The 72,089-nt window shown below is 42.0% G+C and overlaps 1 long non-coding RNA gene across 1 annotated transcript; it reads left to right on the top strand.

Annotated features, from left to right (window-relative positions):
* The first annotated feature begins 55,641 nt into the window (after nt 1–55,641).
* LOC149458116 (uncharacterized) lies at nt 55,642–56,061 on the top strand. Its single transcript, XR_016313516.1, has 2 exons — nt 55,642–55,675; nt 55,781–56,061. It is a non-coding gene; the product is annotated as an uncharacterized LOC149458116 (long non-coding RNA).
* Nucleotides 56,062–72,089: the final 16,028 nt, after the last annotated feature.

Genomic DNA, 72,089 nt, shown 5'->3' with positions numbered 1-72,089 from the left:
ACACGCAATTTGCGCATTTCCATGTATTTCTATGGGAATTAAAATGCAAAATCGCATCAATCTGCCAGAATAAAGCTACAAAAGTAGGTCCAAAATTTTTTTGAGCTTCAGACGTTCTGCTTCAGGCCACGTGGAGTGGAGATGTGAACCATCTCCATAGAGTAATATTGATTTTTTTCTCCCTGGGTGTTTTAGAGCTTCAAGCTGCATGCTACAAAATGCTCAGGTGTGAATGGGGCCTAGGGTCTTTGCATAATATGAATGCTTTCAGGTGCATTTTTATTGCATTTGAGAGCAGTTTGAAATAATTTGCGCGCCTCCACAGGTGTATCTGGGCTGTAGTTGATCTCCTTCAGATCTGCAGTTTACCTCCTGCTGCTTTTTGCATTCCCATTGACTTGTAATGGGAGAAAAGCAGTTCAGATTTTTTTTTAAAAATCCTACATACACAGGCCTCTGTGGACAGGAATGGGACCCTGTTTCATTATTTCTTTCATTATTTGGTGAACTGCAAAATACAGTGATCTTATTAGAGATTACGTTTTATGGTGTTACAATTCTACATTTTGCAAGCAGTAAACCTTTTCTAAATATGAGGCTGTTGTTTCTGACTTCCTTCTGAAAATGCCTGACTTTTATGCTGTCCATCTGGCTCCAAAACATTTGGATTTCTTAAGTCTAAAACAGGTATCCATATCAAAAAGTTTAGAATAATGTCAGAAATCCATATGTGCATACTTGTTTGGTTTAGTGAAAAAACATATGGAAGCAAGAAGGCCGGCATAACAGTGAGGGATCTAGCATAAGCAGAATGAGAATACAGTAATAGCAGCATCCATGTTTCTTTAACCTCCTTGGTGGTCTGATTATTTCAGATTTTTTGTGCTGAAAGCGGTACCATTTTTTTGCATGGAAATATGTAGTTTTTTTATTGTAGGCTGTAATTTTTAGGAATAACTCACTGAAATCTGTCCGAACAAGAGTCTAGTAAACATCCCAGGTAGGATAAAATTTGAAACACGAAATCATAAATTATAATTTAATAAATAATCATAAAAAATAATAATATAATAATAATAAATTTAATTCAATAACATAATCAAACCAAAAACACTGAAATTTGAAATACAGAGGCAAATTCGCACATCGCTGAGCAAAGTCGCAAAATCGTTTTCAGTGTCTGATGATGAATTTCCCCACGAATCATTATCACTCAATTCTGCAAGTGGTTCTGATTTACTATCGCTGTTCTCTAGCTGGTCTAAAACCTGTTTTGACATAAAGGGACGCTTTTTGGACGCCATGGACATTTCTCAGTTTCCAGGCAGAAAGAACAGTCAAAATGCAGGCAGGGCACAGGACAAAGCAGTAGGGACAAAATGTATGTGAAATGCATTGAAACAGCAATGTTTTACTATGTAATAATCATTTTTCAAAAAATGACATTTTTTAAAATTTTCAAATTTGCCGCCGGTTCCTGCGCTCGTACGTCCCGACGTCACAGGGACCGGAACACGGAAGCCAGATGCCGGCATCGGCCGGAGGAGATGGCCGGGGACGCTGCAGGGAACACATCGTGGGAGCGAAGGACAAGGTAAGTGCTGCAGGGACTCCCTGAGCAACGCCGCATGGTAAGCCCGAGTGTAGTTCAGGGTTACCGCTCTTGGTACTCAAATTTTACCCCGAGCTACACTCGGGAATACCGCCAAGGCGGTTAAAGTGGTTGTAAACCCTTACATATACTCAGTGAAGTGACTGGCTTCAGATGATACAGAGATTAAACAAATCCTCCAACATAAATTGTACCTGTTTATCTGCTGTCGTCTCTTCTCTACATCTGCTCAACATCCAGAATTTATAAAGCTTGTCTGAGCTTTCAGAAAACAGGGGACGGACAGCTGAAGTTACACTCTGCAGAGCTCAGTATGGACAGCTCTGAGAGCTGATTGGAAGGAAGGGGCATACCGCCTTTCACACAGCACATAGGAACAGAGCTGAGGCTGTCAATCACAGGCTGTGTGCTGGTAGTCCCTCCTCTGTCACGTTTTTTCTCTTGGTGTCAGAAAAACCTGTCAAAAGAGATTCATGCTGACAGACAAAGAATGAAGCAGCAGGCAGAAATGATACTTAGTGTTCTCAATTGAGACAATTTCAAATTATAGAGGGATATTGCATGTCTGAGGTTTACAACCACTTTAAAAGGTGTTCTTTAAGTGCTTTAAAAAAACAATAATATTTTCAAATCCCCTTTAAAATTAATCTACCATTTTTTGTATTGTAGATATACCTTAGATGTTAGACATACAGTACATTTAAAAGTATATCAGCTTGGTATCAAAATGGAATCCTTTTCATATATTTAAAAGGGACTGCCATGTTTTCCTGTCTGCACTGATCTCAGTGCATATCTATAGATAGCTAAATAACCCATAGGGTGTCTAGTCATAAATGAAGGAAAAATGCCTTCAAAGTAGTCATTTTGGATTACCGCAGATCTCTCTCTTTATAGTTCTGTAGTATATCTAAATACAAGTAAGGGTTCAGTTCACATCTCCATCTGCACTGCAAGTGCAGAGAAAAGAATTGTCATGTAAGCAATTGAATTGCATAGTATAATTTAAATAGCACCAAAGAGTGCCATATGGAGTCTATCTTCATGGTCACGTGGATTGCTGGCCCCTTCATCAAAAGCCTCATCTGAGCCTGAAATGAGGCTCAAGCAGCAGATTTTAAAAGTAGGCTCAGTAGTTTTGTGAGTCTGCTTATAAACTTTGCTCATGGTAAGAAATACAGGATGGCTAGAATTTGGAGAAGCTTGTATTCATTTATTCTCTTATCTCCCATTAATCATATTCATGTATCCAACCTTTACATGCAACCTAAAAGACAATAATATGTAGCACTACCCCCTTAGGAGTCGCTGAAGTTTGTGTTCCCCTATAGTCCTGCACAGCCAGGCAACATGCATTTCCTTCACACAGACTTGCATCCAGGAGACAGTAACCAGTCCTTGAGCTTTGTTTTGAAGTTTTATTAGGGGAATTGAACTTGGATGGGGTAAGGGGTGTGGGGGATGCCCAATGGAACCATGAAACTGAGGACAAGTTCCTGGGACTATATACATGTTTTTTACAGTAAAACCCTCCTCTGGGAGAGCTAGCCAGCATCTCCTGTAGTACCATCCCAGACCCCATATTCTCCTAATCCAGCTGCCTGAAGGAATCCCTGAGCAGGGGATCCAGTATCTGCCACTTTATAGTAAGACTGTCCCGGGTAGTCACTAATCAGATTTCCCACCAGAGTGCTCCTTCCCCTATCTGGCCTAGGGGTTGCAGGTTTACTCACTTAGTCCTTCTCCTGTGTTGCTGGTGGGATGGTGGCTGCTACCAGGCCTTCTAGTGGGCCACTTCTTCCCTGCCACACAGGTGTTCCTCTCTCAGGGGGCCGAAGAAGTACAAAGCTCTCCTCCTTCCAAGATCCTCCTACCTAGAAGTGATCTCCTCTCCCACCTGGGCCCCCTCCCAGGCCCTGCTCTCCAGCCTCACTTCCTCTTCATCTTCTACCCAAACTCTCCTGCTGCTGAACAAGTTCAGTTACTCTTACAAGCTGTCCTGGCCCCTTTCCAAGCCTCCTGTTGGGGATTGGCCAGGATCATCAAAGAGTACAGACCAGTCACTTCTCACTTCCACCCACTGCATCTAGAGCTTTCTCCAAAGTTCTAGAGCAGGGGGAAATCCCAGAGAGCTGGTCTGCAAAGCCTGTCAGCTCTGACCTAAATTTGACCCTTCTAGCTTTCACATCCAGGCTGCTACTCAGCCCTCCTGACTAACAATTAGAGCTACAGCTCCCCCTAGCTATCCAGATGAACAGGCAGGTAAGTATAGTTTGCAATAAAAAGCCTGCCTCTTCACATTTTTTTCAGCTTTAGTTCCACTTTAAAGTGGTGGTAAGCCTCAGACATGAAATATGGACAAAGAATATCCCTCTATAGCATGCACTTGTCTCAATTAAGAGCACTTAATGTCTTTTCTGTCTGCTGCTCCGATCCTCTGCTATCAGCATGAATCACTTTTGACAAGTTTTCCTGACACCATGAGAAAAATGGTGACAGGGGAGGGACCTCCAGCTGATTGACAGCCTCAGCTCTGTTCCTGTGGGCTATGTGAAGGGGGTGTGTCCCTTCCCTCCAATCAACTCTCAGAGTTCTCCTCACTAAGCTCTGCAGTGTGTAATTTCAGCTCTCCGTCCCCTTTTTTCTGACATCTCAGACAAGCTTCTAAATTCTGGGCTTTGAATGGATGTAGAGAAGAGAAGACTGCAGAAAGATAGGTACAACTTATGTAGGAGGATTTGTAAGGATCATAAGCTGCTCGGCTATTTAAGCAGTCGTAGCCCACGAACCCAGTTGGAAGACTAGGTAAAGATGGAAGCCTCTGCAGCAGTGAGAGCACACCGCTGGAGGACTTTGTTCTAAGGTAAGTCTTTCATATTATGCTAGTATACAATGCATACTAGCACACTGTGATATTACCTTGCAACAGGAAATTTTTTTTCTTTAACCACTTCCCGACCGGCCGTTGCATATAAACGGCTGGACGGTGGCAGTGCAGGGTCGGGTGGCTGTTTATAAACGGCCTCCCTGCACCCTGCTTGTGCGCGCTCCCTGGGAGCACGCAGCACTGCGATCCGGTGCCCGCTGTGTCCTCCGGACACAGTGAAACACCGATCGTCGGACGGGACTTCTGTGCGAGGTCCCGATCATGTGATCACTGATTGACCAATCAGTGATCACATGCAAAGTAGTAAGCAAGATGTCACTTGTGACATCATTCCTTACTATGTGTGAAATCTGTGAATGATCACAGAGGTCACATGGTACAAGCCTATTCACAACAGCCTTGTACCATGTGACAAGCTGTGACCAATCGCAGCTCACTCAGTACTTCTCAATGAGTGCAAGAATGCAGCCAGAGAGAAAGAGAAATGATTGCTTTTACATCCTATGGGTGTAAAAGCAATCAGTGTAAAAAAAAAAAAAATCTTCATCACCTCCCACAAGTAGTACAGTGTCACCATGGTGACACTGTACTGCTAGGGTGACAGTATGTAAAAAAAAAAATTAAAAAAAAATATAAAAAAATAAAATAAAAATGTAAAAAAAAATGTTTAACAATTATAATTTTTGGTTATAAACTAATTTGGATTTTTTTTTTTACTAAAGAGATAATGGAATAAATTTTGGCCAAGATTTATGATGAAATATTATTTATTTGCAAAATGTTATAAAAAAACACTTTTTTTCAAAATTTTTGAACTTTTTCATTTACATAGCAAAAAAAATAAAAATCCCAGTGGTGAATAAATACAACCAAAATAAATCTTTATCTGTCTCAAAAAAATGGTAAAAAATTCATTTGGGTACAGTGTTGCATGACCGCGCAATTGTCCTTCAAAGAGTGATAGTGCTGAAAGCTGAAAATTGCCCTGGTCAGGAAGGGGGTAAAAGTGTCCGGTCTGGAAGTGGTTAAACATGTTTATTACCACTTTACAGATCTTCAGAGCAGACAGAAGACAAAACCTCAACAGTTTCCTATATAAAATTTAGAACAGTACAGAAAAGTCCAAAGATCAGACAAAATAGTAATTTTCTTAAGTTCCTACTTCCCTACTCCTACTCATGAGCTGCCCGGACATACCTGCAAAAAGGCATAGTACATGCAAATAAGTGTCTATCAGTGGCATTCTGCAGCAGCTGGTGTTTTATGAGAGTCCTTGCACTGAGCCTCAATGCACCTCAACACAACTGGTGTGAACAATCCAACAATCCCTAACGTGGTGAATAGCAGTGGCCTTGGGCAGCTTCTGGCCAGAATTAGTAGATTCTCTCTAGGGGTTGTAAATGCTGTCTTCACACACTGTGCAACCAACAGCAGCTGTCAGTAGCTCTGTACAAATCAATGGCCAGTGCCAAGCAGTTACATGCCAATATAGCCTATTATTGTCCATGGATGTAGACAGTGTAGATCCAGGGTCAGCATTTCTTCGGAGTTCAGACCACAGATAATTGGCCAGTTTGTATACAGCCATAGCACAGAGTGTTGCTGCTCCAAGAGGTGGCATTCAGCCACCTCTAAACTCAGAAAACTATCTGCAGATATGCTCCTGTGCGAATGTAGCCTAAAAGTTGCTCTATGTAATCTTTTAAAGTTCATAGAGAAGTACTGACAAAATAACCGCACTTCTAATCCAGTCATATTCTAGCAGAGTCTAGTTGGCATGGTAATACACAGAGTTATGTAAAAATTACAAAAATATGTGCATCCTTGGATACGCCTCACAATACACGCTTAAGTACCAACAGCCTGTGCATGATTGTATGGCATGCCTCTGTCTTAAGACAACTCAATTTGCATGCTCTTCTATGTCAATTATTTTCATTTTTATTGTAAACATATGCTGCATAGTACACACACGTGTATATTTTTTTTAAATAAATTTTTATTTTGCACTACTTTTGTTTAAATTCTTTATATACCATGGATATTATACTTGTCTTTCATATTTATGATTTCAGTATGGAGACGGTAACAACACTTTTATGGCTCTTTATGTGACACAGGACCAGTCAGTTCAAGCAGCCATACCTTTTTCATCAAAAACGTTGGTGCCATTGCAGTCTCAGTTTCCAAGAATGGAGCCTCTGATCCGTTGTGCTGATCAAAGGTTCCATAGCTAAGATAAAAGTTTTACTTGGCCCTCAATTTTAAAATATTTAAAGTCTTTAAAGTAAACCTACCATGAAATAACTATATAATGTATTATATCCTGCCTTGCCCCCCTCCAAGTTCTTCAAAGCTCAACTCCTGTCCAGGCAGGGTCTTAAGAAAAGCAGCTCTGGCTATAACGTTCATTTTTTTTTTTTTTAACTCAGAACACTGGCGACATACTTTGAGTACAGGACTTGAAGGACCTACCTCCTGAGGGGGTGTCTTCACGCAGCCTTGCACTAACAGTGAAATGATGCAGAAATAAAAGCTAAGGTTATCATGTGAGCACCGCTCTTCGCATAATTGAGGGCCACCCACCAGTAGACAAGATCCAAAGGGAAAGAGGACCCTGTGTGCTACATGATTGGCCTGAAGGCCTGTTTCGCAAAGGCTTCAGCTTGTATAAGGGCAGTGTAAATAGCAAGGTTTTACAAAGCATTTGCAGAGCTTTCATCAATCTTTGTTGAAGCTTTTAAAGTACTAATTGGCCCCAGTCTGTAAATGTTGAAAACAGATCCTAATGGGAGTGCTGATTGTCATTTCAAACAAGCTACTAGCAGGCTTCCAAACTACTTGTACTTGAAACTTTCCTTCTTTTGCTGTACACATTGCACTCACACCAGAGGAAGCCCATGTAAAACAGGTTGAAGACTTGTGAAAATGGTAAGCATAAACAAAAAGCTTAAAATACCTCCAGGGGGACCTTTGAAGTGGCGACTGGCGGAGACCAGAGTTTGGCTTTAAAGGGAACTTGTAAAAGACAGAATTATGGAAGCTGCGTGGTAGTGGTGGTGGTGGGGGGGGGGGGGGGTGACACTGTAGGGAAAAGCTCAAAGAAAGCCTTTAAATGGAACTTGTAAAGAGTTAAAGTAGTAAAAGTCAATTTTTTTTTTCAATTTGGATAGAGTAAGGGAAAATTATCACCCATGTTTTTTCACTTCCTGGCCCATAGCCAAAACAGGAAGTGATAGGAGTTCCCTGTAAATTAAGTCAATCTCTTGCCCCCCCCCCCCCCCCAGTCAGAACTAGTGTCCCCATTGGAATATTTACCTCTATTACTTTTCTGGGAGCAACCCTAAATTTGGGATGTTCTTTACCTTCACTTTCAAAGATAATGGTACAAATAGGATGAATTCATCTCATTCATTGTGTCCAAAACTAAAAAAAAAAAAATTGCTTTTAGTTACACTTTAAACCTGCCATTCATTGTACAAAAACTTGGTCAGTGGATGTCCCTAATGGTTGCCTCCCACCGAACATCCTTTGATTGGAAAACAGAGAGCTGAGCTGAAAGTTCTTGGCCAAAAAGTGGATGTCAGATAGGCGAGAGGGGGATATTTATCCATCAGTGCTGTATAGCATGGATGGAGGAATCTTTTTAATGCAAGCTTGAAGGCTGCTATTCTGATCCTTGCTTTACCATCTATCAAAGCAATGCAAAGCAAAGGAAAACCCTCTAGCATACTGCCCAGCTAGTGAGCACAAAAAATGTTTTATAATTTTTCAACATCATAGGTTATAACAGAGGTTTTTTTTGCATACACCTGCCATGTCTAAGCACCTCTGCAAAGTGTGGTGCCTAAGACCTGGTTCACATTAGTACAATTTCAGATATGATTTGAGATTTCAATCGCATGATGATGGAAATCACATTGTTTTCAATGGTTCCCATTCACAGCACAGCATTTTGGAAGAGTCCTGTACCACTTTAGTGCGATTCCAGTGCAATTTTGGCCACGTAGACTTCAATGGAAACACACAAAAAATATATCTACTATACATACAATTTGATGATTTTTTTGTGATTTTAGTGCTTTTTTTTCCCGTCACAGCAGATAGGCTTATCATTGGCCACAACAAAAAATGTAGAGACATGAAAATCCAATTAAAAAAAGCATCAAAATTGCATCAAAACACACTACATAATCACACTGAAAATAAAATCAAATTGCAGCCACAATCTAAACTATCTTAGCTTCCAACCATGGGACATATACAGTATATAGCAATTCCAAAATTGAAGGCAGGCTTACCAGGAGGCAGCCTACGTTTTCTCAAAGCGGCTGATAATCAAACCAGGAATGGCAGTCAGATCATTTAAAAACTAGCACAAAAGTAAAGGTTCATATGGGTAAGGCAATATACAAAGCAATACAAACATTCCTCAGCACACTCTAACCTACTGTAATTAAACTGTATTAACACCTCAAGCTTAAAACAGAGGTTTTTGCTGCATTTATTTGCAAATACATGTGGAGCAACACTGCCCTGTCAAGGCATGTGTAAAGTGTAGTCCCTAACTCAAAACTATCTGAATTTTCCACTATGGGGCATATATAGCAAGTTACGAACAAATATGGAAAGAGCAAGGTTCAGACCAAATATAAACAAAAAAGATAGCATTAATTGCCAGTGTACTAAAACTCTATATTTTTTTAAAGCAAAGGACCTATAGAATAAAAATATGGTAGTCTTCAGACCCCTGAAGATTATAGCTATGCAGATCATGGTCTTCAGTTGGGATTCAGAAGCTCTAGGTACTTCTGAGTTCCGCAGAAGGAGAGGAGATTGGTGAATAGAAGTTCACGGATCTCCCACCTCTCTCCATCGTGATCTGGCCAATAATATCCTTGGTTCACAGATGAATGCGAAGGTCAGTAGCCGAGCCTGCACAATCTCTATAACCACATAAATCATTTCTAGTATTTGTAGCAAACCAGACTGAAAATATTATCTATTATTACAACTGTGAGCTTGTTTTAAAAATTGAACTAGCAGGGATCTGGTCCATGAACACTTACTAGTCCACTTAGCTCATTCTGTGGATGTTTCTGGATGTTCCCGCCCTGGCCTGGATTGTGAAACAAGGATGGAAATGACAATCACAGAACATGCACCTTTGAAAACAAATCAGATGTGCTATTTTCATTCTCACAGGCTTACATTAAAAAAAATTAAAACACACAGAAATATCCTTTATATTATTTTCTGAAAACAGAACATGTCAAGAGCCTGGTGTCACAATCGCGGCGTAAGACCCCAGCCCTTCTCACCAAACTCGTGACTGAAGGACTAGCCGATCTAAAACCCCGATATCATGTGCGTAACAATGCTACACCCAGCTGCACCCTGCACAACGATTTTCCAGCTAATTGGACCACAATCGATGTACCGGCAGCCTGAGCGATTGTTACTGGGTCAGGTTAAATAGGAAACTCGGCAATATCAGCTAAAACACCATAATGGTTGAGATAATCGTCTGCATAATACGGTCACCGCAGGCCAATTATGCAGAGAGTTAAACAAACACAGTAGTGTTCTCTTTAGAGGCAGGAATTCGTAAATTGCAATAAAGCGCTATAAAAACAGTTCAACACTTTCAGAAGGAAAGATTTATTACTAAAAGGTCAAACGGGTGCAATAAAAATATTTACAGAAAAAGATGTAACTAAGATATATATATAAACATACAGAGACTAAAAGTACAGCAAAGAGATATCAGAGAGAGGTGAAAGGGTTTAGGTACTTGCCAAAGTCCTGGGTTAGCAGATCCAAGTTTCAGAGCAAAAGGGCACGGGTCTCACCAGGTGGTATTGATGTTAAAATGGGAGACGTCTTCAACTTCGACTCTTAGGCTTGACAGCCTATTTTGTAGTCCCCAGAAGGGGGTGTCTCTGAAGTCAAGGACCAATAACCCGCTTAGGGCGTGGAGGTATGGGTGGATACCTCAACTAGAGCCAAAACCTCCCATAACTCATATTTTGGCCCATAACTTTCCAGCTGCACAAGTGACATTCCACCCGCGGGTAGATTATTATGCAGACATGACTGAGGATTGATTAGATATGAATTATGAAATTATACACTGTACGGTTCACGAGATCTACTTTTCTGTTTTCTTATGTATCCGAGACAATGCGAGTGACCTATCAAACTGTTCGTCTACTCGTGGCCAATCTGACGATAGGTTTGGTTTTTATGTAAGTCTCTCATTTTCCAAGATATGAGACATAGGGGAGAAATGGATTTTGAAAAGTATTTATCTGATTCTGTCACCTATGCTGAGTTAAGTTTATTAGGTTGGAATCTCTTTCAACTCCTGGGAAAGCTTGCCTTATCTCTTACGAGGTGTTACAATTTGCAGGTTCTTTGGACAGGGAGGCCCCGGCTCCGTTGGGGGGCTTTATAGCTCCTATGACCCTCCTGTGACATTCCAAACTCACACACATACTGACCAAATGTCGCTGGGCCTCTCTAAGGAGTGAGGGGGGAAGAATGAGGGAGAAATATTTTTGTCACGATGGTTAATCTCTTTGCCAAGATGGAGGTTAAAGCCAAAATGGTTGAACCGTGTCCATCTCTGGGTATACGCTGTTACACCTGGTATCATTCACTACATGCTGCCAATTGCAGCGTGTCTGCTACCAAACCAATAATAAAGCACAGATTGATACCTATGAGGACTGTATTAATTCCTGTGATGCTAGATGTATATAAATCTCACAATAGTTAAACTTATGCAAAACCACAAAATTTCATATACACAGAAAATGATTAATAAAGTTTTGAATACATCAATGAAACACGCCCAAAGAAAACAAAAATCAATACACCATGTGCATACTCAAACACGTGTATAAAAAATAAGATAACTTCATAAAGTGCTATAAAAAAAAGCCAATATCTGTATATATAACAATCAATAAATGTGCATAAAAATATCCAAAATAGAGTATTCAAATCATCAGTACGGAATGTGTGTACTGAAACATATGTGCTATAAAAATAAGACAACCTCATAAACTGCTGTATAAAAAAATGCCAATGCCTGTATACATAAAAATAACTAATTGTGCATAAAAATATCCAGAATAAAGTATTCTGAGTCCCAAGTGCACTTCACATAGTGTAAGTGTCCAACAATCAGCAAATCCAATGAAGGTGTTATTCCAATTCGTGAGCAATCCACATAGTGCTCAATGCAGTAAAGCCCACAATGAAATCCATGTGCACAGGAGAAGAAGATGAAAAGCTTACCAGAAAATCATGATGCTCATTTATAGAATGTTCATGACAAGCATGAAAAGTGTTTCAGCCAGCACAGCTCATCCAAGGTGTAGTGCTACCCTCTTGAGGGCCACTGAGTACTGGGTCCCTCCTAAGCGCTGCACTGCCAGGCAAGACGCATTTTCCACACTTGCATCCACAGTCAGTAAACAGTCCACAAGCTTGGTTTTTGTTATTTTATTAGGGGAAATAACCTGGGTTGGGTAATAGGGATTATGGGATGCCCAACTTGACTACAGGGACAACTTCCTTTCTATTTACAGAGAAAGATCCTGGACTGTTCTCCTCCCTGGATACATTCAGTCTTTACGGATCAGTAGCAAAAGCTCTTTATGGACTAAGGACTCTCAGGCACCCTTTGATGGTTAGCACAGATTGTTGCAAACTACATGCAGAAGCATCTCCTCTTCCCAGTAGAACTGCTCCCAGCTCCACAACCTGCAGACACTACCAGCCCTCCTGGCTGCTCTGAAGATCTCCCAGCACAAACATAAAGGGTCAAGCACAGCACCAGCCTTTGAAAGCTTGCTACACGTGGCAGTCTCTCTCCTTGTGAATCCCTGGGTGTGCTGATATACTCGCTCTGTCCTCTTTGCTCCCTGCTACTCATTAGGCGGGATTTCTCACTCAAACTGTGCCATTGATGAGATCTCCCCAAGTCAGCGCAAGCCCAGCATGGAGGTAAAGACCTTCCTAGACCTAAGGGATCCCTTCTGAGCCACTGATATACTCCTCAGCACTCCATCTTCCACTGACTCCTCTGCTAGCATGGCTCTTCCATATTTAGGGGCTAGTCTTACCACACTACCAGGGCCTCTTAGCCTGGGATTGGTCAGACTCCCATAAATATGCAGATTTAGGTCTCCAATCCTTTCGCCCCCTGGCTTCTTGAAGCTTCCATGGTCCTCCAGAACCTGGTAGAGGCAATAGAGTCCCAACCTGCTGAGTCACCCAGCTTGACCTGCAGTAACATGACCTAATTACAGACTCAGTTACCATGAGTCATACCCTGTACCTCTCCAGTTCATAGTAGTAACATATATGAAGGCATAAGAAAAGAGACACCCACAAATAGTGTAAATGCAACAAGACAAATTAATAGAACATGGAAAAAAACACATGTTAAAATCAAAGAATCACTTATTCTTATAGAAAAAAAACCAGTCCAGATTGGCAGTACCAGCATGTGTAGATGTGTATGTTTTGTATCACAGTATAAGTCAAGCTCCTTTTTTTCAGTTTTGATTTGTTTGGCTTTGTTTGTTAAAGTGGTTCTAAACCCTGAATATTTTTTACCTTAATGCATTCACTGCATTAAGGTCAAAATGTTTAGGTCAGTGGTTCTTAACCTGGGTTCGATCGAACCCCAGGGGTTCGGTGAGTCAGTCTCGCGGGTTCGGCGGAGGTGAAGACCAACACCTGACTCATATGATTCGTGATGACATGCCCCGCTTGTCCATCATTGGCTGCAGGTGGTCACACAACATCGCTTAGCCCAGTGGTCAGCAAGCCGCGGCTCGCGAGCCACATGCGGCTCTTTACACGCTTTAATGCGGCTCTTGTGTGCCGGGCACCCGCTCCTCTCCCTCCTCTCGGGCGGCAGGGACTCTGCAGCGTGATCCAAAAAAAAAAACAGCCAGGGCAGCGCGCTCAAATGCAATGATTGGCCAGTCTCGCTGCCACTCACATCCTGATAGCCAGTGATTGGCTGTCAGGATGTGTGTAGGCGGGGCAGCGTGACGAACGTGAGAGGAGCTAGGATCCTCTCACAGTCCGCCCTGAAGACCGGAATGGCGCGGGAATACGGCGAGAGGAATGCGCGGAGCAAAGGTAAGTGAATTGACACAGGGGGGACTTGGCTTACTACTTGCTACTTACTTACTACTACTATATAAGGGATGAATTAATATGGGGGATGAATTACTATAGGGGGGATGAATTACTATATGGGGGATGAATTACTATATGGGGGATGAATTACTATGGGGGATGAATTACTATGGGGGATGAATTACTATATGGGGGATGAATTACTATATGGGGGATGTATTACTATGGGGGATGAATTACTATATGGGGGATGAATTATTATATGGGGGATGAATTACTATGGGGGATGAATTACTATATGGGGGATGAATTACTATATGGGGGATGTATTACTATGGGGGATGAATTACTATATGAGGGATGAATTACTATGGGGGATGAATTACTATGGGGGATGAATTACTATATGGGGGATGAATTACTATGGGGGATGAATTACTATATGGGGGATGTATTACTATGGGGGATGAATTACTATATGGGGGATGAATTGCTATATGGGGGATGAATTACTATGGGGGATGAATTACTATATGGGGGATGAATTACTATATGGGGGATGAATTACTATGGGGGATGAATTACTATGGGGGATGAATTACTATATGGGGGATGAATTACTATAGGGGGGATGAATTACTATGGGGGATGAATTACTATATGGGGGATGAATTACTATATGGGGGATGAATTACTATATGGGGGATGAATTACTACAGGGGGGATGAATTACTATGGGGGATGAATTACTATATGGGGGATGAATTACTATATGGGGGATGAATTACTATGGGGGATGAATTACTATATGGGGGATGAATTACTATATGGGGGATGAATTACTATATGGGGGATGAATTACTATATGGGGGATGAATTACTATAGGGGGGATGAATTACTATGGGGGATGAATTACTATATGGGGGATGAATTACTATGGGGGATGAATTACTATAAAACAGTGGTTCTTAACCTGGGTTCGATCGAACCCCAGGGGTTCAGTGAGTCAGTCTCGTGGGTTCGGCAGAGGTGAAGACCCACACCCGACTCATATGATTCGTGCAGTAAATATTCATTATTATGTTTTTGTGTGAAAATCATGTTTTAATGGTTTTGTTCTTTGTTCTTAACGGTTTTGTTCATTTTGTGCACCTATGTATAAATATATACCTATGTTTTGAATTTTAAAAATCATATTTTATTTTTCCAATTAAGAAGGGTTCGGTGAATGCGCATATGAAACTGGTGGGGTTCAGTACCTCCAACAAGGTTAAGAACCACTTTAGGTTTAGGTATTAGTATCACCCCCTCACCCCCCTTTATACTTACTAGATTCAGTGCTGTGCCCAGCTGTAATGGCTATTTCCTCTTCTAAAGAAACAAGCACAGTAGCTGCAAGAAGCAAGCTACCAAAGTAGGTAATAAGGAACCCAAGCAAAGTAGCTCAGATGTAAAAACATATTTTTATCAATTTCCCAATTAAAAAAGGTAGTGATATCTGCAGACAGTGAATATCATACACAACCACCTAAAACACTATTAAAACAAAAAAGCAATCCGGATTGCAAAGCTCAGAAAAAGTATACAGTATCAGTGTGGACAGTGGTGAGATATATTATAGACGCTAATGTTCCTGATTAGGAGCAAATTTTGGGCAATAATGGTGATTCTCTAAGAGGGTAATAAGCAGTATAAAGTCTAGGGTGTTCATAGTAATATACAGTCTCTATTCGTTGGTGCACAGAAGCAGGTAGAAAATAGGTTAATGATGTGGCTACTAGAGAGTAAACATCCCAGATAATCAAGATGCAAAGTAAATATCCATCGGAGTTATGGCATAAGGACAGAATACTGCACACTGAGTCGGATATATATCCAGGTAAACATCTTAGGTAATGATAAGATCTGTTATTGCAATCTGTCCAGTCATGTACAGTTGTGTTCAAAATAATAGCAGTCAGACATCACTAACCTGATCAATCACTGTTTTTGGTAGAAATGATATTTTCTACATGGCAAATAATTTACTAGCAGGTGTAGTAGAGTAATAGAAGTCCAACAGACCCAACAGTCATGACATGCATGCTGCTGATTCTGTGTAATTGATTCACTAATTGAAAGGGGCATGTTCAAAATAATAGCAGTGTGGAGTTCTATTAGTGAGGTCATTCATTCTTTGAAAAACAGGTGGCAATTATTGCCCTTATTTAAGGAAGGAAGGCAGCAAATGTTGTACATGCTGGTTACAGTGCATTTCTCTCTGAAATTCTGAGGAAAATGGGTCGTTTCAGACATTGTTCAGAAGAACAACGTACCTTGATTAAAAAGTTGATTGGAGAGGGGAAAACATATAAAGAAGTGCAGAAAATGATAGGCTGCTCAGCTAAAATTATCGCAAATGCTTTAAAATGGCAACCAAAACCTGAAAGACGTGGAAGAAAGCGAAAAACTACCATTCGAATGGATAGAAGAATAGCCAAAATGGCAAGGACTCAGCCAACAATCAGCTCCAGAAAGATCAAAGAAGGTGTAAAGTTACCTGTGAGTACTGTTACAATTAGAAGACGCCTATGTGAAGCCAAGCTATCTGCAAGAAGCCCCCGCAAAGTCCCACTGTTGAAAAAAAGACATGTGCTGAAGAGGTTACAATTTGCCAAAAAGCACATTGACTGGCCTAAAGAGAAATGGTGCAACATTTTGTGGACTGATGAAAGTAAGATTGTTCTTTTTGGGTCTAGTGGCCGGAGACAGTTTGTCAGACGACCCCCAAACACTGAATTCAAGCCACAGTACACTGTGAAGACAGTGAAGCATGGTTGGGCAAGCATCATGATACGGGGATGTTTCTCATACTACGGTGTTGGGCCTATTTATCGCATACCAGGGATCATGGATCAGTTTGAATACATCAGAATACTTGAAGAGGTCATGCTGCCTTATGCTGAAGAGGAAATGCCCTTCAAATGGGTGTTTCAACAAGACAACGACCCCAAACACACCAGTAAACGTGCAACATCTTGGTTCCAGACCAACAAGATTGACGTTATGGAGTGGCCAGCCCAATCCCCGGATCTTAATCCAATAGAAAACTTGTGGGGTGACATCAAAAATGCAGTTTCTGAGGCAAAACCAAGAAATAGAGAAGAACTGTGGAATGTAGTCCAATCATCTTGGGCTGGAATACCTGTTCACAGGTGCCAGAAGTTGGTTGACTCCATGCAACACAGATGTACAGCAGTTCTCAGAAACAGTGCTTATACAACGAAATATTAATTAAGTGATTGAAAAGAAAGCAAAATCTTCCAACATTTTTCAGTTTTTATAGTGAATGTTTGAGTTTGTAAAGAAGAATACAAACACTGCTATTTTTTTGAACAGTCTAATATTCACTTTTCTTCAATTTTTTTAGAGGAACAACACAAATTTGATATATTTTTCTTCATGTTTTGATTTGGAATAGAATGTGTAGTGTTCCCAATGCATTTGTGTGTATGGAAATAAAAGCTATTAGAAGGATTTTGAGCTTTATTCACTTTTTTCAACACACTGCTATTATTTTAAACACAACTGTGTGTAAATAGTTATAATGACTGGAGCCAATTTTAGCAAATAGGAAGACCACAAATATGATGGGAGAAGAATTGCCTTGGAAGAGTGTGGGTAGAGATAGTATAAAGATTGTGAATAAATACTTCTCACACTTACTGCTACAGTGACATAGAGTTGCAAGCAGTCCAGCCTCTCTTTAGTTCTTCCATATGCAATTGCTCCATGAGCCGTGGGGAACTCTCTCAAACCTCTGGGAATAGTTATACAGCCCTTGTGTCATGAAGTTATCCTCACATGTCTAATGTGCAGACCTTGTGGAAAGCTAATTCCGGGTGTGATGACGTCATTACCTTGACACATTTCGTCCACCAATCATTGCGGACTTCTTCAGGTTCCGAAGGTTCTGAAGAAGTCTACAATGATTGGCGGACGAATCGAGTCAACATAATGATGTCATCACACGTCATTGATACTATATACTTTTTTGCACTTTGCAATCCGGATTGCTATTTGGTTTTAATAGTGTTTTAGGTGGTTGTGTATGATAATCACTGTCTGCAGATATCACTCCCTTTTTTAATTGGGAAATTAATAAAAATATGTTTTTACATTTGAGCTACTCTGCTTGGATGCATTATTACTTTGGTAGCTTGCTTCTTGCAGCTACTGTGCTTGTTTCTTTATGTTATTTTTAGGTTTACACCCACACCTTAAATTTGGTGAGTCTGAGAGGTAAATACAAGGCTACCCCGCTTGGTTATGGTGGCAACTCTCTATTTATATTAGTCTATTTCCTCTTCTAGCTATTCTCACGGGCTTGGCTGTGAGCAGTTGGAGCCATTGGCTCTCGTTGCTGTCAGTCAAATCCTGTGAAAAGGGAGCAGGGGTGGGGCTAAGCCTCTCTGTTTGTGTCTTTGGGCATAGGCAGCACAGCTTGGGATCAATGGAATGTAGACAAAAGGTTGAATTCATAATGCTAGCACACCAGGATAAGGATCTGTATGTAAAAACAATGACAGTTATTAATAATCCCAATCTTCAGAGTCCTATCAGATTTGAAATTTACAGTCATGTGACTAAAATTATTGTTTTTATCCTGTGCTAAATCTTTGTAAATTGACCTTATTGTGTGACAGTGGTACTAAACCTATAGTGTCTCAATGCTAGTTTAAAATATGATATTATTTCCAGGTTTTATATGCCTATCATAAAGTTCCTTTTTTTCTCATATTTAAGGTTTGGTGAATGGCAAGAAGTTGAATCATGCACCAGTTTCATAGATCCCTCTAGTGTACTTGAAATGATATCTCTGCCCTTCAGCTCCCGGTACATCTATATAAAAATAATTCACTGCTGGATTCTCAAATTATTTTACATAGTAAAGGATGGGTTGCCAAGGGATGTTCATTTTGACCCCTTAATTATCAGGGATCATTGATATCTACATGCCTAGGCCAGACTTAATATTGTCATTATTCAAAAACATGACTATTACTAATTGGAACATACATTTTTAAATATTTTTTAAGGACATATAAGAATAGTTATTAGGTATGCTGTTTTATTTATTTTTTTAATTAATAAATAAACAGCTTGCCCACCTTTGTCCCCCAGCATTTTGATTGTCTTAAAGAGCTGGGGGGCAGTGGTTGGAAAGGGTTAATACTGAAGGCTCTCCAGACATGGGGCACCATGCTGTGAATTGTTAATAAACAGATTGTGGAAAGGAAGGGGTTAATCTAAAAATTAGCTTCCTTTGAAGCACCCTTCTGGAAAAGTAAATATTGACCCCAAACCCAATGACTTTTCTGAAACAATGACTAACTATCACATTTTCCTTGCACTCATACTAGACCTCCTCCATGTGACAGCACTAGCCCACCCTAATTAAATTACAACCAGCATCATTTAATCCATAAACCTTAGAACATTAGTAATACTAGATATGCAAGTTATAAAAATAAAGACACCACAAATTGCCATTTGATGGTTGCAACTTTTTGTTGGGGTTAAATTCTTACCAGATTTTGATAAATAAATGTATCAATTTTAACAAATTATTTTAATTTTTATTACTATACAGGATTTATATAGCGCTAACAGTTTGAGCATTGCTTTACAAAGGGAGACAGTACAGTTACAATACAATAAAATAAAATACAAGAGGGTAAAGAGAGCAATGCTCATAAGGGTCTACAATCTAATAAGGTGGGGCAAGTGGTGCAAAAGGTTATAACTGTGGGGGATGAGCTGATGGAAGAGATTAAAGTTCAGTTAGTTGGAGGCGTGATAGGCTTCCCTGAAGAGATGAGTTTTCAGCGACCACCTAAAGGTAGCCAGAATAGGAGATAGCTGGACATATTTAGGCAGAGAGTTCCAGAGGGTATGAAAGGCTCTGGAGAAGTCCTGGAGAGGAGCATGGGAGGAGGAGACAAGTGAGCTTGAGAGGACAAGGTCTTGGGAGGAGCAGAGAGCATGGTTTGGGTAATATTTGAAGACAATAATTGGTGATGTAGCTTGGAGCAGAGTTGTGTATGACTTTGTATGTTGTTATTAGTATTTTGAATTTAATTCACTGGGCACCCAGAAGCCAGTGGAGGGACTGGCAGAGAGGGGTGGCAGACACTGAGCAGATGGTAAGGTAGATGGTAGATGAGATAATAAAGCCACAATAAAATGCTTCAACTTTGTGACTCAAGCCACAAAGATAAACATAAAAGTCCATAAAACACATTGGGGTTGATTTGCTAAAACTGAAGAGTGCAAAATCTGGTGCAGCTCTGCATAGAAACCAGTCAGCTTCCAGGTTTTGTCAAATCTTAACTGAACAAGCCGGTTAGAATCTGATTGGCTGCAATGCACAGCTGCACCTGATGTTGCACACTCCAGTTTTAGTAAATTAACCCGAATGTCCATACACTTTGTAGGTGACATTAACCCCAGTATGCTTAAGATGAAGCCTAGGGAAGGATGGGTGGCAAGCTCACCAACTCCAGTTTTTCAGGAATGATAAAGAAACAATCTGTGAAATCCCTGGTTCCTTCAGAGACAACATCTTCTTTGAAACGTCTCCCCAGCAGCACCCTTCTGTCTTGCACATGCACAAAATGCCAAAAAACTGTCCCACTAAACCACACCCCCAGCAGGAAACAGCCCTATTCTGAAATCATTCTCTATATGCACGAAATGGACAAATCAAGTATATTAAGACAACCTGAATAACAGTGGAACATTGTCCGTGGCTGTCTATGGCACTCATTTTTATCATTATGAAACCACAAGTCATAATTCTTGATTCTTCCTGGCACAACCACTATGAGATAAACAGTTTCAGAAACATTAGAAATGTGGAAAAATACCCTCAGCCAGAACCTTTCCTCCTGCTATCCTGGTCTGCTTTGTGTTTGAATCTGAAAGATTCTTAGAAAATGATGGATTGAATGTGTTTGTCCATGTTTTTGGCCACCATGATACATGGTAATTGAAAGCGACCTTGATCACACATACTTTCTTCAATATGAAGAAAACAAACAATGGATTAAAAATTTTGCTCATAAGCTAAAATGTTTCTTCTAGAACTGGAGAGAACTATATTCCAAGTAATTGGGATGTACTGTTGGCTGAATTGTAGTCAATATGCAAACATCATTTGTCCATTGCCTAAAGCTTTCCCTTTTTATACAAACCAGCACATTAGAATACTTATTTTGTTGATTAAAAGGGTGCACATTAGTAAAAAATTTACATTTGTGTTTAAAGTATATCTAAAGCCAAATTTTTCTTTTAAATTTTGGATAGGGTAGGGAATGCTTAGAAAACTTGTCTCCGTTTTTGTTGTTTTTTTGGGACTTATTGGAGAGTTTTCTCTTTACTTCCTGTTGCAAATGTGCAACAAGAAGTGAGAGAAAGTCTAAACAGGTCATAACAGGTGTCCCTATTGTAAGATTACCCCTCGCCTGCATTGAAATTTGCTAATTTTCTGATTTTCCACCACTTTCTGTTCTGGTCATCAGAACAAAGAGAAACATTATTATCCCCAGTGAAGACAGCATTAAAAATCTGGCAGGAGTTTTATTTGTCCCCAACTCTGTTCAAAACTAATAAAGATGTTTTAGCTAGATAGATAAATTAGGCAGATTTTACAATTAGTTAAAAATAATGACCAAAACAAAAACCTATGTTGATGCTGTAGCTCTCAGGAATGAATCAACCACTACAACATGATTGATAAAAATGCCATATTTTATTCTATAATCAGTATTAAAACTATCTTTAAAAATGCACTATAAAAAGTGCATAATGTGTTACCCTAGAAGGATTATGTTCAACACCCCCCTATAATACATCCATTCCAGACCAAAATACAGTTAGTAAATATAATATATATATATATATATATATATATATATATATAAAATAATAACCACCACAACTGAAAAGATCTCCAATACTCAATTAACCCCTTCCCACCGACCATACAAATATATGTGGCCTCATGAAAGTGGGTCATTTTCTGTGGGGCCGTATATATGCCTATCTCCCTTTGTGCTGGGAGCACGCCATACAGCAGGAAAGGCCGGGGTCAAAGGTCATGACCAGCATATTTTGGGTAGTATAAAAAAAAAATTTAATTAGTATTTATATTGTAAAGCGCTGAGCAAACTGTTGGCGCTATATAAATCCTGTATTATAATAATAATAATAACAATAATATAATATTAGTGTTAGTGTTTTAGGCAGAAAAAAAAATGCAAAATGCACACCATTGTTTCTGGGCCATAATATGTGTACATACAACAACTAACACATATGTGGTATCACTGCGATTATCAGGAGCAGGAGAATTTATTTTGGGTTGTTCTTTGGTAGTAAATTAAGGTAATAGCAAAAAATATACAGCTAAATTAAAAAAAATATTTTCTACTGTTTTCGACCAGTTTTCCTTTGATAATAAAAAAAAATCAGGAGATATCGGTTTCCATTTACCATTCAAAGAAACCCCAATTTGTCCTGAAAAAAAAAAGGTATAATCTACCTGGATACATAAAGTAGTTGTGATGATATGTACAGTTTTACTAATATATGACAAAGTTGCAAAATTGTGCTTAGGCATTAACATTGGTTTTACCCTTAGGTGGGAAGGGGTTAAATTAGGTTTGTAGGATGAAGGTGAAGTCTCAACACATTTCGTGAAGAGTCACTTCCTTAGGAGATAACTGGGTGCTATGGGATATATAATGGTTAGTACAAAGACATCATACATATGTGTATAATCCAATGTATACATGTAACTTAATTACCTACACATCATATTGTATAGAAAGATAAAGGGTGATGGTAGCTAATGATCAATAACAGAAGCAGACAGCCTCAACACATGTGACCCCAAGAACAGCCAATAAGGCAGGCAACAAAAGATTCGGGTTACTGGGCCTGCCTAAATCCAATCAAATATAAATGACATAAGTAACCTAAAAATTATAAATTATCCAAAGGCGAAAAGCCCTCTACAAATGGAGCATACTTCCATAAACAGTTAGTTGGATAAAGTTTATTCCACCAGCTTGTATTTGTTGATTAAATTAAATGTTTGGCATGCCTTTTATTTTTCTTCATGTGACCTGACCTGTTGTCTATGAGTACAAGGGGGTATGTCCTGGACAGTCTGGCTCCTTACAGGGTGACAGCATTTTTTTCAACACTTTGCAAAATACATAAAACATTTCAGTCCCAGGTCTCAATGTCTGACTTCCAGTTTTGAGTAGAAGCCAATTGACCAGATGGTATGTTTTCAGATTTTAGTCCTCAAGAACAACTTATGGTTTTTCAGGTGGAATTCAAATTTAGGAGCCAAATTGGAACTGCAGTAGTGCCATCCATTTAGCCACCATGCTGGAAAATTGCCAAGGTCACTGTGAAAAGGAGATACATTCCAGACAAAAGAGGAAGTTAGAAAACTAACACAGACTTGGCAGGAAATTTCTTTTCATATTTCCTTCCTTCTCTTGTACCTTGAGTTTAGCTATAAACTCCAAGATTCTTTTGGTACCCTTGCCATTCAAGTACCAACACCAAAGCTATGCCTCTAGGTTTTTGTCACTATACGCTTTAAAAAAAAACAAACAGGAGGGTGCAGACACCTAGTGCATTACCAGCGATTCATTCTTCATAAAACAAAGAGAAATGCAAAGTGGATAATCACAAAAGTAGAAGACAAAATAGCTTAAAACCATAAGATGCCACAGTGTGTGGAAGTCACGTGTCAACATGCAACCCTGCCAAGTTGCTGAACTGATGTCTTTCGGGCCCCCCCCCTTCCTCAGAGCTAAGCCAACCAGCAAGTTCCATAACCAAATATATACATATCCCTTCCTCCAAACTGGTCCCTCCAAATGCTCCATGAATGCAGTCACAAACCATGTCATGGGTCAACAACCACCAGTACACAAAGGCTACTTCCAGTGGACGTGATGCGGTGGGAACGAATTACTTCCACTGTGGCCCCACAGAGCAGAGCATGGGGCTGCAACAGTGGTGATTCTGCCTTTCCAGTATCATAGATTGGTTTGGTCGCTGTATTCCCCGCATCTCTAGAAGTACAAAGCTGGTTCGCCGAAGCTCAACACGTCAGTCCATGGGGGTACCCTCTATTGCAAGTACCTACAGCTGAGGTGCAGGAATCTGGTTAGAGGGTTGTCAACCCATTGTATGCACTGTACAGCAGAAACTGAAAGTTTAGCTCATCACTGCCCCCTGGGAATCACCCAACCTATTCAGTCTACTCTTTTCCTTAATTATCCAGAACAGTACCATTAACCTAGGATGGCCCATTGACATCTTCCCCAGATCCCTAAGCTTGTTGTAGTTTCAGTACTGATTCAAGTTCTACTATGAGTTATTCCCTCCAGTTATTTTTGATGCAGTTGTCCTCCTGACTTAAAGCAGGCAGAATTTACTGAACTCCACCAGTTGTGCACCACCATAAGGGCCCTAACAAAGCTGGCAGAAACAGTTATTGTGGGACTATCCCACGCTACCTCATATTCATCTACGTAGACTTTACCACCCAAGTATTTTTTTTTTATTGGGGATTACCTATTGCGTGTTCAGTAAAGTCTTGCAGGCAGGCTTAAACTAGGAGCCTCATGACAGCATAGCTCCTGGAGGGTTTGTACTATTCTGTACTTGCCAAGCTGCTCTTATTGCACTCCTTGATATATACCGTATATTGTCTATTTCACTTTGTGTTGCTTGTCTTATTGAATAGGCGTGTATGACAGTGGTCAAGGTGGTATAACAAGTAACTTGGGCATTAGACTAGTCTCAGAGGACTCATCCATTCAGTGGCTCCTTTGGGGGTGTGATACACTGGATAACCCTACAAATGTTTGGTGACCAGACCAAGGGACAAAAAATTAAAAGGTTATGTTCCAATGCTGCCCCTTACCCCACTGCCCAAAACATTCACCCGCAAATACTTCTTGGTAAACATCACCCTGTCACACCATGGTAAACAATGCGCTTAAAATATAGTTGTCCTCATATGGTAGAGGTTTTATTTTGGCATTCACACAAGCTCTATTTCTTTTAAAGAGCACAATGCCTCCCTTCTTGTTTAATTTTGTAAAAATGCTTCTTTCAAATCACTCGTAGCTTTTGTGGTTTTCTTTAATTGTAAAACGACTTCCACAAGTCATGTTTTCTTTGTGAAAAAGGCATTATACAAACTCATCAGAAAGGATGCAGCAGAACAGCTAGCAGTATAAATGTTCTGTAATACTATACAATCTTTCTTTAAAATTATCCTAATGTTCCCTAATCTAGCCTGACTAACTTCTTGCCATGCTGTAAAATATATAGATTCTGAACAAGGCCATACCTACCATAAAAGGCATGTGAGACAGGGCCAGGGGTAGTACTACTCCTAGCCGCTAGTTTCAGTAAAAATGTTAATGCAGTCTTAATTATCCACAAACACTTGGAAATGTTGGTAACTCTGAGTTAAAGTGTATCCAAACCCAAAAACAAAATATTTATATATTGCAGCTTACCTCTTTCATGAGGTGGCTGCTTTAGTTCCTTTTTTCAGGATAAAAACATTTTCAGCAAGTACAGAAAATACTTTCCAGAAGAAGCCTTCCAGAAATAAAAAAAAATAACATTTCTTTTTTTATCTCCTAATCACACCAGTCCCTATGGAATGCATATGAACAAAAGCAGACATGTTGGAGGTCCAGACTTGCTAGTAACCATGGCTTCCTCCATAGATACAGTACATATTGATAAATGATCATAGTTACTCTGGGACAGTAAGTGTGTTTTATTACAGGAATACCTGAAAATAAAGGAGAATAGGACTGAAAAAAGGAAAGAAATGCAGCCACCTAATCTAAGCTACAATAAAATAAGATTTTTGTACTTATAATAAATCTTTTTTTTTAAATCCGTTGAGGGACACAGTAAAAAAGTAATTCTTAGACATTTACTGTAGGTTGTACTACCTCCTTTAACAAATTTGGACACTGATGAACAGAGAAAAGTTAAAGTGTTACTAAACCCACAACAGTAAAATCAGTCTGTATATGCAGTAAAGCATGCTTGTTATACTCATTGTGGAACCTAAAGGGTTAATCCTCCATATTGTGTAAAAATGCTGTTTGATCCTGACTTCTCTAATCCTCCCCTTCTTCCAGTGTCCCCCTCTTATCTCCTGGTAAGACATATCGAGTGTAGTCACTCTGCACATGTTCAGTGTGGTGTGTAGTGCTAGAGAGGTTTTTTTTTCTTGGGAGAGTGCATGTGATCAGCACAGGGCCAATCAGCACTGTCCAGACAGAGGTCAGGGGTCCTGCATCTTCCTGGAGCAGAATGAAAACTCCTGCAAGCTGTGCTCGGCTGGACACTGATAGAAGTCACAAGACTGCTGATGAGAAAAGGTATTTAGCAGTTTATATTCACTAAAATAATTGCACTTCCATATTCTGTGTACTGTGGGAGACAGTGAGACCAGATATAGTGGGTGCAGGTTCCTGGGTTTAGTAACACTTTAAGCTAGCCCTGTATAACCCTATCTCCAACCATCATGCCTTAGTTTTGAGAGCAAGCAGTACATAAAGCCATAATACAGAGGGGTAAGGACCTATGCCCCTATAGGACTATAAGAATAAGATTTTACGCCAAATACAAAAATCTTATTTTTTTTATCATCAATTGAGGGACACGGGAAGAGAGTAATAATTAGTAATAAGCAGGGGCGGACTGACCCTTTGGAAACTCGGGCACTGCCCGAGGGCCTGGGGTCAGTAGGGGGCCCCATGAGATGCCCCTGGTACCTTTTTCATAGGCTTTTTTGAGTTTGGGCAAGGACGCAGGGTCCCCATGATCCCCTATTGCCCGGGGGCCCCATGAGTTGTCAGTCCGCCCCTGGTAATAAGTATTACAATTTTTTCCCCGACCTGGACCAAAAGGAGGAACAATACACAATATCTGGGACAATTAGGCTTGATAAAGGATTAGAATAGGATAAATCTTTCAGTGATAAGGTCCATCCACTTTTCCAGGTTATACTGTGCTACTGAGGGGAACGCTATTGCTGGTCAACAGAGTGTCCTATCTGCTGACCTTACAGGGAAGTACAGGACTATAAAAGAAGGATATTGCCTTGAGAGGATGAAGAAGATACTCTTACATGCATTACCACCACTGAGTTAAGTGGGGAACAACAAATTCAGGAATCTAACAGCAATATTTGAGATGAGAAAGGGAAACAGTGTGGACAAGAGACAGAGGCCTAACCCTGTATAGAGTAAGGAGTCAATCATCCTATTAATCACAAGGGAAGCTCTCAGTTATTTCTGAAAGTGAAACATTTTGCAGCCTCCAGGTTAAGATAATCATAATCATTCTCAAATTTAGGAAAGAGACTGTGATGAAATGGATACATGTTTAAGGAGACTCCTCCCTGGAAAAGAGAAAGGGAGAAAGGAATAAGGGGTAAAAAACTTATCTTGACCAAAATATTGACTGTACTGGTGAAATTTATCAGGGCGTCCCACCAAAAATCTAAGAAAAACCCTTGCAATAGGGTAGACACATCCATCAGTGCCATGGGTAGATTGTAATGTTACCGGAGGACTTGGAAGAATAAGGCTCTAACAGAGTAATGCAATAGTAGAAACCTGTTGATCCAGCAAGTCACTAAGGCCCTCTAAAGGGAATAAGACTAATAAAATTAAGCACCCTAAGTGCAGCTCAGGATAATGGAAAAAATGTCTCAACTGTGGAGAGGAGAGTGGGCTCAAATGACATACCTCTCACATGGATAGATTTCTACCAAAGGTAGAAATTGGAGATCCCAGGTAGCAGGGAACTCCAATCATTCTGGAAAACGTGGAGTGCAGTAATGCCAGAGGCAATTAGTAAAAATGTATTAATTATATTGGAACCAAATGGGGAAACCTGAGACTACAATCTGCTGGGAGATAAACCTGTAAGGAAACCAGGAGGACTAACAAATAACCTTTCTCTGTGTGGATAGGTAAGATTTATGCAGAGGGCTAAACAGATGAATCAGACCTCAAGATCTGCAGTTTTCGTGTGAAACAGCCTGTTATCATCTACAAGGTACTACTCCAAAAGTAGAAGAAGAATGGGTATTCTCCACCTCAATTTCAAGTAATAGAGGCATCAGGAATAACCATGTCAAGGACGACAAGCAAATCAAATGTTCTCCTTGCCTACAATCTGCGTGCCAGACACAAAGACAAAGGGCCCTACTCATTTGAGCAAACATAATGCCCATGCAAGACACAAGCTTAGTTGCTTGCAAGAGGTCCTCACATCTAAATGGCAGTGCTGCAGATAATTGATGCAAAAGCTCTAACATCACCTCCAATAAAGGATGGACAGCTGTACCAGATAACCGTAATTGATACGGAACAGGGGCGGACTGACCATTCGAGCACTCGGGCACTGCCCGAGGGCCCAGGGTCAGTAGGGGGCCCCATGAAATGCCCCTGGTACCTTTTTATAGGCTTTTTTGGGTGTGCTTTGAGTGTGGGCAAGGACACAGGGGCCCCATGATTCCCTATTGCCCGGAGGCCCCATGAGTTTTCAGTCCGCCCCTGATACGGAAGTAGAGAATCTAACTGTGTCAGTGAAATCCCTAGTTATAAAAGCATTATTCACCTGTTTGGTGCTATGTTTGTTGATGTGAATGACTCCAGCTTCTATAGTGGGTAAAGACCACTTTTCTAAAAATTCTCCTTCAGAGAAAAGCTTATTCAAATTGTCAGGAGGAAACCAGCATTCACAGGTTGTTCTCAGTACTCCTAGAAGCAGGATTTACATACCAAGTGAACATTCAGGAAGGAGTAGGAGTAACAGCTCTAAAGGTCTGAAGCAACAAGACAATCCTATAATTGCAAGGCAGAATGCACTGCATCAATCAGATAACCAATGATCCCTTGTCTGGGTAACTCATAGGAAACTTGGTCATTGAAATACAGGCTCTTCAGGAAAAGGCTTTGAAGACTCTGAGTCTGAATCAAAGATAGAAATATGGCCCCAAGATTCCAATGTGAAGGCACCTGAATGTGGATGGAGTCTCTGCAAACACATTGCTGCATTAATTGGGCACAAACCAACAAAAAATGCATAGTAGATATAAATGGTCTTATGGTCTCAGCCTTGCACTGTGGAGCTGTATATGACTCCAGTGACGACAACCCTATAGTAATAGGGGTTCTGGGATATAATCTAACATGTTTGGATACCAAGAAAAAGGTGCTATCCACAATGATGGAGTTTGGGCTGAAGTGAGATTTGTCTTCTGTGTGTCAATTAAGAGACATTTTGTGGATGGCAATTAGGCGCAAGGCGAGGCAAGGCTTAGCTTACTTACAAACCAAGGCAGTTGATGCTGAAATAATTCGTAGATAGCTAAATATGTTCAAATAGGTGACAAAGGCATGAATGATGGGCTGTGGAGGGAGACTGGTGTATTCACAAAGGCAGGAGCAGCAGAGGAGTGCTGCTTACTCAAGGCTGAAAAGTGCATGGGAAAGAACACGGAGAGTGCATGTGCACACTACACCTGGCAGAGGACTTGATTGCCCAGTTCTCTCAGTCGTTACTGCTCCAAAATTGCAGATGTAGTAAGTTTAAAATGGCAGTGTAAAAGAAAGGTTCAAACTTCACACTTCAGCAGAGGCACACATTGCATAAACCAAATGTCATGTGGTATTGATGCAACCTGGACTGGAAGGAAGTGGAGGTGCAGCTTTTCTAAAATCGGGGAAATCCAACATTGTACAAAACATAGAGAATAGGAAAGGCGCAAACGCCTAGTGCATTATCCCAAACACTTTATTAGAGGATGTGAAAGACAATTGCTACACTCGCAAGTCTAGTAAGCTAAAGGCATATAAATGTGTTTGGGATAATGCGCTAGGTATTTGCACCATTCTATTTCCTAAGTTTAAAATGGTGTCTAAGAGTACCAGTTATGAGTTTACTCTCAGTGCTTTAACCTGACTGGCTATATTCACTATGCGAGTCCTCAGATTAGATCACACCAGCGGCTGTTTCATGGCTCAGGATCTGGAGAGCGCTCTACAAATAATTAACACAATGCATTGAGGTTTGGAAAGTGCCACATTGTAGATCCCAGTGCCTGTATATCATATTCCACGTTAGCCTTATGATGACCAAAGGCTCACAGTGTAAGCCTTTGGGTAACATCAGACGTTGGACCAAGGCTTTGGACCTGGGGGGGCACTCTGCTTCCATCACAGTACAGAGAGGTATGGAAAGTATCACAAGCAGAAGTCATTGTCAGAAGTTCACATTCCAGGCTAACTCGTCTTCTTCACTCCAGTGGGATTCAAGTACACTGAGGATACACCAGCTTTAATATCAGGTGTGTAGAGATTTCCTAAAGCAGGGTTTATTTTAAAGTCATTGAAGAAAAAATATACAGTATGTATTGAGTATTTCCTTTTGAAAATGAAATTAGGTGGAAGTGTTCTGTAGCTCAGTGGAGAATGGAAGAACTTTATTCCCTGGACCGCCCACCCAACTGCCTAATGATCCATACCGCCTTCTGAATGCAACATCGACTGAATGGGGATGTACCAAGACCGTGTGCGGAATGATGGTGCAGGTTTTTAGGGGTTAAAACTGCTCACCCCACTAGCCAACCCAACAACACAAGGTGTGAGACTTCAATTAAATTTTAATGATCATTTGTTTTGAGTGAAAAAAATATCGAAATTCAAGCTCAAAGCCTCAACAGCGCCAACATGAGCTCAGTTTCCACACCAATCTGGATCATTCAGTCACTTGAAAAGTGGAAACAAATGAAACCATGGGTGGCAGATCGCTGCTGTTGAGAGCTGATGGAAAGAGAAATGCTTGGTGTATGGTCAGCATTATGCAAAGAACAATGGTATGCTTGGAAAAATCTGTGTGGCCACTAAATAAGAAATATGAGTGGCTTCTGGTTTTCATTTGTAGCTCTCATGTCTAAGAAAGCTTTCACCCTCAACTTGTCAGAAATGTTTACAGTAGTCCAGTAATAAGTACGATAAATAAATACATTTTTCAAATTCGCAGTTTGGTTTTTTTTATGGTTTATGTCATGCCAGGAGTGTAATCGTACATTCCATCGAGCTGAAATGTACGGATTAAAGTGGTATGCCTGATCAGAAACTTAGCACATGGCTAATTTGAATTGGAAATCTCACAATCACTCATTAGAGTGTGCTGGCTGTTTTCATAAGGAAGTCATTATTTCATGAACACATAGATCGTGGCTCCCACTTATAAGTATAGGAATGTGCATGTGGTTGCCCTGCAGCTTTATAGATTTGCTGTTCTGTCAGTCATTCCTCAAAGCAAAATTTTAAGAATAAAAAAAGTTATCACCAGGCTAAACAAAATTATTTCAAGCCAAACTCCAGTCAAAGAGCTAAATACACAGATGGGGAAATATATATATATATATATATATATATATATATATATATATATATATATATATATATATACTCACTGGACATTTTATTGGATACACCTGTTCAATTGCTTGGTAACACAAATTGATAACCAGCCAACCACATGGCAGCATCTCAATGCATTTAGGCATCTAGACGTGGTGAAGTAGACTTGCTGAAGTTCAAACCGAGCATCAGAATGGGGAACAAAGGGGATTGAAGTGATTTTAAAATGGCATGGTTGTTGGTGGCAGGCAGACTGGTCTAAGTATTTAAAAAACAGCTGATCTACTGGGATTTTTATGCACAACCATCGCTGATCTACTGGGATTTTTACACACAACCATCGCTGATCTACTGGGATTTTTACGCACAACCATCGCTGATCTACTGGGATTTTTACGCACAACCATCGCTAGGGTTTACAGAGAATGGTCTGAAAAAGAGAAAATATCCAGTGAGTGGCAGTTGTGTGGATGAAAACGCCTTGTTGATGTCAGAGGTCAGAGGAGAATGGGCAGACTGGTTGCTGTGACATTCAGATGGTAGGTTCAGAATTTGGCGTAAACAACATGAAAGCATGGATCCATCCTGCCTTGTATCAATGGTTCAGGCTGGTGGTGGTGGGGTAATGGTGTGGGTGAGATTTACTTGGCATTAGCAAGGTGTATCTAATAAAGTGGCTGGAGAGTATATATCCGTTGACAGGAATCCTTGCTTTCATGGAACCTATGTGGTGGGATGTATGCGGTGAGTGTTTATGAGCTGTTTTACCTGCTTAAGAATTTATATTTCTGTCCATGCAGTTCTGAGATTTATACAGCTCTGTCACACAGCACAGAAACACTTACAGGTCTTGCCTCTTCAGCCAGTGAATAAAGAAGCAGCAAGCAGCAAAGCAGCAATGAGCTAATCTAGCTGTTATTCTGCTCTCTCCTCCTACCCACATGCTCCTTTTTAGCACATGAGCACAACTGATCAAATCCTTGGGCTCCTTCTCCCTCTCCCAGTTCAAGCTCTGTACAAGGACTCCAAGAAGCTGATACAACGTCAAAATCAGCTACTTGCTCTGCTTGAATTTAAAAAATACATTTGATGCTTGAAAGCTGAACTCCATACATATTTCATACCTGGGAAAGTCCTGTGGAAGCGGAGACTCCCTGCAGTAGCTGCTGCTACTTCAATGTTCCTCATTGTTTTCCAAGACCAGTGCCAAGTGGCTGCCTTTCTGCATAGTAACCAGAGGGGTTACTATGTACATCATTCAGAGAAAACCTTGTCTCAGTAAATGCAGAGCACTCTCCGATTGGATGAGGTGGAGAGTTAGGGCAGTGAAATCACAATCTCCACCTCATACAATTAAGCAAGCCTTTGCATTCATCGAGAAAAATAAAAAACATTCTCTGAATGGAGCATGAAAGGTGTTCTCTAAGGTCCTGTTCACATCTGGGCATTATTTGCGATCTTTGGGCAGAATTGTCATGATTCTGCCCACAATCCCAGAGTCCTCTGCAAAAAAGGACAAATTGCACTACGCATGTTAGAATGCCATTCATTTTCGAAGGCACCTAACGAAGGTATGGTTCTTCCTCGATTGCCACGCGATAAATTGTGGCAAACAGCATTGCGCAAAGCTTGTTGCGCAAAAAGGAGCAGGAGCTTTACATAATGTGGTTTGCTGAGATTGCAACGCAATTTATTGTGTGACAATCATGGCAGAACCGCACCGTGTTTAGGTGCCAATGAAAATAAAGGGCAATGGAGCATGTGTGGTACGCTTTGTCATTTTTGCAGAACGCTTTGGGATCACGGACAGAATGGTGTTGATTCTGTTCTAGTTCACTAACGCCCAGATGTGAATTGGGCCCAAATGGTGCCACTGCCCAGCGTTGTTCAGGGAAGCAGAAAACAGCAGGCTGAACCCAATGTTACTATGTAAAGAAATAATATCCAGAGGTCACCTTGAAAATAACAGCAGATTCTCCACCAGAAGCCAGTCCATAATGTATGAAATAACCCTACACCTGACCTTCTTGCTACCATTCTAATAAAAAGAAAACTACAGTAATTGGGGATCAGTTTTATTTCCATTTTTTTTTAATTTTGCAATTGTTCAAACTGATGTTTCATATAGGTTTATACATATGTAATAAAACCTTTGTTTTGAAGAGATGGAATTGTGTCTTTTTTCAACCTATGTAACATAAACATAACATAAACATTTAGTCCTCATGCACACTGGATTTTTACAGCGGCTGTTTTTGGCTTTTGGCGTTTTTTTTCTAAACTCCCCAGCATGTTATCCTATGTGTCCATGCACACATAGGCTATAATCCGCGTTTTTGGCAGGGGCATTTTTTAGCTGGAACCCCCCCAGAACTAGTGGGTTTCTAGAGTTTTTTAGCTGTAAAAATGCTCTACACTGAAAAACGTGGCAAAACGTGGCAAAACACAGTAAAATACAGCAAACCAGTGGTTTTGGTTTTGAGCTTAAAAAAAGTTTTTTTTTTGTTAAAAAAATGCTAAAAAACACTAATAAATGCAAACACTGAAAACACAGCAAAACGCAGCTAAACACTAATGCAAAAATGCTACAAAAATGCTGAAAAAACGTGCGTTTTTTTTGTAATTTTACACAGCTAACGCCACCGGTGTTATTAAAATGCCCAGTGTGCATGGAGCCTTAAAGCTCAGCTCCATTCAGAAATACAATAGCATCAAAATGCTGCTCACTCCTCTTGCTTGGCAAATTAACCGACGTCGGCTTCAATACAATGTTGATGCAGTCAAGGTTGAAGTTAACTGTAGATAAGGCCAGTCACCCTAACCAGCTCCCATTGCAGGAGGGTGACCAATCATCTCAAGGAGGGAAACTGTAGTCCCCTCCCATGCAACCACCTGAGGGGGGAGGTGTCACAATCATGCACACAGAGAGGGGTGCGGTCCTTCATTTTGCTCCTAAACCTCTGCATTTTGGTATTTTTCTCAAACTCCAAATCAGGCTCCCACCTCCGATTTCCCCCCTCCTTCAGGAATGCGTTCAGTGTACCTTGCTAAGGGGCTGTCTATGGCATCCTTTTCCCAAATAAGGCAATAAGCTTGCTGTTGTAAGAAGATACCAATTGATTTTTGGGTAGAAAAGAAACTGTTAGTTCTTGAGTGAGCAGTTAGACAAGTGAGAACGTTGGCTCTGTACCATTGAGCTGACCGAGAGTCTTGTTGTACCATCGCAACTGAGTGCAAGACCAGAAATCCTTTTGAGGTCATCAGAATTGAAACTGCTTAACCCCAGGCATTTATTTGGCAAGTACTTACTTACCTAAACTTCTTTCTGTTGTCTGTTGCTGTGCTGTATTGCTCTGTACATTTATATATATATATATATCTTGGTTACATCTTCTCTGTGGATGTTTTACTGCACCTGTTTGACCCTTTTAGTGGTGGATCTTTCTTCTGAAAGTGTTGGGCTGTTTCTATAGTTCTGAATTGCAATTTGCGAATCCCTGCTTTGAGGAGATGCTACTGTTTGTTTTAGCTCTCTGTATAACCGGCCTGTGTCAATGACCGGGTTGCGCGGATGGTTATTTCAATTATTATAGTGTTATGGTGATGTTGCGAGTTTCCTCTTTCTCTGAACAAAAAGGAGGTGGTGGCAGTGTACTGGGGTTAATTGCGTAATTAACCTGACCCAGTAACAATCGCTCAGGCTGACGGCACATCGATCTGTTGTCCATTAGCTGGAAAATTGTTGTGCAGGGAGCAGCTGGGTGTGGCATTGTTACGCACGTCACATCGCGGTTTGGATCGGCCAGTCCTTCGGTCACAAGTTCGGTGAGAAGGTCTGGGGTTTGACGCCGCAATCATGACATATTGGTGGCAGCGGTCGTGGGATTGTTGCATGTTGGTGGCGTTGATCTTGCGATCGTCACATCCCCCACTCCTCCTACCACTCCATCCCCCACAGCCACTTCCTCCTGTGCCACTATCCCCTCCCTACTAGATTGTAAGCTAAGAGCAGGGCCCTTGAACCCCTTGTGTATTGTTTGTTGCTGTATTGTCTCATGTTCTGTCCCCCACTTTAATGTACAGCGCTGAGCAAACCTTTTTGGCGCTATATAAATCCTGTATAATAATAATCTCAACACCACCCTGTGTACTATACACTGAGCACCATCCTGCTCATCTGCTCCCAACCCTCCTTACTCTGTGGGGTGCCCTACAATGCTAGGAAATTACATAAGGGATCTCTTCTACATTGATCACCAGTGCAAGAGAGCTTTTTTCTCACTGATCCCCAAATTATGAGGTATTTCTCCACTGATCCCCAATGTAAGATTGGTCATTTCTCCACTGACCACTAATATAAGGGAGCATTTCTCCACTGACCACCAATATGTCGGGGCATTTCTCCACTGGCTACTAATATGAAGGGGCATTTCTCCACTGACCACCAATATGAGGGGGTATTTCTCCACTGACCACCAATATGAGGGGGCATTTCTCCACTGACTACTAATATGAGGGGGCATTTCTCCACTGACCACCAATATGAGGGGAAATTTCTCCACTGGCTACCAATATGAGGGGGCATTTCTCCACTGGCTACCAATATGAGGGGGCATTTCTTCATTGGCTACCAATATGAGGCGGCATTTCTCCACTGACCACCAATATGAGGCAGCATTTCTCCACTGACCGCCAATATGAGGGGGCATTTCTTTACCGACCACCAACATAGGAAGAATCTCTCCACTGATCTCCATTGTAAGATAGCATCTCTCTACTGATAACCAGCATTTCTCCACTGATTCCCAATGTAAGTTGGGTCATTTATCCACTGACCACCAATATGAGGGGGCATTTCTCCACTGACCACCAATATGAGGGGGCATTTCTCCACTGACCGCTAATATGAGGGGGCATTTCTCCACTGAACGCTAATATGAGGGGGCATTTTTTTACTGACCACCAACATAGGAAGAATCTCTCCACTGATCACCATTGTGAGATAACATCTCTCTACTGATGACCAGTATTTCTTCACTGATCCCCAATGTAAGTTGGGTCATTTCTCCACTGACCACCAATATGAGGGGGCATTTCTCCACTGACCACCAATATGAGGGGGCATTTTCTTTACTGGCCATCTCTCCACTGATCTCCATTGTAAGGCAGCATATCTCTACTGATGACCAATGTAGGGGGCATTTCTCAACTGACCACTATTATAAGGGCATGTGTTTCCCTGACTACCAATGTAAAGGGATCTATACAGAGAAGTGCAGAGCCTTGGTGCAACAAAAGAGAAAATCAAGGATCATAGAGTACAATGTGACAGTAATCACATGTGCAGAATGAAAAAATTGTTTACATTCATAACCAAATTCCTTTTGTTTCCCTTATTCATTTTCAACTAGATTCAAATTTTTACAATAGATTTTAAGTATTCAAATCAAATTCGGATCGAAAATATTAAATCGATCTGAATTCTTTGTTAAGAATATGCCAAAAAATAATAGTACAAATGCGGCGCTATAGCGTATTTATAGTAGACAAATGGTATCACAAAACAACAAAAGTACAGTCTATAGTTCATGAGATATAGTGTGACTGTGGTGACACAATAAGCAACAATTAGCTTTCGTGACTGCTGTGGCTGGAAGCAATGAGCGTACTATACACTAACCAGATAGCACAGATTAATGTGTGTTGGAGTATATAAGACCTACTCCTAGGTACTCAGGGGGTGGGAACTCTGCATGCGGATGAGGTCATCAGGTGGGGGTGCCTCACCAGCTGTCATCTATCCAGGGCAGGTTTCCTCTCTCCATAAATGTGTGAACATCTTAGGTTAGCTGCGTCCAGTGCAATCTCCAGCCATCAGGGGGATCATACATTCAGATGGGAATCCAGATAGGTACCTTCAGGGAAAGGACTCTCGGTGCCAAAAAATGAGCCCAGAGTAAAAGAACTCCAATAGTGTAGTATGCTTAATGATCAAAAAAAGGAGTAACATCAAGATACAGATAAAAAGGACCAGCACCTACATCTGAGGTAGACAGTAGGTCATGCAGTTAGTATTCCATGAGAAAGGATACCTCCCTAACGTGTTTCGTGTAACAACACATTTTCAAAGGGGCTTGAGGTTGTTTCCTCTTGTATGCTGGCTGCTCCCCCCTGCTTTTCCTGCTATCACCCAGCGCTCATATGTTATTGTTTATACTATTCTTTGTTAAGAATAGTTGGTTTTAATCTATTCAAAATTTTGAAGACAGCTATATTCTTTCTATTTTATTCTATTCATTTTTTTCTCTTCTTTTCTCTTCTAATATATTCTTTTATTTTCTATTCCATTCTGTTCTTTTCTATTCTATTACTTTATTTTCTATTTTATTCTATTCTGTTTTCTATTTCAATATTTTTATTAAAGAAGTTTTTGTTTTTATAATACAACAAGCTCATGATACGCCCAAGCAAGAGGCAGAGCAAAACAATAGCATACATAAGCAGATAGAAATCAGCAGGGTGTATTAGCCAATAACGGAAAAACCCCTTTCGAGAAGTATCAGCTCAGAACATACGGGAAAAAAAATCCCAAACTGATAAAAAAGAAAATATAAGAACATAGAAAGAAATAAGGAAGAAAGAAAGATTCAGGGAGAAAACATGGATGAAAGGAAGACTAGAAGAGTTACGGATCCAGGGCTAGCACGGACAACGACTATAAGAGGCCATAGCTAGTAGGAGGCAGGGACAGTAAGGAATAATGTATCCAAGGTTCTAAAACCTTAAGTAATCTCGGATGAAAATCTTGAAGAATGCTAAACATCTGTTCATTGATCAGCATAGCATTCATCTGGGTCTTCACCCCCTGGAAGACAACCGAAGGGGTTCTCCAAGCTTGAGCTATAGCACGTTTGGCCGAAATTAATAGGTAGGATGCCAATTTCTGCTGAGACCTAGACAGACCCAAAATTGGGCAATGCAGGAGGGCCACCTTTGCACCCCTATGGACCGTAATATGAAATAATGTTTGCAGCAAACCAAAAACCCTAGACCAGAAGCTTATCAATCGCGGGCACGACCACCAAATGTACAAGACGTCCCCACGTAGACCACAGTTCCGGAAACACCTATCTCCGCCAGTCGGATTAAAGTGAGCAGTCCGAGCTGGGACCCAGTACCACCGCAGGAGAACTTTGTAGACTGCCTCAAGAGTGACGGTATTGAAGGAACATTTCGCTGCCATCCCCCAGGCCCTACGCCAATCCTCCGCTGCAATCGAGAAACCTAGATCTTGCTCCCATTGAGAGACATAAGACAGGGGTGGTGAGTTAAGAGAGGCATAAATTACAGAAATGAGACCAGAGGACCCTGGGGATTGTTGACAGACACGTTCAAAGGGCATTTTGCAGTAAGGATATGTAGAGGTACAACGGAGGGACAGGACCCAGTGGTGCAATTGCAAATACCGATAATATTCCCGCGGCAGGACCCTACGTAATTCTCAAAAAGACACCCATGATGTAAACGAACGAGCGCTCAGAAAATCATGTACAATAACAAAGCCATGGGAGGTCCACTAAGAGAAAGGGGGATGTTCTAAGCCTGGTGGAACTAAAGGATAATGCGTAATCGGCAAAAGAGGTAGAAACGATGATATCAAATTACCTGAATATCTAACAGAATCCCAGGTTCGTAAACTGTGAAGCATGATAGGGCTCAGGTATGGAGGGGGCAACTTATGCAGGAGCCAAAGCAATGTAGTTAAGGAAAGCAGAGCACAGTTGGGTAATTCCAAGAGTACCCATAATGGGATATCCGTCATGGCATGAAGCATGGACAACTGGGAAATTTGAGCTGCCAAGTAGTATCTAGAAACATGTGGGACTCCCAAACCTCCCTGTAGTCTATGAGTATACAGAGCGAATCTAGGCACTCTGGGACATTTATGAGCCCAAATAAAACAGAGAATCCAGCTTTGCATTACACAAAGAAAAAACGCAGGGACCTGAATAGGGAGAGCGTGAAAAAAGTACAGGATCTTTGGCAAGATAGTCATCTTGACAGCATGTATCCGGCCAATCCATGATAAAGAAGGAAACTGCCAAGAATGAAGCAGGGAAGTAACAGATCGCAGTAAGGGGTAATAATTAGCCAAAAATAAGGCAGAGTAGGAAGTAGTAAGTGTAATGCCAAGATAAGCCAGGGAATGGGATGTCCAATGGTAGGGAAATTGTGTCTGCAACCGTTCAACCAGGTCGGCAGGGAGCGTAATATTCAATGCTGTGGTTTTAGACAAATTGATGCAAAGGCCAGATATAGCCAAAAAAGGGACCAATATGACCTGGAAATTGGGGAGAGTGATGAGAGGATTGGTTAAAACCAAAAGAGCATCATCCGCATACTCTATTCTGTTTTACTCGGTTCTTTCCTATTCTATTCTGTTTTATTCTATTCTATTGTATTCAAATTTCACATTTTGGAAGATGGCTATATTCTTTCTATTTTATTCTATTTTTTTCTGTTCTATTATATTAGTTTATATTTTATTCTATTCTATGCTATTCTTTTTGAATTGCGAATTTCATACGATGGCTATATTTTTTCTAGTTTATTCTATTTTACTCTATTCTATTCTTGTATTTTATATTCTATTCTATTACTTTTTTTTATATTCTATTCTATTCTGTTTTTTTCTATACTATTTTTTCAAAATTCGAAAGACAGCTGTATTCTAATACACACAGTCTTTGAGCCTGGGTTCACATATATGTGGTGCGGTATATCACATGTGATTCGCACAGGAACAGCACCGCATTCTGTGCAAATCACATGCGATTTGTGTGCGGCGCAATTGGAGCCATACATTTTTTTATGGCTTGAATTGCACCACACCCACACCAAAAATGTGCAGTGCCCTTTTTTGGTCCACACTAGAATCAGATCGCATGGATATTCACACCTATGCGATCTGATTCTACACATTGCACTGCGTTTTGCGGACCGCTTTCGGGGTGTTGTCAACTTAACATACACATCTGCAGTGATTGGCATGAACGGGGTGTGATTCTAATGTGGTGCGGTATTCGCACAGAAAACACTACAAATTCCACACCGCATCAGTGTGAACAAGGGCTGAAGGAAATCAGCAATAGTCAGAAAAATGTTTACATTTCAAATTTTTTTTCAAATTCTTTTTCATTTTCAAATTTGTTACAAAATTCAATTTGAATTCTGATAATTCGTTATTTTAGATTTGTTTAAATTCATTATTATTGTAATTCAGAAATGCGGATACATTCAAATCTCCAAGTAATGAAAATATCATCCAAATTTCGATTTGGAACAAAACAAACTACACATGTCTAGAAACAACAAAATAAATAAAAGTCCTTTTAAATTCAAAGTGTCTGTGTATGATTTCCACCTTCCAGATAGTTCTACACCACTTGTGACTTAGAGTAATACCACACCCACCAGCTCCAAAACTGCCAATGCAGCAAGTAGAGTGTTTGAAACAATCAATCACATCCTTCCTATATGGTCATCCAGCTCCATCCATCCAACCGGAATCTCCTGGCAGCAGCAAGCAACATTAGAGTGAACCAAGTCACGCACACCTCCAACTATATGGGAGAAAAGTGTTCAGCACATGGATCAATAAAACCAAATAACTGCACTTACCAAAACTTCTGGTGCTGGAACTGGTGACGTGATGTCAGCGCTTAGCTCCGCCCTGACGTGTTTCGTGCAAGCGCACATCTTCGGGGACGCTAGTACACTGACGTCTGCAGTAAACCCCTTTAAATAGCCTGTATGATAGTCTCCAGCCAGCACAGCACTCACATCGACTTCCCGCAATATAAAGGGATACTTTTCCACTGATGACTTTTAATAAGCGTGGGTTTGGCCTAATGCAGGCAATACATGGATCGAATTCCAAACAAATCTTCTTTAGGAAATCAAAAATTTAGTGCATTTTGTAATCCTATGTGCCACCATTGATTTTGAAATTTGACCAACCAAGCCTTTAATTTCACCTCATGTTGCTAAAGAAAAGAATTTTTGTTTCCAAGAGTTTTCTTTGCTTTCCAGGTCACTGCTCATGCTCATTTCTTTTTCAGTTACATTGCTCGCACACTTTTTCCATCGTTAATTAGAAATTTGTTCATTTTCCAAAAAATTTTCAACATACATGATCACTCAAATTCGATGGTCGCTCAAAAAATCAGTCGTTGATGTGACCCGCTAATGGTGTGAAATTCGAACGAAAATCTTAGAAAAGATATTTAAAAGAAAATTATTTTGGAATTCGACCCGTGCATGGCCGGCTTAACTCAAGAGACAGCTGTCATTCATCAGCTGCAGACAGGACATTTGCCACCCCACAGCTGCAAGTACCCTAGGGTACAGGGATGCCTGTATCATCATTGACCTATTACAGCCACATGGCAATGTTAGGTCAATGATGTCACCAGCATCCCTGCCCCTTTGAGTGTATGCAACTGTGGGGCAGGGAATTCCCTGTTTGCAGCTCATTGGCCTGGCACTGACAGCTGACTTCTAAGTTGGGTCATTAAATGAGTTATTCAGACCGAAACCAGAGTCAAACCCCAGCTAATCCCTACTGATAACATACTATAGGGGACACAACAATTTTTGAGGTCTGTGCTTCTTTTTTGTACCTTATTATTCTTTTTTTTCATGTCTTTTACTGAGCTATAGAGCAAGGGCCCTGGGTGTCCAATATTCTATGTATGTCATATTCTTTATTTTTTTTAACTGTAAATCATGCTATTTGAAAATGGAATGTAGATAAAATAATCAGGGTTGCACCGGTACTGGTATCTCGTACTCATGCAAATGCTCTTGATACCTGAAACCGATACCTTTGCGTTGTGATTTGAACCTATGCAAAATAAATGGGCTGAAATCGCACTGCAAATAATTTCATGCAGTTTGAAGAGGAATTCAGTGCGATTCCTGTCTGAATGGCATGTGGTTTCCTGCACAGCTCCTGTGTGAACCCAGGCTTGTCATAGTGACTTCATCCTGAGCTCACACAGGAGCGGTGTGGGAAACTTCCCTGCATGATGGGTTCCTCCAGCGACGCTCGGGCTCCTGGTCTGACTGTGGACATTAGTGGCTGTGGCTTGGGCTCCCCCTGTCTCATGCCTCTCCCAAGGCTCTGTTCCCCGCCCCCTTCAGTGGTTCTCTTCCCCCAGCCTCCAGCGGTTTGAGCCATCCACCATCACATGCTTATAGTGTAAGCTCACCTTTACAGGAAATCTGTAAGGAGACCTTACACTGGACCCCCTCCCCCCGTCCTTCTGTACCAGATTGCCATGATCCCCCATTGTCAGACCCTGAAAAGCTGCTTCACCAGTCTGGGGATTTGATATCCCGGCGTCTTTTTCTCCTCTCCTCGCAGTGCTGACATTATGGGCATGATGGATTTTGATTGGTCAGTGCCATCCATGTGACAGTGCTGACCACTTAGAATCTCTGTAGACCATACTGGCTAAGCAATACAGACAGGATATTAAGCCGCAAGCATTTTAAATCCCTGGACCGGTGAAGTGTGTTTTCGATTTCTGACATTGGGGGATCATAGCAATCTGGTGCAGTGAGACTGGGGGGGATGGGGAGAGAGTCCAGTGGATGGCTTGAACCACTGAAAGCTTGGGGGGAGAGCCTCTGGGAGCAGATGACAAAGTTCTGGGAGAGGCAGGAGGAGCCAAAATCTCACCCGCTAATGTCTACAGTCGGATGGGGAACCGGAGCTTCGCTGGTGGAACCCGTCATGCAGGGAGGTTTCCCACAATGCTCCTGTGTGAGCTCAGGATGAAGTCACTATGACAAGCCTGGGTTCACACAGGAGCTGTGCAGGAAACCACATGCCATTCAGGCAGGAATTGCACCACATTCCTGTTCAAATCGCATGCATTCTTTGCAGTGCAATTTCAGCCCATTCATTTTGTATGGGCTCAATTCGCACTGCAAAGGTATCGGCACTCGGTATTGACGAGTACTTGACTGAAACTATTCCTACTCAAACTTGCCAATAAAAAACTGGTATTGGTGCAACCCTGAAAATTTTTTAACCGCTTCCCGACCACCCTATAGCAGAACTACTGCTGCAGGGTGGCAGGACTGCGCAAAATCATGTATATGTGATTTTGTATGTCCGGGTACGGGGCACACGTACCGCCATTGGCAGCTACAGCTCTCGATCACCGGGTCCTAGATGGAGATTCCCCTCTGGCACCTGGTGATCGCCAAGGAACAGTGAAAGGGGAGAGCTCTTTGGTAAACAACACAAATCTCTCCCCTGTCAGCACCGACATGCTGCTGTGTATTGCTCTGCATAGCAGAGCAATACAATCCAGCGTGCTTACACAGTAAAGCGCACACATACAAAATAGTAAAACAGCACACAGTTAACCCTTTGATTGCCCCAGATGTTAACCCCTTCCTGCCCAGTGTCATGAGTACAGTGGCAGTGCTTTTTATTAGCACTGCTTACTGTATTGGTGTCACTGGGGATGTCAGTTGCAGTTAGTCAGTTCCCCCCAGTGTCAGAATGCCCACAGCAGTCCCGCTATAAGTCGCTGATCGTTGCCATTACTCGTATTACAAAAAAAAATTCCAGTATATACAGGTGAAATTCGAAAAATTTGAGTATCGTGCAAAAGTTCATTTATTTCAGTAATGCAACTTAAAAGGTGAAACTAATATATGAGATAGACTCATTACATGCAAAGCAAGATAGTTCAAGCCGTGATTTGTCATAATTGTGATGATTATGGCTTATAGCTCATGAAAACCCCAAATCCAGAATCTCAGAAAATTAGAATATTACATGCAATCAATAAAACAAGGATTGTATATAGAACAATATCGGACCTCTGAAAAGTATAAGCATGCATATGTACTCAGTACTTGGTTTGGGCCCCTTTTGTAGCAATTACTGCCTCAATGCGGCGTGGCATGGAAGCTATCAGCCTGTGGCACTGCTGAGGTGTTATGGAAGACCAGGATGCTTCAATAGCGGCCTTCAGCTCTTCTGCATTGTTCGGTCTAATGTCTCTCATCTTTCTCTTGGCAATGCCCCATAGATTCTCTATGGGGTTCAGGTCAGGCGAGTTTGCTGGCCCATCAAGCACAGTAATCCCACGGTCACTGAACCAGGTTTTGGTGCTTTTGGCAGTGTGGGCAGGTGCCAAGTCCTGCTGGAAAATGAAGCCAGCATCCCCATAAAGCTCGTCTGCGGAAGGAAGCATGAAGTGCTCCAAAATCTCCTGGTAGACGGCTGCATTGACCCTGGACTTAATGAAGCACAGTGGACCAACACCAGCAGATGACATGGCTCCCCAAATCAACACAGACTGTGGAAACTTCACACTGGACTTCAAGCATCTTGCAGTGTGTGCCTCTCCATTCTTCCTCCATACTCTGGGTCCTTGGTTTCCAAATGAGATGCAAAAGTTACTCTCATCAGAAAAGAAGACTTTGGACCATTGAGCAACAGACCAGGTTCAGGAGCGGCTTGACAAGAGGAATATGACATTTGAAGCCCATGTCCAGGATCCGTCTGTGTGTGGTGGCTCTTGATGCACTGACTCCAGTCCACTCCCTCAGTCCACTCCTTGTGAAAATCCCCAACACTTTTGAATGGCCTATTCCTGACAATACTCTCCAGGCTGCGGTCATCCCTGCTGCTTGTGCGCTTTTTTCTTCCACACTTTTAACTTCCTCATAACTTTCTATTAATGTGCTTTGATACAGCACTTTGGGAACATCCAACTTCTTTTGCAATTACCTTTTGAGGCTTTCCCTCCTTATGAAGGGTGTCAATGATGGTTTTCTGCCCAACTGTCAGGTCAGCAGTCTTTCCCATGATTGTGATTCCTACTGAACCATATTGAGAGACCATTTAGAGGCTCAGGAACCCTTTGCAGGTGTTATGGCTTAATTAGCTGATTAGAGTGGGACACTTTGAGCCGAGAATATTGCACCTTTTCACAATATTCTAATTTTCTGAGATTGTGGATTTGGGGTTTTCATGAGCTGTAAACCATAATCATCACAATTATGACACATCACGGCTTGAACTATCTTGCTTTGCATGTAATGAGTCTATCTCATATATTAGTTTTTAAGTTGCATTACTGAAATAAATGAACTTTTGCACGATATTCCAATTTTTCGAGTTTCACCTGTATACCGCCATTTCTAAACGCTATAACTTTCATGCAAACCAATTCATTTACACGTATTGGGATTTTTTTTTCTAGCAAAGACATGTAACAGAATACATTTTGGCCTAAATTTATGACAAAAGTAGATTTTTTAAAAATTTTTTACTGGACATGTTTTATAGCAAAAAGTCAAAAATATTGTTTTTTTTCTTCAAAATTGTCGGATTTTTTTGTTTATAGCGCAAAAAATAAAAACCGCAGAGGTGATCAAATACCACCAAAACAAAGCTTCATTTGTGGGGAAAAAAGGAAATAAATTTCATTTGGGTGCAGCATTGCATGACCGCGCAATTGTCAGTTAACGTAATGCAGTGCTGTATCACAAAAAATGGCCTGGTCATGAAGGGGGGTAAATCCTCTGGAGGGCAAGTGGTTAAAGCAGGGTTTACCCATAGACCTCAAAAAACGAATTCAAGGGTTCCTCCAGGGAAAGAGGTTGACGAAGGCTGTTCTGGCCACCTTGATATCTCATTACAGCTTCCTCTACCCTATTTATTACAATGTGGGAGTTCTGAGATTGTTGAATCTGTTTGAAGACACCATGGTCTAAGCTTGAATTCCCCTTTAAGTGACAGAGTAAAGCATAGCGAGGTGTTTTGGTCACAGATGTTTTCAAACACAGGTTCCCGTGAGACCAAAGAAACATTGTTTTTCTTTTTTCCCTCTGATGAGAACTGTAAACATGTCTTTTGAACTAAATTGGTATGTATTGTATGAGGATAATGTAGCAGTATTGTCCCGGACATGTTACAACCCATCGGCATTAAAGGTCTGTCACCGACGGAATCTTTTTTGTGTTTCTCATAAAAAGCTCTCTGCTCAGAATGGGGAAATTGTTACAGTATTTGTTACAAGATTTCTTTTTTTTTTTTTTAATGACACTTATCAGACATAACATTATTATTGTAGTATGATAACAATGTGTCATTTCTTACTGTCTTTGAAGATAAAAGGTCTTATCAAACAACGGCAGACAAAATATGGTCTTCGCATATTCTCTGAAGGCTTAGTATGACAAAGCACATGTTCATCTGAAGGAACCCATGGCAACCAGATTTCATTGTTCTGACAGCGCTGATGAAAAATGAAATCTGATTGGTTGATATGGATACCTGCACTTTGGGTATCTTTGTGCTGGAAAGGAAACCTGTGGATTTACATGACAACCAGACAACTAGCATTTTCATAGAGAGGTCAGCAATATTAGTGGTCATACAAGACTGGTATTGGGGATGACTGGTCCCCTTAAAGGTTGTGGAGTGGCAGAGAGTGGCGGGTGTTGGAACACGGAGCATTTCATCACCCACATCATCAACAACAGAGCTAAGCAAGCGCTGTCAGGGAGTGATCTCCAACCGATAGTGCCTGCGTAGTTCCAGAGCTTTACCTAAAGGAGGCTGGTGGCTGCACAGGGCACAGGCCAAATAGTGGCTCATACGTAAGTAACCACTGACACCAATGTAAGGACAGTATGCCCCCCTCCACTGACACCAATGTAAGGACAGTATGCCCCCCTCCACTGACACCAATGTAAGGACAGTATGCCCCCCTCCACTGACACCAATATAATGGACTGTTTGCCCTCCACTGACACCAATATAAGGGACTGTTTGCCCTCCACTGCCACTGATATAGGAGAATGTTTGCCCTACACTGAAATCAATATAAGGGACTGTTTGCCCTCCACTGATACCTATATAAGGGACTGTTTGCCCTCTACCCACACCAATATAAGGGACTGTTTGCCCTCCACTGCCACTGATATAAGAGAATCTTTGCCCTACACTGACACCAATATAAGGGACTGTTTGCCCTACACTGACACCAATATAAGGGACTGTTTGCCCTACACTGACACCAATATAAGGGACTGTTTGCCCTACACTGACACCAATATAAAAGGGACTGTTTGCCCTCTACCGACACCAATATAAGGGACTGTTTGCCCTCTACCGACACCAATATAAGGGACTGTTTGCCCTCTACCGACACCAATATAAGGGACTGTTTGCCCTCCACTGCCACTGATATAAGAGAATGTTTGCCCTACACTGATATAAAAATAAAAGACTGTTTGCCTTCCACTGACACCAATAAGGCACTGTTTGTCCTCCACTGATGTCAATACATGTGTGTTTGCCCTCCACTGACAATATATGTGACTGTTTGCCCTCCACTGACACCAATATAGGGACTGTTTGTTCTTCCTCTAATGTCAATACATGTGAGTGTTTTCCGTCCACTGACAACAATATATGTGACTGTTTGCCCTCCTCTGACACTAATATAAGGGCCTCTTTGCCCTCCACTGACACCAATATAGGAACTGTTTGCAAACCATTGACACCAATATAAGGGACCGTTTGTCCTCCAATGACACCAATATAGGAACTGTTTGCTCACCACAACACCAATAAGGGACTATTTACACTCCACTGACACTAATACTGCATATGGGACTTTTCGCCCTCCACTGACACCAATAAACGGGACTGGCTACCCTCCACTGACACCAATACAAGGCACTTTTTCACTCTACTGATACTAATATATAGGACTAGTTTTCCTCCTATTACACCAATATTATGGAATGTTTGTTTCCACACTTACACCAATACAAGGGACTATTTGCCCTTTACTGGCAACAATCTCGGGTCTGTTTGCCCTCCACTGACAATATTTTGGGGGCTGTTTGCCCTCCACTGCAAACAATTTAGGGGCTGTTTGTCCTCCACTGACACGTATATATGGAACTGATGTTCTACACTTACACCAATGTAATGGACGTTTTGCCCTTCACTGAAACCAATATGAGTGACTCTTTGCCCTCCACTGACACTTATATATGGGACTGTTGTCCTCCACTTACACCAATATAAGGGACCGTTTGTCTTCCACTGACACAATATAGTGGAATTTTTGCCCTTTATTGACAACAATTTAAGGAACTGTTTGCTCTTCACTGACACTTATATATGGGACTGTTTGTCCTTCACTGACTTAAATATAAGGGACTGTTTGCACTCCACTGACACTTATAAATGGGACTGTTTGCCCTTCCCTGACACTTATATATGGGACTGTTTGCCCTTCACTGACACTTATATATGGGACTGTTTGCCCTTCACTGACACTTATATATGGGACTGTTTGCCCTTCACTGACACTTATATATGGGACTGTTTGCCCTTCACTGACACATATATGGGACTGTTTGCCCTTCACTGACACATATATGGGACTGTTTGCCCTTCACTGACACATATATGGGACTGTTTGCCCTTCACTGACACTTATATATGGGACTGTTTGCCCTTCACTGACACTTATATATGGGACTGTTTGTCCTCCACTTACTTAAATATAAGGGACTGTTTGCACTCCACTGATACCAATGTAAAGCACCTTTAGCTTTCCACTGACACCATGTAAGAGAATGTATTCCCTCTACTGACACCAATATAAAGGACTGTTAGGTCTCCACTAACACCAATGTAAGGGAATGTTTGCCCATCATCAATGAAAGGAACAGTATTTCTTTCACTCACCTATAATGAAAGAAGTATGAAAGGTGACATTGCTGATCTCTTTTGGAAAATGCTAGTTGCCTGACTGCCATGATGACACAAAATCTTCAATGCTTTCTGACTTGAAGCAAGCACGCAGATCAAGGCTTCAGAGTTCACTTTGACTTTACTTGCTGCATGCTTTTTGCACTCTCCAACGCCAATGGCAGTCAGGCAGCTAGCATATTTTTAGGAAGAGGTTACCAGAGGCATACACTGAATTTCTCTCAGGTTTCTGAAAAGCTTGACACCGGCCATAATAAATTTTCTGGTTTTGGTTAGAACAGGGAAGGGTTATAACCTCTGTGACAGAAAATGAGCGGCTCTCTTCAATGGAGACAAAGAAAGCAATAAAACTGACCGAGGTCCTCCTCCTTTTTCTACTGTCTGTGTCCCCACTGAAGAGATTTTGCTCACTTCCTGGTTCAGCGACTATAGAAGAAAAAACAAATGGGTACAGAAGCAGCAGTAAAAACCTGAGAGAGGCTCTAGCCATACTATAAAACTGGCAAAAAGACAAGAGTATTGTATTGTTGGCACTCCTGTTACCCATCTGAGTAGGTGCAGGAATGCAGGCCCGGACTGGGACAACAAATAGGCACGGGTATTGTAGACTGAGCAGCCCATTTTGCTAATCATAATATCCGGGCCGTAAGAGGTTAATGATGAGGGTAGTTAGGAAGGAGTCAATGTCAGGCAGAAAGGGGTTAATATCTGTACACGGGGTGGGGGGGGGCTTTCAATGCCTATATTCGGGCAGGAAGGGGCTATATCTCTGCTGAGTGACCAGGTAGGTGGGGCATGGTGGGACTGATGGCCAGATATGCGGAGCACACTCTCGCCCTTGCATCTGCCACTGTCCTATCACCCACTGGGGCCCCTACTGTCTGCACTGCCCGTGGCCCTGCACTGACATTCACAGAGAGACAGCCAGATAACTATGGAGAGAGGCAGACACTGTATGAGAGTTTCACCCACTGAAAGTCAATGCTGAGACACAGAGACCAACTGAGAGACAATACAGAGGGAGAGACAGAGAGGAACCACACACTGCCGATACTGAGAAAGACGGTCCATATACTGACTGAGAGAGACCAACACTGACTGAGAGAGAGTCCATATACTGACTGAGAGAGGCCAACACTGACTGAGAGAGAATCCATATACTGATTGAGAGAGACCAACACTGACTGAGAGGGAGTCCATATACTCACTGAGAGAGACCAGCACTGACTGAGAGAGAGTCCATATACTGACTGAGAGAGAGTCCATATACTGACTGAGAGAGACCAACACTGACTGAGAGAGTCCATATACTGACTGAGAGAGGCCAACACTGACTGAGAGAGGGTCCATATACTGACTGAGAGAGGCCAACACTGACTGAGAGAGGGTCCATATACTGACTAAGAGAGGCCAACACTGACTGAGAGAGAGTCCATATACTGACTGAGAGAGGCCAACACTGACTGAGAGAGAGTCCATATACTGACTGGGAAAGGCCAACACAGACTGAGAGAGAGTCCATATACTCATTGAGAGAGACCAATACTGACTGAGAGAGAGTCCATATACTGACTGAGAGAAACCAACACTGACTGAGAGGGAGTCCATATACTGACTGGGAAAGGCCAACACAGACTGAGAGAGAGTCCATATACTGATTGAGAGAGACCAACACTGACTGAGAGAGAGTCCATATACTGACTGAGAGAGACCAACACTGACTGAGAGAGAGTCCATATACTCACTGAGAGAGACCAACACTGACTGAGAGAGAGTCCATATACTCACTGAGATAGACTCCATATACTGACTGAGAGAGACCAACACTGACTGAGAGAGAGTCCATATACTGACTGAGAGAGACCAACACTGACTGAGAGAGTCCATATACTGACTGAGAGAGGCCAACATTGACTGAGAGAGGGTCCATATACTGACTGAGAGAGGCCAACACTGACTGAGAGAGGGTCCATATACTGACTAAGAGAGGCCAACACTGACTGAGAGAGAGTCCATATACTGACTGAGAGAGGCCAACACTGACTGAGAGAGAGTCCATATACTCACTGAGATAGACTCCATATACTGACTGAGAGAGACCAACACTGACTGAGAGAGAGTCCATATACTGACTGAGAGAGACCAACACTGACTGAGAGAGTCCATATACTGACTGAGAGAGGCCAACACTGACTGAGAGAGGGTCCATATACTGACTGAGAGAGGCCAACACTGACTGAGAGAGGGTCCATATACTGACTAAGAGAGGCCAACACTGACTGAGAGAGAGTCCATATACTGATTGAGAGAGACCAACACTGACTGAGAGAGAGTCCATATACTCACTGAGATAGACTCCATATACTGACTGAGAGAGACCAACACTGACTGAGAGAGAGTCCATATACTGACAGAGAGACCAACACTGACTGAGAGAGTCCATATACTGACTGAGAGAGGCCAACACTGACTGAGAGAGGGTCCATATACTGACTGAGAGAGGCCAACACTGACTGAGAGAGGGTCCATATACTGACTAAGAGAGGCCAACACTGACTGAGAGAGAGTCCATATACTCACTGAGAGAGACCAATACTGACTGAGAGAGACCAACACTGACTGAGAGAGAGTCCATATAGTCACTGAGAGAGACCAACACTGACTGAGAGAGAGTCCATATACTGACTGAGAGAGACCAACACTGACTGAGAGAGAGTCCATATACTCACTGAGATAGACTCCATATACTGACTGAGAGAGACCAACACTGACTGAGAGAGAATCCATATACTGACTGAGAGAGGCCAACACTGACTGAGAGAGAATCCATATACTGACTGAGAGAGGCCAACACTGACTGAGAGAGAGTCCATATACTGACTGAGAGAGGCCAACACTGACTGAGAGAGAGTCCATATACTGACAGAGAGGCCAACACTGACTGAGAGAGAGTCCATATACTGACTGAGAGAGGCCAACACTGACTGAGAGAGAATCCATATACTGACTGAGAGAGACCAACACTGACTGAGAGAGAGTCCATATACTGACTGAGAGAGACCAACACTGACTGAGAGAGAGTCCATATACTGACTGAGAGAGACCAACACTGACTGAGAGAGAGTCCATATAGTCACTGAGATAGACCAACATTGACTGAGAGAGAGCCCATATACTCACTTAGAGAGACCAACACTGACTGAGAGAGAGCCCATATACTGACTGAGAGAGACCAACACTGACTGAGAGAGAGTCCATAGGCAGCTACCACTGAGGACATGCGGACATACAGCCTGATGGCAAATGCCCTGTGTGACCTATGGTCAGTCCCGGCCTGCAGGTATGTATCAAGCTGGAGTTGTAGTCTGGCCATAGAAAATGATGTCCAGTCTATGTACTAATGACTGAGCTTTCTGCCGCACTGAGATATTTATTCTATTACTGTGAAGATAGTACCAGGGGCAGACTGACCATTCGAGCACTCGGGCACTGCCCAAGGGCCCCGGGGTCAGTAGGGAGCCCCATGAAATGCCCCAGGCACCTTTTTTATAGGCTTTTTGGGTGTGCTTTGAGTGTGGGCAAGGACACAGGGGCCCCATGATCCCCTATTGCCCAGGGGCCCGATGAGTTGTCAGTCCACCCCTGGATAGGACGACCTTATCTATTAAAGTAGATTTAAACCATAGCTGAATTCCATTTCTTTTACCAATTCACACACTGTATGGCTGCCTTGATATAATACATATAATTATTGCACCATTTGTTTGTTGGTGGATTACTTTCTGTGTGATGATATAACGTGTAAGTATACTAAAGCTGAGGTCACACGGGTGTGAGCGAGTCTCAAACTGCAACCAAGTGTGTCAGTGGGCAGTTTACTGATTCGTGGCAGAACAGAGAACCCAACATCACCAGAGGCTCCTGCAGGGGTAAGCCAATCAAACTGCAACCAAGTGTGTCAGTGGACAGTTTACTGATTCATGGCAGAACAGAGAACCCAACATCACCAGAGGCTCCTGCAGGGGCCACTCAAACTACAACTAAGTGTGTCAGTGTGCAGTTGACTGAGTCATGGCAGAAAAGAGAACCCAACATCACCAGTGGCTCCTGCAGGGGTATGCGCTACATAAAGAAAATGCATACATTTATTCAAGAAAATTATATAACCCCAACAATTCATACAGCACTTTACCTTCACATTAGTCCCTGCCCTCAAGGAGCGTACAATCTAAGGTCTCTAACTCACACACTAGGGTCAGTTTGGAAAGGAGCCAATTAATCTACCAGCATGTCTTTGGAGTATAGGAGGACACCTACATAAGCACAGGGAGAACATGCATACTCCATGCAGACAGTGTCTTGACTGGGATTTGAACAGAGGGCCACAGTGCTGAAGGGCACTGCTTATTAGACTTGGACCTGTACCTCTGTGGAGCCAGTGTGCAGGTAAAGATCAGAAGCCTGCAATATGGAAACCTTGTTTACATTTTAAATGTGCCTGAGCATAGGGAGCTGTTTTAGTTGTCTGTACCTGATGTCCAACACTGCAATGGTCACAAACGGGAGGATGACAGGCTGCATTTGGCCCATTTTGAGAACCAAATCCCTCTGTCCCTCTTTTCTCCTAAGTTGTCACATTCTGATGACCCACAAAGAGTGTTACACTATTCTAAAATCTTTTATCCCACCTCTAAATCAATGCATTGAGACTTTCTAAAATCTAAAATAAAGGAAAATTAGTGGTAAACAAAAATCAATCAATCATTTTATACATATTAATTCTTTGTGATCTACAAAAGTATGTGACGTGGCAGAGTTGTGTTCTTTGCTTACATACATTGTAGTAAAACGTGTCCATCTTTCTCTACATCTACATCTAAATACAAGTGTCAAGAGATTTGGTGATATAACTACTGTGCTGTTCGATGTTCTCCTTGCTGAAAGCTCTGACATGAGGAAGGAAAGCCCTGCCTCTACCAAGGTGATCACCTCCACATAGAGACATGGGGGATAGATCAGCTGTCAGTTACCAACAGGCAATACTGGTGACTAGCCAAACAATATGGTAGTGTGACAAGGGCACTCCTACCTGAAAAAAGAAGGTTACTAAATGATCCACGCGGAGTAATATGGATTCAAAAAATCCAGGCAATACTTTATTTGATCACATAGATCATAAGGAGGTTAAACATGAGCACGGTGAACATGTCAAACAAAATAAAATCATGTTAAAAAGCACTTGGCGTCTTCATTATAGGGTCATCTTAGCAAGTAGAGCACCATACAAGGCAATATAGAGTAATGGTGAGGTAGTTTTGCACTTGTCCCATATGGTTTAAACACAGAACTCAATTTTGGAGTTTTTTTGAATTGAATTTCTTGGAACCTTTAATATATCTTGAGTTATAACTTGTACTGGGGCACTATATATGGGAATGAAATATTGGTTTATCTGGAGAAAGTATGAATCTAACTATGCGATTCTCCTTATTCCCACTATACATTAAACTCCTATAACAATTAGATCAATATTAAAATTAGGAAATTGAACCCTGTCTGGATGTCTCCCTCTTTGGATAATAATTACTAGAATAATAAGTTCTTTCCAGTATCCTCTTCAAAGATGATCTGATTTACAGCAATATGGTCTCCCCTTGCTATTGCCAGCAGTCAATTTAAATTTAATATATATGTTTTAATTCACTTTGGATATTTCAAATGTAGTGATATTCTTTCAACACAAGATGGTGAGGTGGAGATTCTTTGGTATGCAATTAGTGCACCATATAAGGCAAAGGACTGAAGTCCCCTCCCAGTTCTGACGAAGTCTGCGGTGATTGGCGGATGAAACGCGTCAACGTATTGACGTCACTACGCTCGGCGTCTTCATAGGGTGCGGCGCCCACGAGGTGGGAAGGAACGGCGGTGTCACAGCTCCTTGCTAGGAAGGCATGAGGCCCTCTGAAAAACTACCATAAGGCTACTATTACAGCGGCTCGCAAACGGCAATCCCCCAGGGGAATATACCTTCCACCGGTGGCAAGTTATTTAAGCTTACAGCTGTTTAGATTTATAGAGCATTTATGGAGTTAAGAAGGCATGCTATACGGGCCTAATTTACCCTGCATACTCGGGGAATTTTTTGGAAATCCTCTTTGGAGGATAATATATATATATATACACGCTATCCTATTTTTTGGCACTGTACGCTGTGACATAGTCATATCCTAATGAAACCGCTTCAATTTTCTCAGATTGAGTAATTTTTGGAAACCCTTCATTGGGTATATAGACTCAGGTACACACGGCCTGCTATATATACACTATATGTGTCTGGAATTTACGTATTGTGACTACCTGGCTTCCCACCCCCTTATACATCTCTAAACAAGCATCAAGGACCTGATCCTATTTCAAGTCGACGGGAGTCTTCTTGATCTTTATTGATGGTAATATACCCATATTGTGGTTCTTATTTTCAGGGGTTACTTCATGCCTGTGATATATACACTTATCTTTTTATATATATCCTCAGAATCATCTGGTACTGTGGACTTTGTTTCACTTGGGGTGGCTACCCAGGAAGTCCCTATATTTGAGAAGTCGGTATGACAGTCTCATAACTGAGAAGGTAATAGAAGTGTCCACGAATTACTGTAGAGGGAGGCTTGGTGAGGCTTGGATGCGATTCAGCTCCTACATTTTCTTATACACATTGTGTATTTTTGTATTCCAGCTTCCATATACCAGGAGGCTCCTGACATATATTGGGAACATATCTGCTGAATACATGGCTTACTCCAATATAAGCTGGAAATCCATGGAAATCTAGGCGAAACTACCTCACCATTACTCTATATTGCCTTGTATGGTGCTCTACTTGCTAAGATGACCCTATAATGAAGACGCCAAGTGCTTTTTAACATGATTTTATTTTGTTTGACATGTTCACCGTGCTCATGTTTAACCTCCTTATGATCTATGTGATCAAATAAAGTATTGCCTGGATTTTTTGAATCCATATTACTCCGCGTGGATCATTTAGTAACCTTCTTTTTTCAGGTAGGAGTGCCCTTGTCACACTACCATATTGTTTGGCATGCATTTTCTTGGGTTTATGGATCCACACTTGTATAAGTGAGTCGGAGATATGACAATGACACCAGCTATTTGTGTCATTTTAGGTGGCCTGTTTCTGTTCTATTTTTGTGAAATACTGGTGACTAGACCTTTGCTCCCAATCTGCCTTTTTTGGGGTTTCCAGAGTTCAATTCTTCTGTAAATGAATGCACAAACAATATATTATACATAAATGACACAACAGTGACACAATTAATAACAATTGTCATTGTTATTATTCCTGCTGTTGTTATTCAACATATTACAGCCGAAATGTTAAAATAATGTTTGAGAAGTAAATAGCAATTATTAGATTAAACTGGGCTATAGCATCTTACTCCTGCTTTGAACCTTGGGATAACATGATATAGCTGGGTAGGCTGATCATGTAATAAAGTGGAAGCTGGATTATACACGTCTATGATCTACTCTGGAGGTCACATCACCCCTCCTAGAACAACTAAACCCTATTAATCCAGCGTTGCTATAGGAGTCCCTGCCTCCCCATTCATGACTCTGTGACAGTTCATCAACACTGCTGAAATAATGACTTTCCTTCTTAAGAATGTCATATTTACCAATGGCTAAAAGTCTCATTTAGCAGCTTATATATATTGTCTGTAATAACTTAACTTTTACGTACATTATTCTAGTTCTTATGAAAGATTTAGCATTTTCAGTGAATATTTGTTTGGATTTTTGAGCTCTCTCTAAAGTTTAGCATTTTTTGGCAAGGTTCTGGCAATTCTACTTGTTTGCTGTGGCAGATATTTTTGCGAATAGTTGTTAATTATATAAAATACCATCCAGTGGCAAACTATACCATACAGTCGTGCAATGCTGTGCAACTGGCACCATTAATATCAATTTGTAGCAACACCCCCACTCCACCCCAGCACTCATTTTGAATATTGTACTCCATTTAAAATCTAAATGTTAAAAGAGATAGGGCAATAGTTCAAGCAGGACTACATGAAACCAAATGTAAGGCCTACTTCTCCCATAGGGGTTGATTTACTAAAACTAGAGAATGCAAAATCTGGTGCAGCTCTGCATAGAAACCAGTCAGCTTCCATTTTTTGTTGTTGTTAAAGCTTAATTGAACAAACTGAAGTGTGATCAAGCCCAGGTGGGAGGGGTGAAATGCATCAGAGGGCATGGCTAGAGTGGCTGAGGCCATCCCATTTGATCCACATGTATGATTCCTGGGCAGGGGCGGACTGACCATTTGGAAACTCAGACACTGCCCGAGGGCCCGGGGTCAGTAGGGGGCCCCATGAGATGCCTCTGGTACCTTTTTCATAGGCTTTTTTGAGTTTGGGCAAGCACACAGGGGCCCCATGATCCCCTATTTTCCGGGGGCCCCATGAGTTGTCAGTCCGCCCCTGTTCCTGGGGATGGTTTTAGAACGGAGTCTGTTCTCTCACCTTAGTGAAGCTGCTGGAATTGTCTTGGACCCCCTTTCCTCTGCTGGCGGGGTGAGTGTCTTCTTTATCTACCTTTGAGCGGTGCCAACAAGTTCTGCCTGCAGTCTATATAGGTTGGGTTGGTTGCCATTTGTTTGTTCTGTTGGTGAATTCGAGAGGGGACGTACTGCCATTGTGCTATTGCTGGGTTTCCAGTTCATCCTTATACAGTTAAGGAGGGGTGGGCTCCCTCCAGACATACCTGCCCTCAATCTATCCATTATTATATATGTGCATCACATTTGTAGACTCTCAACATTTATAGTTAGGACTGCAGGACACTGAGGTGCCATGAAGTGGCCTCTGCAGCTTATGCATGTATTTGCAAATGTGTGAAAACTAACCCCTTATTTTAACAAAATTCGGTTTGCTGCAGGTTGGCTGGTAAGTGAGCTGGGAATTTTTTTTGTTGTTTTTTAACATGCTTTGCCCTTCCTTGTGCTCCTTGCTGCAAAAGCCAGTTATAGGTTGGGGTGGTTGCCATTTGTTTGTACTGTTGTTAAATTGGTGAGGGGATGCACTGGATACCTTTGCTGCTATTGTGCTATTGCTGGGTGTCCAGTGTGTCCCTATACTTTTAAGGAGGGCTGAGCTCCCTCTAGGTATACCTGCCTTTAATCTATTCATTATTATATATGTGCTCCAACTTTGGAGACTCTCAAAATTATAGAGTTAGGACTGCAGTACACTGGGGTGCGGTAAAGTGACCCTGCAGCTTACACATGTATTTGCAAATGTGTGCAAACTAAACCCCTTGTTTTAACATGAACTTTTAGACAGGGTAATTTGGTTTGTTGCAGGCTGGCTGGAAAGTGAGCTGGGAATTTTTGTTTGTTGTTTTTTGACATGCGCCACCCTTCCATGTGCTCCTTGCTGCAAAGGACTGTTATAGATTGGGGTGGTTGCCATTTGTTTATACTGTTGGTGAGAGGATGCACTGGATACCTTTGCTGCCATTGTGCTATTGCTGGGTGTCCAGTGAGTCCCTATATATTTAAGGAGGGGCGAGCTGCCTCCAGGTATACCTGCTCTTATAGGACTGCAGTACACTGGGGTGCGGGGAAGTGCCCTCTGCAGCTTACACATATATTTGCAAATGTGTGCAAACTAAAGCCCTTGTAAATCAGTTTTTTGCAGACTAGCTGGTCTGTTTACATCCAGCTGCCCATAGAGGAGAATGGGCTCTGTCCATGTCCGCATAAGCGAAGAGGACATGGACCCATCATCCACCTGCTCAGTGGGTATCAGCAGATAGATACCCTGCTGAGCAGGCAGATTCCATCCCATATGAAAGGGACCTCAAAGTCCAACTCTTCACTGATCAACAATAGAGGAGGGTACCCATCTGCTGGCCAACACTGTAAGGGGGCTGTTCTTCACCGACCAACAATGTAAGGAACACGTCACTGACCACCATTGTGAGAGGACACCTGTAATGATCACTGATGTAAGAAAACACTACACTGACCACCAGTGTAGGAGGGTACTCCACTGAACACAAGTGCAAGGTGACATTTCTTCATTGATTATAAATGTACTGGAAAACTGCAGTTTCACCATCTGCATTTATTTTTTGGTCATTATTATTTAATCCCTTTATTTTATTATTACTATTTATTTATAACATCTGTTTTTATTATTACTGTCATCATTGCTGTTAGAGCCAATCATTGTTTGTAATTAGTAGAAATTTGTGTTAATCGGCATTTATCATTCATAATATGGGAGCCAACAATATTACATCTCGGCACATGAAGTAACAACTAACTAACTAACTAACTAATAGTGCCTAAATTCAAGAGGGCTTCAAAACAAGAGGGCTTCAAAAAGTTTCTGCACTTTTACACATATACAGTGTACATGTTTAAAAAAGTGTGGAAACTTTTTGAAGAACCCTCATAATATATTGTTAAAGTGGCATTAAACTCTCTCAATCAACATTTACTATTTGAAATCGTTATGCTGCTATCATTGTTAAATAGTTAGGTAGGTAATATCTATTATATTTACTTGTTTTAAACTTTTTGTTGTATTTCTTCAGTTGCTTCTTGGTTTCTGGCCTAGGCCAAAATGATGTCAGGCATCCCAGAAGTCTTCAAGGGCATTTTATTCTGTCACCTGGAGGAGGGGATTTCTCTGCTAAGCACACCCCTGCATGCCTGAGCTAGGAGCAGATAGATTCCAGAAAGCAAATGCTATATGAATCTTCTGCCCATACTCAAGAAGGCCATGGCTAGAAATGCTAAGAGGTGTTTTGCAACATGATTTCTTAACAAATAAAGCATCTAGACTTGTATGGATGGGTGAGTTTGCCTTGAATATTGAAAATAATTAAATAGCCTTTTTAGCTTGCGATGCTCAGATACAGTTAGGTTCCACTTTAAGACCATGCATTTTGGCATTTTTGTATCAATAGATCTCAGAAATACTGTGCGTATAATAATAATAATAATAAGTCCATCCGCTTGAAATGAACTAATTTTGTTTTCTTAACAAAACTCTTCTATAAACAATCTGTATTTAATTATTGTAGTATTAGATTTGCTCTTGTCTACGAATTGTAATGAAGATTTCTTGAGTTTTCTGGATCAGAGAACAGAATTTTGCATCATTTCACGGAATATCCAAGGAGGGGACCCTACTTGTCCTTGTTAAATACATTTTGGCAGCTTTAAAAGCAAACTAGTATTTCAAGGGGATAAACTTTGTATAAATATTGGATATTCTGTACTGACATGAAGACAAATTTAGCAATCTCCCTACTGTTAAAAGAGGGGAGAAGCTAAAAATTCCTACAGTTCATCTGATAGCAACATTAAATTGTCATTTTAAATGGATAGTGCATAAACAGAAGACTTGAAGTTTCATTCAGTTTGTAAAATAACAGTCTTGGTCCCTTCTCTAGTTGCTTCCCATTAAAGTGCATTTGTGATCACTTAAACATAGTACATAACAGCTTGGGAGCACATTTTAGGAGAGGCAGGCATACCATTATGCATTCAGAAGCAACAGCTTTATTTGCAACCCTACCAGCAGTAGTCAGGGATGCGCAAATCATATCGCCCGACGCCCGGGACATGCAATTCCAGGCACTGAGCAGGTCAGTTTTTTTTTTACATTTAGCCCTACTGCGGGCAATTGACTTCAATGCAAAATCCCATCCCATAGACTCCAATGCAAAATCAAAAGGAAAGAGACAGGAGGCGCCCATCTAAGTGTAGTGATTAAAACTGTACTTAATGGTAAAAGGATTAAAAACACTCACAAGAATAATAAAAAGACAAGCTCATCTGTGTGCAAGGGGTGACCGTTCCTCAACGTTCTGCAGGTAACACCGGTGGCATAGGGGATGTATTCTGGGCTGATGAAGATGTGTAAGGGCTAAAGTGGGGATCTATCCTGCAGAATTAAGGTACAGTGAGGCTGATCCAGTGGCATCTGTACAGGAAGAGACCACGCAACCAGCTTGGAGCACACGGGTGGAAGTGACGTCCCCAGAAGAGGTGGAGGGTCAGTAGGATCAGGAGACACAGAGGTGGGACAGGCAGGCTACACGCTCGGAGCCTCTAGCTCCTTCTATTGGCCTCTGCCCTGATGATCAGTGCTGATCTGCTCTGTCATTCGGCTATAGCGTGGTTAGCAAGTGGTTTATGCTTGACTGTCAAACCTACACCCAGAGTTGGTGGTCAGGCACTATAGCTGTCTTCTTTGTTTTCCGCCTATGACGGCCCTCATACCCATTAAGCAACTGGGCCTACTGTTACTCGGCTGCCCCAATAATAATATTTCAGAAAAATGTCATTTTATATAGCATCTTTAGAGGAATCTTTTCAAAGCACTTTACGAAAAAAAAAAATGATACACAAGAAAAGGAACAAAAAAGGAAAATTTAGGTGAAAGCTTTTCTAAAGAAGAAAGTTTTCAGTTGTAATCTGAAAAAGTTTAAAGAAGGTAACTCTTTGATGTTCTTGGAAAGAATTTATCAGAGTTTGGGGCCTAACAGGAGAAGGTCCTATCCCCCATAGAGTGTAGACAGGTTAGAGCAATAGCTCTCAACCTTTTTTTGAGTCTCGGACTCCTCAAAGAATCTGATGACAGCTATGGACTCCCTCCCCAGAAATTATCACATAAACACAACTTTGCATGCAATCATTATATGTACTTTACTTTCTCGAAATATGATTGCCTCATACATATATGACATACACAAAGGTTGAATAAGGTAAACAATATTAACAAAACACTCATGCAAAAAGTAATGGCCATGCAATTCAAAAATGAAATATAATCATCTTGTGCAAATTAAGCAAAACAAATATAATTCTGCTCAAATCTACTACTACTACTAGTAACTACTATATTTTCTATTACCATTACTACTACTACTACTCTCTCTCTCTATCTATCACTCTCTTTCTTTTTATTTGACTTATTTTTATTGGATAGTCCAATAGAAGAATCTATGATTCGGTTAAAGGCAAGCAACCTTTAAATCCCCTTTCTAGGCAAACTTAATGTGCCCCCATTACCCTCTAAGTTATTCAGTTTTCTTACTAACAGTTAGAGAGTGGTGATCCAGCACTTCATTTTGTGACCATTCCTACCAGTACCTGCCCATAGGGGAGAGTAGCAGTGTAGTGTGGTGCGCACATTGTCAAATGTTGGAGAGGCTCTAACAAGTGGAAGGGTCTACAAGGATCAGGAGAGTGTTATGCACAGGGTTCAGGATTGTACTATACACAGAGAGTGCAGTGTTGAGGACTGTGCTACGCACAGAGTGCATTATCCAGAGGGCGCAGGGTTCAGGAGTGTGTTACACGCAAGATGGCAGGGTCCAGGAGTTGACTATGCACAGAGCTGAGGGTTTGGGAGGGCACTATGCACATTGTGCAGGGCTCCGGATTGCACTACATACACAGTGCATGTTTAAAGCTTGCATTTCCCACAGGGTGCCAGGGTTTAGGAGTGAGTTATGTACAGGGTGAAAGGTTCAGAAGTACATTACACACAGAGTTTAGGGTTCAGGATTGCACTTCATACATGGCGCAGGGTCAGGATTTTGCAGAGTGCAGGGTTTAGCCCTCTTCCACAGCTGCTCACCTTTGCACCCCCCATCCACATCTCACTTCTGTGCCCCAACCCCCTAACCTCTTCATACATTCTCCCTTCACTACCCTCCCCTCTTCAAAGTTCCATGATCCTCCACCTCTCAGAACAGCACACTCATTTGGTTCCACCTCTCTCCCACCAAGCAAGGGAAGGGGATAATGGAGGCAATGTCTCTCTCCTGCCCATTAACACACAGTGTCCTGCCAGGTGCCCCTGAGTGCCAAGGCAAGGAAGGGTTCTGCAGGACCTGCTGGGAGAGGTGAGCTTTTGAGCTGTTAGTTGTAAACACAGAAGTCACACTTCTACATTTACAAGAGACAGTAGGGAGCAGAGCAAAAGGCCAGTGCAGGAGGTGGAGAACTGCAGTTCTGCCATGTTCCAACTGAAAAAAACCCTTCTCCTCTGCAGTTCTGGGGCCTGAGAGGATCCCTCACAGTTCACTGTAGGAAAATAGCAAACTTAAGACCCGGTAGATTATTCATTGTTTCTAAATAACACGGCAATTGGTTGGAAGGGGCAGTAAGGAGTGGTGGAGAGAGAATGATGCCCTAGAGAACAATGGTAATAAGTACAATGGCTGCACTTTATCAACTAATTGAATCTACATTTTGCCCCCCCCCCCCCCACACTTCCTTCTACCCTATATGGTTTTCATTGTACTGCAGTGATGATGGCCAATAAGTCTAAAGCTGTATGCATTTTTGCATAGGTGGCTCTAAAATATAAGGCTGTGTCTATGCTATAAATCTGGATGCACAGTTAGCCCAGGGCCAAAATGTAAAAATGTACTGTACTTGACTCCACATACTTTTTTTTGGGAATTGTGATTGAAGTTAGGCATGCAGATACCCACTGTTTTAAGAAGGTTGTACTGTGCTTTGTATTTTTAAACAAATTTTTGCTATGTTATAAGTCAGAAATCCAGCTACTGACCAGTTGCACAACTGTGCAGTTGGATGGAAATCCGCTAGCCGCAATAAATCACTAAATGGTGTGACATCACCCAGTGCACATAAAAATCAGTTTAAATAAACAGCTCCCAACCCGCTGGGCTTCATAAAATCTCGGCATGCGACGTCCAGTGTAAAACTCACAATCTCTGAAAAAACACTGTAGAGGAGGCCAGTAGTAAGGCTATCTTTCTACCATAGAGAGACAGGAGCTGCACGGTACATTAAAAACAGGGAAAAATGAATACCGGAGGATATACGGCTCGTCTTTACTAATGGCGTGAATAATCAGATGTGAAAAAAGAAAAACTTGTTTATTTAGAATGCACGTACCTCCAAAGGTAAAATGCTTCCCCATGTTCAGCTATAAAGTTGCTGTACTGAGGCACGCTCCTGGCCTGACTAGAAAATCATTTTACCTATCCATTTAATGGTATCCCCTAGGAGTCAGTAACTGGAAAGACCATTCTGTGAACTTCCTGTTCAGCTGCAATAGTGGAGATTTTCAGCTGAAAAACAAACGCTTGCTGGTTTTCATTTACCCCTCTCTGTTCCTGTCTTTTCTGTTTTTCCCTCGCAGCTCCATCTTTCTCTCTCATTTCTGCTCTTGGAGGCTTATTTGAAGAGCAGTAATGGTACTCAAAGTGTATTAACCCATAGTAACCCGTCTTGTCACCAGTCTTCCGTTTTTTTGTTGCACAAGGACCCTTTCACACGGGCTTTCTGTATGTCCATTTTTCATCTGTCCATTTAAAAACAGACCCCCATGTATTTTTATGGACTTGCAGATGTAAACGGATGAACATATTTTTACATCCGTTAACATCTGTTTTTGTGAATGGAAGAAACCCCCATTTTTCTTTCGTAAAAAACCCCGGAACGGACATAAAACCGGATGTAAACGGATGAAAACGGATGTAAATGGATGTAAGCAGATGAAAAACAGATGTAAATGGATCTAAACAGATGAAAACCGGATGTAAAGGGATAAAAAATGGATGAAAAAACAGATGTAAAAATAGATGTAAACAGATGAAAAAATGGATGTAAACTCATCCGTTTTTTCTTTGAAAAAAAGTGACTGAATTAAAGAAAAAAAAATGGAGCACCTGTGTGAAAGGACCCTAAAACAAAACTTGTCAATTGTTTAAAATATTTCGCTATGTTTTACATATGACTTTTTGTCCTATAAGGTTACATTCACATGATCAAGGGGGTGCGGATAAATTGCTTTGTTCAAAGAAGGCTAAATGCCACCTGTGGTGTAACACTGGGCTACAAATATGCTGATTAGCTGTAGCCAGTATGTGTGCGGCTGGAACTCCACAGAAACATCAACCTTGGAAGAACACAATGTAAGCCCAGGGTTGGTTGCAGTTACAGGCAAACAGCGGTGACGCTGGCCATTAATTTGTATAGAGTACAAATCTGACAGGTGCTTTTAGATGTGCAGGCAGCAATTGGTAATGTCGGCAAGAATCTACTGATTCTTGTACGTGGCCACCCCTGGCCGCTGCTCTGACAAAGTGAATTTAGCCTAATCAAGCCAATGATTCAACTGACCATGCAATGGTAAATTTATGTATTTACAACTCCAGCCTCCACGCTGCTAAGCAAATCTGCAACAACACTCTCCTCAAAACCCTCTCAGCCAATCCTCATCAACTCTTTTCTACCCTTACTCCACCCCCCACTGTCTCCACCCACCAATTGACTTACTGCACAGCAGATTGCCAGTCATTTCAAGAACAAGATCAACAATTCATGGTGAGATCTCCAGTGTCAAGCTTTCTCCTCCAACCAACATACCAGGTCCAACACCACACTCAACACTCTCCTCCTTCGACCCTGTTACCACTAAGGAAGTTTCCAATGCTCACTTCACCACCTGTCCCCTGGACTTATCCCCTCACGATTACTGCAGCCTCCTTCTTGCTCTCTCCTAAACTCTCTAACTCACTCCATGGACACCTTTCCCTCCCCGCTCAAACATGCACTGGTTACCCCCATACTTAAAAAACCCTTGCTGGAACCCACCTGTCTGAATAACCCATCTCCCTGTTCCCATTTGCCTCCAAGCTTCTCGAGCGCCTTGTTCACAACTGTATGAACTGCTACCTCACCAACAACAACCTTCTTGTTCCCCGACAGTCTGGCTTCCACTCACAACATTCCACTGAAACTGCCCTACTAAAACTCACTAATGACCTACTAACTGCTAAAACCAATGGCCATTACTCTATTCCCATACTCCTAGACCTTTCTGCTGCCTTTGACACAGTCGACCACCTGCTCCTCCTCAGTAAACTCCACTCCATTGGCCTCCGTGACTCTACTCTCTCCTGGTTCTCCTCTTACCTTTCTCAGCACACTTTAGCGTCACATACAAAAACTCCTCCTCCACTGCTCTCCCTGTTTCCATTGGGGTACCCCAAGGCTCTGTCCTTGGCCCCACCTTTTCTCTCTCTACACCTCCTCCCTGGGTCAATTGATAACCTCCCATGGCTTCCAATACCACCTATATGCTGATGACACCCAGATCTATCTCTCCACTCCCCAGCTCACCCCCGCAATCTCCTCACGTATCTCAAATCTACTAAGCGACATATCAGCATGGATGTCACACCACTACCTTAAACTCAATCTTTCCAAAACTGAACTTGTAATATTTCCTCCTCCCTAATCCCTAATCCCCCACTCATGACTTTACCATTACGATGAACAGCACAACCATTCGTCCTTCCCCTCATGCTAGGTGTAATCCTAGACTCTGACCTCTCCTTTGGGCCCCACATCCAATCCCTGGCTAAATCTTGCCGCCTCAACCTCCAGAACATTTCCAAAATCCGCCTCTTTCTTACCAATGACACTACAAAACAACTTGTCCACACCTTGGTTTTATCCCGCCTTGATTACTACAACTCCCTCCTCACTGGTCTACTGTTACACAGGTTATCTCCCCTTCAGTCTATTATGAAAGCTACTGCTAGACTCATACACCTTACCAACCGATCGGTGACTGCTGCCCCTCTCTGCCAATCCCTTCATTGGCTTCCACTAACCCAACGTATAAAATTTAACATACTAACCACAGCATACAAAGCCATCACAACACGGCCCCTAGCTTCATCACCAACCTCTTCCACAGATATCACCCAAATTGCGAGCTCCGCTCCTCCCAAGACATATTTCTCTCTAGCTCCCTCGTCACCTCCTCCTACACTCACCTCCAGGACTTCACCAGAGCCTCTCCCATCCTCTGGAACTCTGTACCGCAGTATGTTCGGTCAGCCCCCACTCTGTCTGCCTTAAGGCGATCTTTGAAAACTCGCTTATTCAGGGAATCCTACCCCACTTCCACCTAAGAACTGTACTTGAATCACCTCCACCAGATCATCCCCCGCAGCTATCACCTTTTGTACCACCTCCCCCTTCCCTTAGATTGTAAGCTTCATGAGCAGGACCCTCCTATTCCTTCTGTACTGAAGTGTATTGTAATTGTACTGTCTCTCTATTACAAATTGCTGCGCAAACTGTTGGCGCTATATAAATCTTGTATAATAATAATGTATGATTGTACAAAAAATGTCTTCAGTACATTGTGTCATAGGAGAGTTGATGGATGGCATTTGGAAGTACTTTGAAGTTTTATTTGCATTTCGATTTGAAAATGAATTAAATTTCCCGAATAAAAGTCACATTCACTGTTAGAGTTTTTGTTGCTATGGTCAATTTGGTTAGTCACCAAAGTGACCTCATTAACTATTAGAATTTTGACAAACATTTTGAAACTTAATTTTTTTTAAAAAAAATTACACCAGTGTATAGCTAGTTTTTTTTTATAGAGCAGTACAAAAGGCAGTGGAACTCAGATTTAGGTATTACACCTTGTACACAATTGTTGCTATTTGTATTCAACTTACATAGTTAATATGGTTGAAAAAAAGACACTAGTAAATCCAGTAAAAAAAAAAAAAACACACACACAATTAGAAAACCTTCCTATACATAATCCTATTCCCACAGTTGATACAAAGGAAGGGAAAAAACCCAATAAAGCATGATTCAATTTGCTCCAGCGGGGAAAAAAATCCTTCCTGATCCTCCAAGAGTCAATCGGATATTCCCTGGATCAACTTTACCTAAAAATTAGTATCCAGTTGTAGCACCCTCCTAGTTTAGCTAGGGGGAGCTAGACCCTGATTAGCTAGAGGGGTCAAATTCTGGTCAGGACTGAGAGACTCTGCAGGCCAGCCCTTCTGGAATTTACCCCTGCTCTGTGGCTTTTGGAGGAGGGCCTTGGAGGCAGTGGGTGGATCTGAGGAGTGGCTGGCTGCACTTTTGAGGGACCTAAGCCAATCTCCAACAGAAGGCTTGGCAAGGGGCTGGGCTCCCTTAAAAAGTGTAAGAGCCTGCTCAGTAGCAGGAGAGTCAGGTGGAAGAAGGAGAAAGATAGATGTGAGGTTGAGGTGTAACTCTGCCAGGAGCCCTAGTGGGATGGTGCCTGCCTGCAAGTCTGGAGCTGGAAAGGAGGAAAACCTGGGACTCACTGGCCACCTGTATGGCAGGGAAGGAGCAGCCCAGCTGATAGGCCTGTTAGCAGCAGCCATTCCACAAGTGGTACAGGAGAGGATCTGAGTGAGTACACCTGCACCCCCTGGGTGGATAGGGGAAGGAGCACTCTGGTGGGAAACCAGGTTAGCCCTCTGCCAGTGACTGTACACCTTACCTAAAGGAACAGGAGCCAGATCCCCAGCTCAGGAAGAAAGTCTCCAGATTGCTGGGTGAAGAGGAGTTCATCTAGGGTCTCTGGTAGAACAACTGGAGCAGCTGGCTAGCACTCCAACAGAGATTGTGTGTCAGAGAAGAGAAGATGTGAATAGTTCAGAAAGTGGTTCTCATATTTTGTTTCCCTTGGGCATCCTATACACCCCTTGCCCCATCCAAGTTCTAATCCCCTCAATAAAACAGCAAAACAAATGCTACCTGACTGGCTGTACGGGACTATAGGGGGACCCAAATTTATCAGCAACTGCTACAGTTATATTGTGTACATTTAGGAAATAATCCAGGCCATTTTAAAACAATCTACTGAGCTAACCAGAACCAACCAGAACCAACACTTGAGGGAGTCTAGACTTCCGGTTCCAGCGCTGATGCTGTGAGGAGGTGAGACCCGCGGCTCCCGGGATCCCCGCATATAAAGCCGGCATTCTGCGCAGGGGACTCCTGTCAGCTGCTTCAGGAGCTCCCCACTGGCCCCCCCGCACGATCCTCGGTCCCTCCGGCATGGAGCGATTCCTCCTGCCGAATCCGCAGGGCTCAGGTCCCACCACGAGGGGAGAGGGATGCGGCTCTCCCCCTCCTGCAGCCAAGATGGCCGCCGCCCATAGTATCTCAATGGACACAGGCACAGAGGCTGTTACACATGCTGGTGCAGATGTGCACACCCTCCCTGCACACAGTGATAATGTTATACCAGCCCTGACCTCTACTCCTGGCACCTGTAGTTCCACAGAAATGTATGACAAGATTGCACAAGCAGTCGCTGCCATTCTACTGCCCACAATCACACAAGCCGTGGATCATGCAGTAGCCACAGGCATTGAACAGATCAGAAAAGACATAGGTGATCATAGTAAACGTTTAACTGAAGTGGAACAGCGTCTGTCAGATTTGGAGGATGATGTTCACTCGCTGCGCTCAGGTGCACTTCAAACCAATCGTACGCACCAATCCATCCTAGACAAGCTGGATGATTTAGAAAATCGCTCACGCAGAAATAATCTGTGCATAGCGGGCCTTCCAGAATCATTTTCATCTGGGGTGCTTCCAGAATTATGCTCCACACATATACCCTCAGCTCTGGGTCTAACCACTTTGTGTCAGGTCGAGAGAGCTCATCGCCTGGGGCCGCCTTCGAATGACCGCCGTACACCGCGATCAGTGATAGTCAAGTATCTCAACTACGCTGATCGAGTGGCTATTCTTAATTCTTTCCGCAATTCTCGATTCCTACAAGTAGACGGTCACAAATTACTCCTATTTGCCGATTACTTGCAAGAAGTATCCCGCAAACGTAAGGCCTTTCAGGAAATATGTGCCATGCTCCACCAAAGGGGCTACAAATTCACCCTGGCTTATCCGGCTACTCTCCGCTTTACTACACCTTCGGGCGATACAAAGTCTTTCATCCACCCTGTAGAAGCCGCTCAATATTTACAAGATTCTTTGATGGCTACGGATGGTGTGCCGTCTCCTCACCCTCGCAACTCGGGCCCTAGAGATCAGCGAAGCCCTCGCAAAGATCCACCGAAACGCCCACGTACTAACTTTGCTCCCTCTAAATCTCGCCAATCCTGAGCTGGCGCACTCTCTCAGGCGCTATACGGTTTACTCCACGAATTGGACCACCTGCCTTGTTTAACTGAATTTAAGTTTCTTGTGCCTTTAGCTATCATCTTCAGTCCACAGATAGCTATACCAGTTGTTAGAAAGCAATAATTTAGTTGGTCCTGTGGTACTTTCCTCTCATTTTGCTTGATAGCATATACAGGTACTGACTGTGTCATCCCTTCTCTGTGCCTTGCCTCGACCACAGTTCCGCTCTGGTCATTCGATTTGTTGAGCCTCTTCTCCCTTTGGCGATGCCATTTAGGCAAGGGGGTCATGCTCCCCTGCCCTCTCAACAACTCCAATGAGTCACTGCTGCAGATCACTACTCTGCTATTTCCCGGATACGTTGGTCGCAGTACAGGGACAGCATGCAGATTTATGTGAAGTCCAATACACTGTTATGGTTTTTTGTTTGTTTTGCTCTTCTGATAGGCCCCAGTTGGGCCACCATGTTCCACTCTCTCTCTCCTTTCTTCTGCTCTCCTTCCTTACATTTGTCTGGAGAATCACCCCTTCCTTGGGAGTCGACCATACTTCATCAGAGATTGGGCGGTAATGGGCGGATAGCTGGCTCCACCCTACAAAACTGTAAGTCCACTACCTTTGTATTCACCTCATATCATGTGACCTAATGATTCGTATTTATTCTTGGAATGTCAAGGGCTTAAGATCACCTCATAAACGAATGGCTATTCTCCGCCATCTTCGCCGACTTAGAGCAGATGTAGCACTACTCCAAGAAACACATTTAGGCCAATCTGACTTTGTTCGTATGAAGAAACTTTGGGTAGGACACGTTATAGGTTCTCCCTCACTCAAAAATAAAGCAGGTGTGCTCATTCTGTTACACAAAAAGCTCGCACCTGACATAATCTCGGTAAACACAGATGAGGCAGGGAGATTCCTAGCGGTACACCTCAAAGTAGGCTCTCAATCATTGGTCCTCACCAATATTTATGCTCCAAACTCACCGTCAAAAGTTTTTTCAGGACCTGTCATCAAAGCTGTCCGCCTACATCTACCTTTAGTAGTCGGAGGGGACTTCAACTCACTTATGAATGCCTATGAAGATAAGTCAAAATCACTAGAACACAATCACCGCCCACTTGCGGAGTCCCAATCAACATTCACACTACTGTCTACATTTGCGGAAGCAATGCAACTAACAGACATTTGGCGTTTAGCCCACCCAGATGGGAAGGAATTCACCTTCTTTTCTCCGGTACACCATTCGCTTTCCAGAATAGACTATTTTATTTGCAATTCTATTGCTTTGCAATACGCATCTTCCTCAGATATACATGACATAGTTATTTCGGACCATTCTCCCATATCCATAACCCTCAACTATCTCAAAAACACACAATCTCACAAAACGTGGCGCTTTCCTTCATTCTTAGCAAATAACCAGGAGGTGTTACGTCAACTCCAAGATACTTGGGCAGACTTCCAGATCACCAATGCAGCTCACTTATCCAATCCTAACCTATTTTGGGAAACAGGAAAGGCGGTTTTACGTGGTAAAATCATCGCCTTTACATCTGCATATAAGAAAAAGGTCGCTCTAAAATACACAGAAGCTAGTAACCAACTCCGACAGACGCAAAAAAATTTGGCTGACTCCAACACACATGAACACAGGAAAGCTTGGCTAGAGGCACAACACCAATTCGAAACATGGGCAACAGCACAAGAATCCATGCACCAATCACATCTCGACTTACAGTATCATAAATTTGGCAACAAGCCGGGCAGACTCCTGGCTCGCTTGTGCCGTAAACCGTTTACTCCTACACAATTCACCTCCCTCAAAGACTCTCAGGGTATATTGAAACACTCCCCTGAAGAAATTGTTTCCATATTGGAAAGTTTCTACACTAAACTATATGGCCCCGACCCTATTGACCAATCAAAGGCTTTGTCTTTTCTAGACGGCATTGCTCTTCCTCAAATCGATCTCGTAGCACTCCAATCTCTTAATGCTCCTATATCTCAATCCGATATT

This window comes from Staurois parvus, unplaced genomic scaffold (genome assembly GCF_062004578.1).
Source record: "Staurois parvus isolate SC_StPar_1 unplaced genomic scaffold, SC_StPar_1.0 ptg000294l, whole genome shotgun sequence".
In the NCBI taxonomy this organism is placed as follows: Eukaryota; Metazoa; Chordata; class Amphibia; order Anura; family Ranidae; genus Staurois; species Staurois parvus.
This window is presented reverse-complemented; position numbering and strand designations above follow the sequence as displayed.